This window comes from Cibotium barometz, chromosome 6 (assembly GCF_041138505.1).
Source record: "Cibotium barometz isolate CiBa-2024 chromosome 6, ASM4113850v1, whole genome shotgun sequence".
Classification (NCBI taxonomy): Eukaryota; Viridiplantae; Streptophyta; class Polypodiopsida; order Cyatheales; family Cibotiaceae; genus Cibotium; species Cibotium barometz.
The window spans coordinates 60,297,164-60,364,995 of NC_141051.1; the positions used below are offsets into that span (position 1 = coordinate 60,297,164).

At 41.3% G+C, this 67,832-nt stretch overlaps 3 protein-coding genes and 1 pseudogene across 4 annotated transcripts; 1 reads left to right on the plus strand and 3 right to left on the minus strand.

Annotated features, from left to right (window-relative positions):
* Positions 1 to 22,427: 22,427 nt before the first annotated feature.
* Positions 22,428 to 23,525, minus strand: LOC147637926 (uncharacterized). Its single transcript, XM_086799078.1, has 3 exons — positions 23,326 to 23,525; positions 22,839 to 23,226; positions 22,428 to 22,733 (listed from the first exon to the last, which is right to left on the minus strand). Exons 1-3 carry the CDS (start codon positions 23,523 to 23,525, stop codon positions 22,428 to 22,430), a joined length of 894 nt encoding a protein of 297 aa, XP_086655204.1.
* Positions 23,526 to 34,547: 11,022 nt separating this feature from the next.
* Positions 34,548 to 37,885, minus strand: LOC147637927 (uncharacterized). 2 transcript variants are annotated; one of them, XM_086799771.1, is made up of 11 exons: positions 37,318 to 37,885; positions 36,579 to 37,046; positions 36,405 to 36,500; positions 36,159 to 36,296; positions 35,985 to 36,085; positions 35,782 to 35,904; positions 35,527 to 35,697; positions 35,294 to 35,431; positions 35,127 to 35,199; positions 34,951 to 35,052; positions 34,548 to 34,874 (listed from the first exon to the last, which is right to left on the minus strand). In XM_086799771.1, the coding sequence occupies exons 1-11, from the start codon at positions 37,321 to 37,323 to the stop codon at positions 34,767 to 34,769; spliced, it is 1,524 nt and encodes a 507-aa protein (XP_086655897.1). In that variant the 5' UTR covers positions 37,324 to 37,885; the 3' UTR covers positions 34,548 to 34,766. The 2 variants fall into 2 exon arrangements, with proteins under 2 accessions (XP_086655897.1, XP_086655896.1); XM_086799770.1 differs by having other exon boundaries at positions 35,127 to 35,220; positions 37,318 to 37,884.
* A 702-nt stretch (positions 37,886 to 38,587) lies between these two features.
* On the plus strand, positions 38,588 to 40,425 carry LOC147637928 (glutamyl-tRNA reductase 1, chloroplastic-like; annotated as a pseudogene).
* A 22,979-nt stretch (positions 40,426 to 63,404) lies between these two features.
* On the minus strand, positions 63,405 to 65,092 carry LOC147637929 (uncharacterized). Its single transcript, XM_086798964.1, has 2 exons — positions 63,985 to 65,092; positions 63,405 to 63,861 (listed from the first exon to the last, which is right to left on the minus strand). Exons 1-2 carry the CDS (start codon positions 65,049 to 65,051, stop codon positions 63,492 to 63,494), a joined length of 1,437 nt encoding a protein of 478 aa, XP_086655090.1. The 5' UTR covers positions 65,052 to 65,092; the 3' UTR covers positions 63,405 to 63,491.
* Between the last annotated feature and the right edge of the window lie 2,740 nt (positions 65,093 to 67,832).

Sequence of the window (67,832 nt, forward strand, 5' to 3'; positions counted from 1 at the left end):
CGATGGTATGGGGAAGGCCCGGATTTTCCATGGCCTCGTAAGCACCAAGAGACTTCAAAAACCCGCACTGGGCGCTAATTACCAATCCAAACATGCTCTGATTGTGACCAAACTTTGCAAGCATGTGGGGGTGGGTTCCTCCCCCATGCTTGCAAAGTTTGGTTCCCATCGGAGCATGTTTGGATACGATGGTATGGGGAAGGCCCGGATTTTCCATGGCCTCTTAAGCACCAAGAGACTTCAAAAACCCGCAGTGGGCGCTAATTACCAATCCAAATATGCTCTGATTGTCACCAAACTTTGCAAGCATGTGGGAGTGGGTGCCCCCCCCATGCTTGCAAAGTTTGGTCCCCATCAGAGCATGTTTGGGTACGATGGTATGGGGAAGGCCCGGATTTTCCATGGCCTCTTAAGCACCAAGAGACTTGAAAAATCCGGACTGGGCGCTAATTACCAATCCAAACATGCTCTGATTGTGACCAAACTTTGCAAGCATGTGGGGGGGACCCACCCCCCCATGCTTGCAAAGTTTGGTCCCTATCGGAGCATGTTTGGGTACGATGGAATGGGGAAGGCCCGGATTCTCCATGGCCTCTTAAGCACCAAGAGACTTGAAAAATCCGGACTGGGCGCTAATTACCAATCCAAACATGCTCTGATTGTGACCAAACTTTGCAAGCATGTGGGGGGGACCCACCCCCAAATGCTTGCAAAGTTTGGTCCCCATCGGAGCATGTTTGGGTACGATGGTATGGGGAAGGCCCGGATTTTCCATGGCCTCTTAAGCACCAAGAGACTTGAAAAATCCGGACTGGGCGCTAATTACCAATCCAAACATACTCTGATTGTGACCAAACTTTGCAAGCATGGGGGGACCCACCCCCCCATGCTTGCAAAGTTTGGTCCCTATCGGAGCATGTTTGGGTACGATGGTATGGGGAAGGCCCGGATTTTCCATGGCCTCTTAAGCACCAAGAGACTTGAAAAATCTGGACTGGGCGCTAATTACCAATCCAAACATGCTCTGATTGTGACCAAACTTTGCAAGCATGTGGGGGGGACCCACCCCCACATGCTTGCAAAGTTTGGTCCCCATCGGAACATGTTTGGGTATGATGGTATGGGGAAGGCCCGGATTTTCCATGGCCTCTTAAGCACCAAGAGACTTCAAAAACCCGCACTGGGCGCTAATTACCAATCCAAACATGCTCTGATTATGACCGAACTTTGCAAGCATGTGGGGGTGGGTGCCCCCCCCATCGGAGCATGTTTGGGTACGATGGTATGGGGAAGGCCCGGATTTTCCATGGCCTCTTAAGCACCAAGAGACTTTAAAAACCCGCACTGGGCGCTAATTACCAATCCAAACATGCTCTGATTGTGACCAAACTTTGCAAGCATGTGGGGGTGGGTGCCCCCCCCATGCTTGCAAAGTTTGTTGGTCCCCATCAGAGCAGTACGATGGTATGGGGAAGGCCCGGATTTTCCATGGCCTCTTAAGCACCAAGAGACTTGAAAAATCCGGACTGGGCGCTAATTACCAATCCAAACATGCTCTGATTGTGACCAAACTTTGCAAGCATGTGGGGGGGACCCACCCCCCATGCTTGCAAAGTTTGGTCCCTATCGGAGCATGTTTGGGTACGATGGTGTGGGGAAGGCCCGGATTTTCCATGGCCTCTTAAGCACCAAGAGACTTGAAAAATCCGGATTGGGCGCTAATTACCAATCCAAACATGCTCTGATTGTGACCAAACTTTGCAAGCATTTGGGGGTGGGTTCCCCCCCCATGCTTGCAAAGTTTGGTCCCCATCAGAGCATGTTTGGGTACGATGGCATGGAGATTTTCAACAAACAATATGATAGCCAAAGTGTTAAAAAATATAATAAAATCAAGAACATCAGCTAAAATGTAATGATACTCAATAATGAAAAAACTCATAATGATATAAACATCAAATAAGTACATCAGAATGAAAATGAGCTACCCCAGCTAGTCTGAGGTTAGTCACTGTCCAAAAATCTAAGTACAATGTAAGTGAGCTAACCCAGCTAGTCTGAGTTTAGTCACTATCAATGGCAACCCAATCAAAATCGTCATCTCTAACTGCCGGTCGACGTGCGCGTCGAGGCTGCTGTGCACGTCGAGGAGGCTGTGCCGGCTGCGGGGGTCGTCGAATGTCTGCGGGGAGGTCTGCCTCAAAGGCAGGATCGTGAGCTGGTGCCGGTGTACTCGGGAGCTCACGAGTCCCAAAAGCTGCTATGGCCCTCTCTCTCTCTCTACGTCGTGCTAATGCAAGACGCCTCTGTCTGTAAACCCAAAATCTATAATCTGCAATGGTACGTGTCTGCCACTCTGCTCGTGTAAGCTCCTCTGCTATAAGGACACGCTGCTCATGAGAAGCAGCACTATTGCTAGCACCATCACCCGCCGAGGTGCCACTAGGGCCAGCACCACCCACGCGCTCATATGCTGTCATCTGGCTCTCATGTAGGACTCTCTGGTAAGCATCGAACTCATGTGAGCTCCACTCTATCTCAGGAGGCACCTCAGGCTCCTGGGCTCTATCGTCGAAGGCGTCGAGTCCCAAGTCAATAGCTGATGTAAAATCAATAGGCCTGCCAGTCCTGGCATCTACTCGAACGAGGCCTGGGTGAAGATCATCGATGCCTAAAACCCTGTACGCCGCTAGGTCGACGCGTGCACGGTAGGAGGGGCATGCTGAGAACCGGACTAGCTCCTGGGTGATGCAAGACAAGTGGAAAATATGTCCACATCCCAGGGCATATCCACCTGTACTATCAATGTCCTCGATACATAAAGCGCAGCACGCATCACGTAGGAAGGGTGGTGCATCCTGCAGGAGAGGTCGTCGAAAAACCTCTGTGAGGCAGGCCGTGGATATAAAGGTAGGTAAGGCACTGTCACGTCCGAGGATCTACGAAACTCTCGAACATGCAGCATCAACTGCTCTGCCCTATGCTGGGCAATCTGCTCCATAATCTGATGATGCTGTGCCTCAGCTCTAGAGCTCTCTACCTCGGTCCGAGGATCTACGAAACTCTCGAACATGCAGCATCAACTGCTCTGCCCTATGCTGGGCAATCTGCTCCATAATCTGATGATGCTGTGCCTGAGCTCTAGAGCTCTCTACCTCGGTCCGAGCCTACGCAAAAAAGTAAAGCATTAAAATAATTGATTAGTCTCTCATTAGGTATTACTTAAAGAAATTTATAACTTAGGACCTTAATTATAACTCTTTTACATGCAAGAGAAACCTACCTGCTGGATGTCGGACTCTCTTAGATGTTGTGCCTCTGCAGTAGCTGCCTCTGCCATCTGTAATGCAGCTCTGAGGCGGTCAATCTCCGCTCTCGCCTCTACCAACTCCTGAGTGAGTCTCTCAGTGGTAGGTGTGGGAACCTACGTGACACAATCAACCATGCTGCTCATGTAAAAATATAGAAAAGTATATATAAACATGTAGATAAATGACCAAAAAAACTTAAGACGTAATATATATGTAAATACCTCGACATCTGTCATTGGTATAGATCGTGAGAACAGGCGCACCACGTGCTGGATGCTCTCCGTGGTACTCCGTACATCAAGGCCGACCTGGGTGCCAAGAGCCTCTACTGTCGACAATGGCACAAATGAAGGATCTGTGGTAGGTGCTACATGAAGGGCTGGTGGAGGCCGCCTACCCTGGTCCTGGAGACGGCCTCGGCCAGCACCACCATGGCTGGTGTAATCCACCTCCTCCCCTAAGACAAACTCCGCATATAACTGCTTTGCGAAGTATATGGGAATCTGGCGGTTGTTCGGCATCCTCCCATATGCGGCAACATATCGACTATAGATATGTGCCGCCATAAGAGGATGTGAACACCGCGAAATAGTAAGGGGCTTGCCCGCCCCAGGCCTCATCCCACGACTATCGAGGAAAAGATCTAGGTAGGCTCCATCCCTAATAGGAGCAAGATCACAGACCTGACGATATGTCAGGCCATGTGACACAGGAGCAGTGCGATGGTGGGCTATCCACTCATCTACATAAACAATATCGTGAAGGCTACGAAGGGACGCAAGCATCGCCTCCAAGTCTGCCACGATATGTAATGTAGACGGTGTGTCTCTAGCACTCCTACGCTAAGGTCTATCTCCGCGATGAGGTCCGCAATAGATGAGCGGCCCTCCTCGTGTGACTCCATGCTAAAACCTAAGCCAAACACAAAGGTCCGATGTGAAGGGTCTAATGCTTAGTGCTAAGTAGCACTAATGAAGCTATAAAACAATGCTAATGGGCTCACTAATGCTAATCCAAATCAAGAGAGCAAGGAGAGTGAAAACGACTTGTGACAATGAGGCAAAAAAAAAACTTCCGGTTTTATAACCTCGATCGAGGTTCGGTAACATCATGCAATTTAGGGTTTGCAAGATTAACGCTCTGGATATTAGGGTTAATGCAACATACGGCCAAGATACACACCTAATTTTAGGGTTGGGGAAGGATCGACGGCTGAGATTTGATATTACTATCTCGTTCGAGGTACATGGATGGCCACGATTTAAAGTCATTACCACGACAAGGTATGTCGACGGTCAAGATTCATTATATACGTCGATCGAGATATTTAAACGGCCGAGATCGCATCTTCCAACGTACGTGAATGGACGGTATAGATTGCGTTTACGTATCTCGATCGAGATAATTGGACGGTGGATATTGCATCTACGTATCTCGATCGAGATATTTGGATGGTGCAGATTGTATCTCTGTATCTCGATCGAGATATTTGGACGGTTGAGATTTGATCTCAGTATCTCGATCGAGATATGGGGACGGTGGAGATTGTATCCCATTACCTCGAACAATGAATGGTCGCGATTTGATGTTAATTTCTCGTTCGAGATACGTGGACGATGGAGATGTGCTAGTCAAATATGCCTAGGGGGATACAGCGTGGCCCTGATGTGGATCCGAGTGTCATAGATATCTCGATCGAGATAATGTGGTGGCGGTGACATGTATTGGTGACATGGATGATGCCTAGAAACCCGGACCTGCTACTAGCGTGGCATTAGTTGGCATCTCGATCGAGATATGTCGATTTAGGCTCGGGAGGCACGTGTCGTCTTTTAGTTCGCGGCACTATCACGATCGACGTACTCTGCCCGAGATGCATGGATGTCCCAATTTTAGAGAGAGTGAACGAAAGTGAGTACCCTCATCTTGCAACCACCCGCATCTAATGTAAGCATAAAATCATTTATGATGAGAATCACTCTTTTAATATAAAAATATCTTTTATGCACCCATTTATGCATAAAAATCAATTATGATAAAAGTAACACTTTTACAATAAAATAATAATCTTTTATGCATACCTCTATGCATGAAAATCAAATATGATAAAAGTAACACTTTTATAATAATAAATAATAATCTTTTATGCATACCTCTATGCATGAAAATCAAATATGATAAAAGTAACACTTTTACAATAAAATAATAATCTTTTATACATACCTCTATGCATGAAAATCAAATATGATGAAAGTAACACTTTTACAATAAAACAATAATCTTTTATGCATACCTCTATAAATGAAAATCAAATATGATAAAAGTAACACTTTTACAATAAAATAATGATCTTTTATGCATACCTCTATGCATGAAAATCAAATATGATAAAAGTAACACTTTTATAAAATAAAATAAATAATCTTTTATGCATACCTCTATGCATGAAAATCAAATATGATAAAAGTAACACTTTTACAATAAAATAATAATCTTTTATGATACCTCTATGCATGAAAATCAAATATGATAAAAGTAACACTTTTACAATAAAGTAATAATCTTTTATGCATACCTCTATACATGAAAATCAAATATGATAAAAGTAACACTTTTATAATTAAAAAAATATTATCTCGGTGGGCCTATGACTTCTCAAGGTAGCCCTTGCCTTATTACTGCCCTCTTTTGGAGGTACCAATGGTTTTAGTGGTAATGAGCATGTGGAAAGACTTTGGGAACCATGGGTAGATTTGTGTCATCCAGTGCACAATGTTAACCCTTACTCTCTAGTTTGTATCTTAAGAAGTGACCAAAATAAAGCCCCAATTTTGTGTCATATTGTTATTCACGTTGGTGCAAGCTATATTATCATGGATTAGCTTTTTCTAATAGGCTTCCTCCTGATATGGATATGAAATTTATCGGGGAGTGGAATGTGGTGGGTAAAAGTAATGATATTAACATAAGTCCCCCTTCCTGCTTCCTATCGTATCTTGACCTTGTAGGTTTTTTGTAACCATCCCTTCCAACTTTTCTCCATCAGCATCAGTTCTTGTTGGCTAGGAGAGCCCTTTGTTACTTATTGTGGCCTATCAATCTCTAGCTTTAAGGGAAGTAAGGGGATTTCATAAGAGCGGATTTGAAAGATCCCTGCCCCCTCCGTGCAACGAAATCGTGGGTGCTAGCAGCGGAAGTAGCACTTCTTTTGTGGAGGGGGCAGAGCCTCTTACTCGGGGCCTTGCCCAACGGATATCCAGTCAAGAGACTAATCCCTCAGTTCTTCCAAAACCAAACCCGAAAAAACTTCCCTCGCCCAAAAAGCACGAGCAGTTCCTCCAGGATATTTTTATTCTAACGTAGTCAAGAGCCTTAACCAAACTGATCCGACTAAACCCGTAAATCACATGATCAAATCAAGGAAAAGACTTGCACTTGGATCATAGAGACCAACGCTTTTTTCCTCATCGAGAGGCACAGCCATTGATTCTTTTCCATAGAACAAAGACTATCCGGGATTTACTTCATCTATCATACCATAACAGAATTGAGTCTCATTTTAGGGATCCATCAGTCTAGCCTCTAACCCCATCCAGTCCCATGGGTTAGCCAGCTTCCCAACCACTGTAGTGATAGGATCCATTTAGGAATTTGGTTATGTTTTGCCCCGGGTACCAGGGAAAAGAGTTCCTAGGCCCCCTAGCTGGTGCTTCAAGCAAACTTCAAGATAGTCACACCACTTACACACCCAATATAAAATTGCCTATTTCACAGATTCAGCTGTGAAATAGGCACACCACTTACACACCCAATATGAAATTGCCTATTTCATAGATTCAGCTGTCTTTAAAAATATCTTTTAATGAAACCATAGTATCATTGATCATAATCCTCCAAAATATCCGGTTGAATTCTAATTTCCAATCATTCATTCATCGGTATACCCATGGCATCATTGGCAACCAGAACGCTCACCACCTGTTCACTCAGGGGTCTTTTCAATAGTTCCTAGCTCATAGTACCCGAAAATATATTCACTTATAAAAATCTAGATGGACTCTCCGTTGAAGATCAGCAGCAAGATCAACCAACAGATCCATATAAAAGAGCCATGGACTCATTCGTTTGAGAATCCAGCAAGGCCAATCAACTAGACCCATGCCCGAGTTTAAAAAACAACTCTAACTTCTTGTTCTATTTTCTTCCTCGACGCACGTGTGGGTATCTTCTTCGGTGACCCAGAGCCCGAGCACCGTATGGTCAGCACCCTCTAGGCTCCTTCGCAGGTCACCTAGAGCTTCACTCATAGGTCACTTCCTTAGTCCCTCATCCACTGCTTCCTTAGTCCCTCATCCACCGTACACCGGAAGCTCACCATTTAAATCAAATGGAGGCTGGTCAAGACCTTGGTCGACTTTGCTATGCGAGATGTCCTCCGTTGACTCTCCGTCGAATGACTATTCTTTTGGGAGAGATAGATGTACATAAAAAGAATTCTAATTAAGCATAAAGATTAACTTTTTTGTGATTAATCATTAAAACTCTTAGAGAAAGCTTGATTTGCATTGAAAATAGCTAAATAGAAACTTCTCAAGCTTAAGAGGGGTTGAGAAGTGAAATCATTGAGAATATAATAAAAAACCATGAAGTTTTTCTTACCCTTAGGTTTGGCTTGCTTCTTTATTTTAGAAGAAAGCCCCCAACCAATCAATTGGTTTAGTATGTTGAGAAGAAAGCGCCAAGGATTGTTGAAGAGAGAGAGAAGCTCCAAGCTCTCCAAAAGTAGAGGATTTTTAAGGGATAACAGAAAATATCATTATTTTAATGTAATAGTGGCATGGTATAGTTCACAAATTTTTTTACAAAAAACCAAGGATCTATTTATAGGTGAGGGAGGCCATTAACCAAGTCCAATTAGGTTCTAGAATTTTCCAGGTTCAATTTGGCTCAATTTGGGCAAGATTTGGATTAGTTCGGCTCCTTTTTTTATTTGGTTTGATCCAAGAGAGAAGAGATAAAAATATCACAATTTTTTTGAATTAAAAACTCATCCACATGTGTGAAATAGGCGCCTACCTCAAAGGTCTCCCCCTCCTTACCAAGGTGTCAAAAATGCATCTTTATTCCAAAATATCTTTTTTTTTAGTAATATCTCATAGTTTTTAACTAATAAACCTTGTACTCAATCAACTCTTCATCTTCTGTGAGCATTTACTCATTTTTGGGTATTTTATTTTATTCTTTGGATTTATCTCATCCCAACACTTGGATTAATCCAATTGGCCCATTGGAACCTTAATTGGACCATAATCAATTTTTTTTTGAAAATGTAGACCCTTAGGCTAAGGTCCTTTATACACATTTTCAATTAATTCCAAATGCGCATTGGAAAGTTCTTTTTGAATTTCTATTTCAGGAAAATCCATTTTAGACACTAGGAGGATTTTTATATCCAAAGATACCTTAATATAAGATTATTTCTCTCTAGACTTTTTCTCTCTCTAGGCCAAAACAGGGTAAAACAAGATCTTTCTCCTATTTCAGAGAGGGGAATAATTTCAAGAACAGAAGGGGAGGTTCTTATAGCTTTACACCTCAAAAGCTGGAGGGAGGAATCTTACAGGATCAATATTATGGGTTCTTCCTTATAGATGAGTAATGGAGTAAACACTTACAGCAAGGCAATTTGTACTTGGATGTGGTGGGTCGCTCTAGGGAAACCAATGGGGTTGGTTCTTGGATAGCCAAAAATGGGTTTGTCACATTTTGTGATGTAGAAGTTTCACCATCAATCATCATGTCTTGTGTGATAGTGTTTCTCTTTGGGATCTAGACTTGCTTGAGTGTTGGTGGTGAAGGTTCCCTTGCAATAGCACTTGCACACTGTATCTCAAGTCTCTTTAGGAGTAAAAGCTAATCTATCTTGAAACCTAATTGATTTAAATCTATTGCACATACACATCATCATGGGTGTAATTAGACACCATCCGCCTTAGCTTAGTGTAATCATTCATCTCATTAGCATGTGATTAGCTTAATATATTTGCATTAGTGAAGGTACCATAGATTTTAACATGGTATCAAATCCTTCCCTCCCTCCTTGAGCTCTTTATTAGCACTTCCTTAGCATTATTTTTCACTAATTACATCATTTTAGTGGTTCTAATCCATCTTATCTACTTCTCCCCTCTTTATGGCTAGATTTTAAGCTCTCCATTATCCCATTTCTCTTCACCATTAACTAAGTCACTTTAGGGGCCTCTTCTTTATGCTATTGCTAAACCCTAACCCAAAGGAATTGCTTAGTTTCCTTGCTAGCAACCTGCAAATCACGAAAAGCGTAGACTAGTTTTGTACTTCATTTGTCATCTATGTTCACAGCCCTCTTAGATGTGGTTTAGCAATGGTATGCGGAACCTACATATCAAGTTTCATGCCAAATGATCCACTGGCTGAACTAAAAACTAGTCGGTTAATTTCTATTATATTTGGAATTTTTTGATGTTTTGAGTTGGTTTTTGTGCTTAGGCCACTCAATCTCATCAAGGTTAAGAGACATATATAAAAAACCCCATCAACTTGGCTTTCCACAAGCTCACTTTTACCCTCCAATTTCTTGATCCCTTAATCACTTGATTAAGATTAATTAAGATACTTAATAGATAATTAGCAAAAATTGGGTGCAATTAGGTATACAATTGAGCAATTAAGGTTGCATTTAGTGTGTTTACATATCAAAAGTACTAACTTTGCATTGGGTCTATCCTCAAGAAGCTCTAGAAGAAAAAATTAAAAATTGGAAGCACACGCACTAGAATAGACATTGTTGCTTGAAGCATCATAAGCTCATTGGCAAGAACTTCTCGTTATGGCAACATCAACAAAGCATCACTTTGCATGTAGAGAAGTGTAACATACCCATTGTAAATAACACTGTACTTGCTTCAGAGTTGAAAAATATATCTTAGCTTGTCATTTTTCCGATCAAAAAACTTCTATTTTTGGAAAATGAGCCATTTTTGCTTAGAAATTTGTAATTCTGAATCCAAATTTGGAATCTACACGTAATTTTACGCTTAAAATAGTTTTTTCTGAATTAAAAACGGGTACCCGGAATGGGTTTAATTAAACTTTTAAGCCTTTAAATCTGCGACTTCCGACCAAAAATAGTAACTATCCAGGCGTCTAATCAACGAACGGAACACGCCCCCATGGTCACGGGGCAAGGCCGGACATTTTCATCAAATAAAATTTTTTGACCCCCCCGGGGCGGCGGGCGGCCGGCGTGGGCCCCACCACGGGCGCCGCCCGTGAAAAAAACCGACAATCCGCCCGGGGCACCCAAGCGTGTACACGACCTAGACGCACCCTCCAGCACACCCCTACACGTACCCCCTCCTCCCAGAACCCTCTATCCACAGGTGTCGCGCTCTCTCTCTCTTGGGGACACCTCCACCCCCATGTGTCACACTTTCTCTCTCCTCGAGACACCTCCACCCCCAGGTGTCTCACGCCCACACCTCTCCCGGACACCTACACCACCCAGGTGTCACCCTCCCGTACCCGGACGTCCACCCTCCAGCACCTATAAAAGGACCCTCCCAGCCCCCTTCTCCAGACAAGCCCCCAGCAAGCCTCTACGCGCAAGCTCTCTCTCAAGCTCTAGGACATGTCCTACACTCTTCTCCCCCCCCCCCCCCCCCCGTGTGAATAGACTTAAAGTGTGCTTCTCCTCTACCCCTTGCCTTACTCTTCCCTAGGCCTCCCTAGACGTACACTCTTCTCAAGAGCTCTCCCAGTTAAGGACACCCCTCTCAATTCCCCCCCCCCCCATATGCGGCGACTTAAACTTAGGCTAAGAGGTCGTTCCTGCCCATAAGCCCAACAAGCTTTTCCTACCCCAAACGGACTCCGTTTTCAAATCCGTTTGAACCAATAGAATTCTCTCTTTTCTCTCCACGCTCCCAACCTCTTGTATTCACCTCGTTTTCTCTCTATCCTCTTAAAACTCTAGTGCTCCTATGGCGCCGAAACGCCGCCGAATTGAAGAACCGCGCGCTGCCCAAGGAGGGAATGAAGCAAATCGTGTCCCTGCAATCGACTTCGCCCCTCTTGAAGTGAATAGGCATGAAAACGATAACCAGGTTGGTCATTTAATAAGTTTAAGTAAAAAAATTCTCTCTTATGAAGCTTAATGCTAAGATTCGTAATAATAGGAAAGGAACCAAGGTTAAACCCCTAGTATAGATGGCCTAAAGTACCTTATGGTTACTCTTAAGTAAAGTTATAGCAAAATAATCTTGCTTTTGAATCATTGTCTTTTCAAAACGATGGGTTTTGCTAATGTGTGAATTCATTGAATAAAGGCTATGTCTTTCTTTTATTGGATATACTGCTGGTTTATTGCTAACATGCAGGTACAGCTTCTCCCCCCCTTAGCTAACTCCGTGCTTGTCTGTGTAGACGGGCGGAGGATATAGCGAGGCCGGGAGTCGGCCCAGGGCAATCCCCTCCTATGCCACTGGGAATTGGTTTTCACCACCAGGGTGATGTATATATGCTGCCTAGTTCTGTGGGTCCAGGCTAGTGCGGTGACTTAACCCCCACCTCATGAGGAGACGTCCCCTCCGAAGAGCGAGAGGGTTTGGTACAAGCGTCAGTACCTGAGGGGGTGACAGGACGGCTTGGCCCTCATCGTCTGGCTGACGACGAGGGGAGACGGTCCGTGAGGTTTACCCAGCTGGTTGAGGCTGGAAGATCGAATTCTAGATTATCGATGTAGTTGTGGTTATGGTTATGGTTTGGATATGAGTTTGGATTGGAATATCGGCCCGGTTTCGGGGTCTTTGTAAATATTTTTTCACTGTAAGTATGTTTGTTGATTTCAATGTTATGCTAAGGAAGATTTCCTTAAAGGAATCAAGTGTAATTAATTAACAAAGGAATTTGTTTTTAAGTGTTTCACAGTGTGATAGGACTTAATTAGAAAATAATTGAATGGGTGAGTGCGTGGAAAGTGGGAGAATGGATGCCCTGACGGTACCATTCTAAGGATGGGTGGACCCGATCAGTCGGGTAGCTTTCTACTAGTCGTAACTTACGATACTTAGGGAATAGTAGAGTCACGAACAAGACTTGTTTTAGGGGACCGAGCCAGCGGCCGTGCCTCTTGAAATACGGGGGAAAAAGGCGTTGGCTTCCTTGAACCAAGTGTGGGTCTTGTTCCATCTCCACGCACATTTCGTGCTGGGGATTAGAATTTCCTTTAGGATGACTACGTTTCCCCTGCGAGATAGAGTTAGGTCCGTCCGTTTGCTCGTAACCTCGTATTTCTACGAGATCGAGGTGTCGTCAATCGGAAAATAACACGAGACTTGACCGCCTATCAAAAGGATTCCCCCGCCCTACGGGTCGGGGGCCTTACACGTGGTATCAGAGCGCGTTTAGACTTGGGAGATTTTATATTGTATTCTCTTGTTACTCTAGAAATTCTTGTTAAACTAATCTAGTTACGGCTGGATGCAGGAGGACGAGATGGATCCCTATTCTCGCTTCCTGGTATTCCAATGCATGTTCATGACTGCTTGTCGCTCTTCCGAATTCGAGTTCCGTGACACTATGATGCACATTGTAGACAAGCTAACCCTTCCTCTTTACACTCGCATCGAAAGGGGATGGAACAGAACTGAGTATTGGCATCGTCGATCTACCTACTTCATCATTCGAGCTGAGCACGTCGGCAATCTAACCAACGACCTGAGGCGGATCCGATATGCCGAGATGTTGCGGATGGTTCGCCTGTTCTGGTTTATTGGCACTCCTCGTAACACCTATGTCACTATCGATGGGAATCGCATGCTGCAGAATCGTTGGGTTTATGATAAGGTGACTCAAGTTGTATCCCCTGATAGAGTAGCCGTTACCCGTCTTTCTAGACGAGGTTTACCTCCCCTACCAGAGACTTATCGAGTTCTTGAAACCATGGGAGAACCCCCCTACTTTTTCAATGCTACCACCGCAGATCTTTATTAGGTTCCCTAGAAGACTACCATGTAAATAAATAAGATTGGATTTAGTCCAATCCTTGTAAATGGCTTGGTTTACTTGTAAATGGCTTGGTTTACTTGTAAATATTAAAGCTTGGAATAAAAGGTTTTGATTTTCACACTCATTGTCTTATGTGTATTAAACCGCCTAAGTGACATGATTCTAAATTTAGCTTCATATTGATAACCAGGATCGTCAACTTCTTGCTCCCAATGCATTATATACAGATACACAGGAGAAGAAGCTTCTCCTCAAACAAATGCAACCTCCCTCATTTAATGGGGCAGGTTCAAAGATTGAAAGGGATGCAGAAGTTTGGATAGAAGCCATGGACGATTACTTTTCGGCCGCTGGTACAGGAATTGGGAATCAATCTATGCTTGCCAGATTCCGTCTTACTGGGGACGCCAAACTTTGGTGGAAGCAATGGTGCCGAGATAAGGGCGTCACTGAAGATACCCAAACCTGGAGTGACATTAAGCAAGCTGTGAAGGGCCGTTATCTTCCCCCATCTCATGAATCTATTAAGATGAACGAGTTCTTCAGCCTCAAGCAGCTTAGCTTAACCTTGGAGGAATACTACTCAAAATTTGTCACACTTGGCAAATATGCTCCACCTATGTCGATCACTCAACAAGTGGCCCGATTTTGCCAAGGGCTGAATGAACCTTTGGATTCTCGCCTTGAAGCAATGAGGCCAACTACTTTACAAGATGCTCTTACCCGAGCCAAACCTCTAGCTAAAGAAGTAAAGAGTGGTCAAGCAAAGAAGAGAGTCTATCCTGAGTCTAACCCAAGGGGGCACCTTCAGAGGAATTACCAATCGAATTTCCGCCACAATACTATTGGTCAGTACCCCAATAATTTTGTCCCCCGCAGTTATGCTAATTCCACTTCAGAATCCTATGGGGACCAAAGGTGCTTTTATTGCAATGAAGTTGGCCACTTCCGGAATGAATGCCCCAAACTTGCAAGATCCTCTCTCAATCCTAATGTCATTCCTGCTCCACAAGGCGGCCGGGGAGTTCAAGGTCGTGGGACTCCTAATAACCGCCAGGCTGGACGAGGTGGTGGTGGACGTGGTAGAGGTCGTGGAGTGACTGCACGTGTCTGCTCTATGATTGGTGAACCGACTTTAGAGATGGAAGAAGAAGAGCAAGCCACCATTCATGCAGCTATAGAATATCAAGGACCTAATCAACAGTTTTCCGTTATCCAAGCTCCGGCTACTTATCAAGGTAGATCTTTCCAGCTTTTGGTTGATTGTGGTAGTACGCATTCATTTCTTTCTCCAAAATGCTTGCGTAAGTTACAGTTAGATCAAAAACCAGCCCAAGCAATGATTGTTGAGTTAGCTAGTGGAAAAGAAGAAGTATCCCGACATTGTGTGGGAGATTTTGAATTTGAATTGGATGGTGAATCAACCCATGGGTATTTTAGAAGCTTACCATTAGGGATTTATGATGGAATCCTTGGTATGGATTGGTTAATTGCAAACAATGCTGACATTCACTGTGCTGAAGGAAGCATCACCTTTAAGAATAGTCAAGGACAGGTAGTATCAGCCCAGGGAAAAACAGGTAAACCCAAATTTCATTTGGTCAAAGCTAATCGTCTTCTTAAGGGAGTGCGCAAGGGCCAACAGATCTTCCTTGTCAAACTCAACAAGGTAGAAGAAAGCAACCCAGATTTAGAACCCTCTTGGCTCCAGGAGTTTTCAGATATCTTTCCAGAGGAACTCACAAAACTACCCCCATCTCGGGAAGTAGATCATGGGATTGAGTTAATCCCTGGTGCTGAATCAGTTTCAAGGAGACCTTACAAAATGTCTCTTCCCGAAGCCATAGAGCTCAAGGAACAACTTAGGCAGCTCATTGAGCAAGGATTCATTCGCCCTAGTAATTCCCCATGGGGAGCGCCTGTTCTTTTCCAGAGAAAGAAGGATGGCTCGCTTCGGCTTTGTATTGACTACCGAGGCCTAAACAAGGTCACTGTCAAAAACAAATACCCCATTCCTCGCATCGACGAACTTCTTGACAGACTTTATGGATCCAAAGTTTTCTCCAAGATGGATTTAAGGTCTGGCTACTATCAAATTAGGATCAAGGAATCAGATATCTCAAAAACCGCTTTCAATACCCGCTACGGCCACTATGAATTTACAGTCATGCCATTCGGATTAACCAATGCTCCCGCCACCTTCAACCGCTTGATGCAGGATATCTTCCGACCCTACTTGGATGAATTTGTCCTTGTCTTCTTCGATGACATCTTGGTCTATTCTCAGTCAAAAGAGGAACATGAGGAGCATGTACGCAAAGTATTGCAAATACTGCGCGAACATAAGCTCTATGCCAAGAAAAGCAAATGTACCTTCTTCACTTCCCAAATTGAATATCTAGGGTTCATTGTCTCCTCAAAGGGCATCTCAGTAGACCCTGCCAAAGTCAAGGATATATTGGAATGGCCACCCCCTAGGACAGTCAAAGAAATCCGTGGGTTTCTAGGCATCACAGGATGGTATAGGATCTTCATCAAGGATTATGCCAAGATAGCCGCACCCCTAACTGATCTCCTCAAGAAGGAATGTAAGATAGTATGGTTACCAATCCACCAAATCAGTTTTAGCCAACTTAAAGCTATCCTCACCTCAGCACCAGTTCTGAAGCTCCCTGACTTCACCAAAGAGTTTGAGGTTGTCACTGATGCTAGTGGCCTTGCACTTGGTGGTGTCTTAATTCAAGAAGGAAGGCCTGTGGCTTACACTTCTCGTAAGCTTAAATCCTATGAAGTCAATTATGCCACCCATGATTTGGAACTCCTTGCAGTTGTTCATTGTTTCAAGTTATGGAGACACTATCTCCTAGGCCGTAAGTTTCTACTTGTAACTGACCACCAGAGTTTAAAGTGGATCTTCACCCAGCCCAATCTCAACATGAGGCAAAGAAGGTGGATTGAGATTCTGCAAGAGTTTGATTTTGATATCAAATTTCGTCCTGGAAAGGATAATGTTGTAGCAGATGCCCTCAGTCGCAAATCCTTCCTAAGTGCAATCTCTATGCCAAATAACCCCATCCTAGAGAAGGTAAAGCAGGTTTCACTTCATGACCCTGATTACCAAAAGCTAGTAAGCCTGGTCCACAAGGAGGCACCCACAGAAAAGGAAAATATATTGATCAAGGGATACACCCTCGATGATGAATGCCTCTACTTCATGCATAGGTTATGTATTCCCAAAGATCTTGCACTAAAGAAGATGATCTTGTATGAAGCTCATGATAGCCCCGTAGCAGGACACCCAGGTTATGCAAAAACCCTGAATGCCTTAAGGAGAAGTTACTTTTGGCCTGGAATGAAGAGAGATATCCTTCAATACATCAAACAATGCCTTTCATGTCAAAGGATTAAAGCTGAAAGAATCAAAATGCCCGGGAAACTCCAACCTTTGGACATTCCTCAGATGAAGTGGGAATGTATCAGTATGGATTTTGTCACAAGTCTTCCCACAACACAAGGAGGGTATGATTCTATATTAGTAGTTGTGGATATGCTTACCAAAGTCACCCATATTATCCCAGTAAAGAAGACATTTAAATCTTCTGATATTGCCCGCCTTTTCATCAAGGAAATCTTTAGGCTTCATGGATTGCCAAAAAGAATAGTCAGTGACCGGGACTCTGACTTCACTTCAAAGTTCTGGACATCATTATTCCAGGCTATTGGAACACAACTTTGTTTCAGTACAGCTTACCACCCAGAAACAGATGGTCAAACTGAGAGAGTTAATCAGATTATAGAAGACATCCTGAGAGCCTATTGTGGGCGTGAACCAAAGAAATGGATTCAGTATCTCTCTCTAGTGGAATTCTCTTACAATACATCCTATCACCAAAGCATAGGGATGTCACCATTCAAAGCTCTTTATGGTCAGGAGTGTTTATCTCCCTTAAATTTCTCTGACCCCACGCTAAAGGTTGAAGCCTCCAGGATAATGCTTGAAGAAATGGAAGAACAAACCAAAGCTATTCGTAAGGATATTAAAGCCGCCCAGGATCGACAGAAGCATTATGCTGATACCAAAAGATCTGACAGAATTTTTCAGCAAGGAGACAAAGTTTTTCTTCGAGTGCGGCCAAAGAGAAGTTCTTTATCTCTTGGAAAATTTAGGAAACTGAGTCCAAGGTATTGTGGGCCTTATGAAGTCATCAAGTGTTTGGGAAAACATGCCTACAAACTTCGCCTCCCAACCCACCTCAAGATCCATGATGTATTCCATGTTAGCTTACTAAAGCCATATGTGCCTCATCCTGATCATGTTCTTGATGATGAACAAATTGTAATGCCAACTCAAGAAGTCCTTGAAATGAAACCTAATAGAATCATCGACTCTAGAGAAAGAGTGCTTCGCAATAGAATCCTTAGGGAACATTTAGTGGAATGGAAAGATTACCCTGAGGAGGATGCCACTTGGGAGGAAGAGTCAACCCTCCAAAAGAATTACCCAGAGTTCGTGCCGAGATGAGGACATCTCGAGTTCTTTTAGTAGGGAAGGATGTAACATACCCATTGTAAATAACACTGTACTTGCTTCAGAGTTGAAAAATATATCTTAGCTTGTCATTTTTCCGATCAAAAAACTTCTATTTTTGGAAAATGAGCCATTTTTGCTTAGAAATTTGTAATTCTGAATCCAAATTTGGAATCTACACGTAATTTTACGCTTAAAATAGTTTTTTCTGAATTAAAAACGGGTACCCGGAATGGGTTTAATTAAACTTTTAAGCCTTTAAATCTGCGACTTCCGACCAAAAATAGTAACTATCCAGGCGTCTAATCAACGAACGGAACACGCCCCCATGGTCACGGGGCAAGGCCGGACATTTTCATCAAATAAAATTTTTTGACCCCCCCGGGGCGGCGGGCGGCCGGCGTGGGCCCCACCACGGGCGCCGCCCGTGAAAAAAACCGACAATCCGCCCGGGGCACCCAAGCGTGTACACGACCTAGACGCACCCTCCAGCACACCCCTACACGTACCCCCTCCTCCCAGAACCCTCTATCCACAGGTGTCGCGCTCTCTCTCTCTTGGGGACACCTCCACCCCCATGTGTCACACTTTCTCTCTCCTCGAGACACCTCCACCCCCAGGTGTCTCACGCCCACACCTCTCCCGGACACCTACACCACCCAGGTGTCACCCTCCCGTACCCGGACGTCCACCCTCCAGCACCTATAAAAGGACCCTCCCAGCCCCCTTCTCCAGACAAGCCCCCAGCAAGCCTCTACGCGCAAGCTCTCTCTCAAGCTCTAGGACATGTCCTACACTCTTCTCCCCCCCCCCCCCCGTGTGAATAGACTTAAAGTGTGCTTCTCCTCTACCCCTTGCCTTACTCTTCCCTAGGCCTCCCTAGACGTACACTCTTCTCAAGAGCTCTCCCAGTTAAGGACACCCCTCTCAATTCCCCCCCCCCCCCATATGCGGCGACTTAAACTTAGGCTAAGAGGTCGTTCCTGCCCATAAGCCCAACAAGCTTTTCCTACCCCAAACGGACTCCGTTTTCAAATCCGTTTGAACCAATAGAATTCTCTCTTTTCTCTCCACGCTCCCAACCTCTTGTATTCACCTCGTTTTCTCTCTATCCTCTTAAAACTCTAGTGCTCCTATGGCGCCGAAACGCCGCCGAATTGAAGAACCGCGCGCTGCCCAAGGAGGGAATGAAGCAAATCGTGTCCCTGCAATCGACTTCGCCCCTCTTGAAGTGAATAGGCATGAAAACGATAACCAGGTTGGTCATTTAATAAGTTTAAGTAAAAAAATTCTCTCTTATGAAGCTTAATGCTAAGATTCGTAATAATAGGAAAGGAACCAAGGTTAAACCCCTAGTATAGATGGCCTAAAGTACCTTATGGTTACTCTTAAGTAAAGTTATAGCAAAATAATCTTGCTTTTGAATCATTGTCTTTTCAAAACGATGGGTTTTGCTAATGTGTGAATTCATTGAATAAAGGCTATGTCTTTCTTTTATTGGATATACTGCTGGTTTATTGCTAACATGCAGGTACAGCTTCTCCCCCCCTTAGCTAACTCCGTGCTTGTCTGTGTAGACGGGCGGAGGATATAGCGAGGCCGGGAGTCGGCCCAGGGCAATCCCCTCCTATGCCACTGGGAATTGGTTTTCACCACCAGGGTGATGTATATATGCTGCCTAGTTCTGTGGGTCCAGGCTAGTGCGGTGACTTAACCCCCACCTCATGAGGAGACGTCCCCTCCGAAGAGCGAGAGGGTTTGGTACAAGCGTCAGTACCTGAGGGGGTGACAGGACGGCTTGGCCCTCATCGTCTGGCTGACGACGAGGGGAGACGGTCCGTGAGGTTTACCCAGCTGGTTGAGGCTGGAAGATCGAATTCTAGATTATCGATGTAGTTGTGGTTATGGTTATGGTTTGGATATGAGTTTGGATTGGAATATCGGCCCGGTTTCGGGGTCTTTGTAAATATTTTTTCACTGTAAGTATGTTTGTTGATTTCAATGTTATGCTAAGGAAGATTTCCTTAAAGGAATCAAGTGTAATTAATTAACAAAGGAATTTGTTTTTAAGTGTTTCACAGTGTGATAGGACTTAATTAGAAAATAATTGAATGGGTGAGTGCGTGGAAAGTGGGAGAATGGATGCCCTGACGGTACCATTCTAAGGATGGGTGGACCCGATCAGTCGGGTAGCTTTCTACTAGTCGTAACTTACGATACTTAGGGAATAGTAGAGTCACGAACAAGACTTGTTTTAGGGGACCGAGCCAGCGGCCGTGCCTCTTGAAATACGGGGGAAAAAGGCGTTGGCTTCCTTGAACCAAGTGTGGGTCTTGTTCCATCTCCACGCACATTTCGTGCTGGGGATTAGAATTTCCTTTAGGATGACTACGTTTCCCCTGCGAGATAGAGTTAGGTCCGTCCGTTTGCTCGTAACCTCGTATTTCTACGAGATCGAGGTGTCGTCAATCGGAAAATAACACGAGACTTGACCGCCTATCAAAAGGATTCCCCCGCCCTACGGGTCGGGGGCCTTACAAGAAGTTCATCAATGGGGAAGGGTTCCACACCTGGGCTACACAAATGAAGTACCTTCTAGAATGCATAAGAAATTATGGAGAATCATTAAGGGAAATGTGTCGAATGAATCAAGTGAAGGGTGGATTGAAAACGATGAGCAATCATTGTCACTTATTGGTTTACACCTAGGCACTAGTCTTATTTATCACATTGACTCTAAGGAACATGCAAAAGATACATGGGATATATTGAATCTCGTGTTTGGAGCTAAGGAAAAGAGAGAAGAAATTTACTTAAAGATTGAATTCTATGGTCTACAAATGAACTTCAATGAGTCTTTAGCTCAGTTTGTCAATAAAATGAAAAGCATCATGACCCAGTTAGATGGCATAGACGCTAAGACTAGAGATAAAGATGTAGTTGCAATAATCTTAAAACGTATGCCAAAGGAATATAATGCTTGTCATAACCTTGAAGAATCTACCAGAGCCAACATTTAATGGATGTGTCTCTTCTCTTTTGGATAAGGAGAGAGAATTAAAAGGAAGAAATCCCAGCACCATTGAGCATGCATTGCTCAACAAAAGCAATGTGAAGTGTCACAATTGTGCCAAGAAACGACACTTCCAAAATGAATGCAAGTTCAAAGACAAGCCAAAGTGTAATCATTGCAACAAGTTCGGGTATAAAGAAGAAGATTGCAGTGATTAAAGAAAAGAAACTACAACTTTATGGGGACTAATTTGATCACCAAGTACGAAGAGATCCCTAGTGATCAACTCTTTTAAAGACTAAGGAGGCAAACACCACACCTACCCTAGCCATTTGTTGTAAAAGAGGGGTCACCATCTGAGTAGACACCCATCTTATCATCTTGTTATTGTATGTATCTACTTGACCACATGAGAGTATCTAGTTGAGCACCCACGGGGGTAATGTTTGTTGTAATTCACATCCGACCACCTTGAGTAGCCCAGAGATATGGCACCAAGGGGGTGTGTTGAGATATGGCACCAAGGGGGTGTGTTGAGAAGTGTGGTGCCGTAGAGTACATGTAGAGGTAGAGAGTGAGTAGGTGAGCATGAAGCTCTATGGCAAACTGGATTATCCCATATGCATGGAACAAGTAAAGATGTACTCTATCCATATAAAAGGGATCATTTTCAAGCAATGGAAGTACAAGAACTTGTACACATCTCAAGTGTCTTTATGAGTCCAAGCTAATCTATCGTGGAACCTATAAAAGGGATCATTTTCAAGCAATGGAAGTACAAGAACTTGTACACATCTCAAGTGTCTTTATGAGTCCAAGCTAATCTATCGTGGAACCTAATTGATTTGAGTCTGCTGCACACACACATCATCATGGGTGTAATTAGACACCATCCACCCTAGCTTAGTGTAATCATTTATCATCATTAACATGTGATTATCTTAATCTACTTGCATTAGTGAAGGTACCATGGATTTCAACATGTGTTTTCCATGTGGAGGTAAAAGAACTGAGTGTTCCTTTTTTATGAAGTTGTACAATGGTTACACAGCCAAGCAGCAGTTACACAGTTGACATTTCAAATGACACTCTATCTGACAATTGAGATAATCAAAATTTACACAGAACTTCATTCACACATCACAGACATTTCTTTGTCTACATCACTGCATATCTATTGCACTCAAGTATGAATTACACAGAAGATTTGAAACACAGAATAAGACAAACAGATTGACAAACTGCATCTGATATTCTGGAATCCACCCATAGCTACATGTATCCGCCAAAAAACACACACGATTACATAACTGAACATCTACCATGCTATGAATAGCTACGACCTTCTACTTCCAAGATTCCAAAAGTCATCAAAATAGATAAACGTCAAAAATAGACTAAAGACCATACATATGATAAAAGTAATTCCTCCTAAGGTCTAGCCTAAACAACTGGCATAGCTCGGTGGCTTGAGCCAAAGGTTGACCTCGGACCCACAGTCCCTTGATCCGCTTAGCCACTTTCTTTATCAGCAGCCTCCGATGACTTCTTTATTGCATCCTCTGTTCCGCCTTCTGCTGCAACTCCACAGCCATATGTCATCATTTCTGCCTTGACAATCAATCACATCCGCTGAATCTTCCACTAGAACTTCTGGCACAACATCTACCCATTTGACTGCTATCTCCTCAGCTTTATTCACCATCCAATGAGGGATTTCAGGGACCTTTCCATAGAACTTCTTCAGTCGGAATCCATTTACTAGTTTCAGAATCGGAGTCCCAAACACATCCTTCAACCTGAAAGTACCTTTCCCCAATTCTTCATTAACAATCTGATAAGGCCCAAAATACCTCTGCTTCAGCTTACCGGGATGTGGTCCCAGCTTTGAGTTGTATAGCATCACCCAATCACCTTTCTAAAATATCTTGAATTTCACCTGCCTTGAAATCCATGCTTGTCTTCTGTTGTGACTTATTTCCACTACATAAGCACTCTGAATCCGATCTTCTTCCAACTTCAACAACCCTCTTTGTTGATGCAAAACTGAATCCTCTGGGCTCAGCCTATGCTGTACTGCTAACCTCAAGCTTGGAACTACATATTCCATTAGAACAAGTGCTTCAATCCCATAAACTAGCTTGAAAGGTGCCATTCTTGTTGCAACTTTGTATGCTGTACGGAATGACCACAATGCTGAATCCAACTTGTCATCCCAATCAGACCTATTCTCTGCCACTATCCTTACCAACACTTTGTTGGTACTCTCTGCTTGCCCATTCACTTGCGGATAATAGGGGGTTGACTTCTTATGCATGATCATATGCCTGCTTGTCAATTCTTCAATGATTGAATTCAGAAAATGCACACCCTAATCTGACACTAATTCAATTGGACATCCAAATCTTGTCATAATGTGCTTGTACAAGAATCTGGCCGCCACACTTGCTGCTTTGTTGTCCCTCAAAGGTATTGCTTCTACCCACTTTGTGGCATAATCTATTGCAACCAGAATGTATCTTGCTCTTGTCCTGCTAGCTTTTGGCTTTATGGAACCAACAAAATCTAATCCCCACTTCTGGAATGGCTCAAGTGGCAATACAGGGTGATCCTGCATCCTATCCATTGAAGTTGGTTGTCCAATCTTTTGACATTGCAAACATTCCCTAGCAAACTGATGTGCATCCTTAAGCAACAATGGCCACCACAAACCTGCTTGCATAATTTTTCTTCCTGTAATCTCTCCTGAAAAATGTCCTCCAGCTGTTCCATGATGTGCCTCCTGCAAAACCGCCTATTGCTCCTCATCCGGAACACATCTTCTAATGATCTGATCTGCTCCTTTCCTATACAATGCTCCAGCAATAATTAAGAATGGCCTACTCCGCAAAGCAAACTTCTTCCTTTGATCTGTTGACATAATAGAAGACAACACTCCATCTGTCAAAAACTGCATCATTTGGTCATACCAGTTGTCAAAAGCTTGCCCCTGTATTTGAAACAATTCTGCATCTGGAAGCTGATCTGACACTCCAGGAGTCTCTTGCACATGCTTCAATCTGCTAAGATAATCCAACACCGCAAGTTTGTTTCCTGGTGTATGCAACACTATATAATCAAATTCCTATAGCAAAAGCATCCATCTGGAAAGTCTGCCTTCCAGCTTTGGCTTCTTCACCAAGAAAATGAGCGCTTGATGATCCACATGAAAGATCACTTTATTCCCTAATGCCTGAATTTTTCCAATGCAAAAATCATCCCCAAAGCTTCTCGCTCAGTGACCGTGTAATTCTTTTCAGCCGGTTTCAACATCCTACAGTTATAATACACAGGTCTGAACAATCCTCGGATCTTCTCCTGCATCAAAACTGCTGTGACCGCCATATCCGCCTTATGCATGAAATGGTAGCTGCCAATGTGGTGGTTGGATGATAGGGGAAACCACAAGCATCTTTTTCATGATCTGAAATGCCTTCTCCTGAGCATCTCCCCATACAAACTCAACATCTTTCTTTGTTAGATGCGTCAAAGGTGCACTAACATCCGCCAAATACCGCAAATACCGGTTATGCGACTTAATCTACCCCATGAATCTTGACACCGCCTTGAAGTTGTCATGTGCTACTGCCTTCTGAATTGCACTTATCTTGTCAGAATCAATTGACATACCTTCCTATGAGATGATGTGACCCAGCAATTTCCCTCTCTGCGCACTGCAATTGCACACTTGTAAGGTTTTAAAGACATCCGAAAAAGTCATCTCTCCAAACATTTCCTAAGATACTCCAGATGCTTTGCCTTCTCTCCAAACACAGAAAAGTCATCCATGAAAATCTGCATGGATTCTGTCAGCAGGTATGGCTCAAAGGTTTTGAAAGCTGCTTTTGAAAATGATGGTGGCCCATTTTTCAATACAAAGCTCATCACTGTATATGCAAATGCTCCCCATTCAGTTATAAATGCCGTCTTGGTGACATCCTCTTCAGCCATCCGGATCTGATTGTACCCTGAAAATCCATCAAGAAAGCTATACATCTCATGCCCTACTACATCATCCAGAATTGAATCCACAAATGGCAATGGAAATGGATCTGCAATTATTGCTGCATTCAGCTTCCTATAATCCACACACACCTGAATTTTGCCTGACTTCTTTGGAACAACCACTATTGGTGACAGCCATTCTGCCTGATCTATTGGGACAATGAAACCCACTTGCAAAAGCTTATCTAACTCCTCCTTCACCTGCATTGCATAATTCGGATTCATCGTGTAGCGCTTTTTGGGATTGACTTCAGATCCCAAATTCAAATCTTGCAAATCATCCGCTTTTTGGGATTGACTTCAGATCCCAAATTCAAATCTTGCAAATCATCCTCTTTTACCCTTGAAACCTTTTCCATCAACATATCATACAAGAACTCTGCTCTGGTTATTGCCTCCTTTGGTGCAACCTCCCCTTCTGAACATTCCAAATCCTCCTTCAACTTTAGTTGATGAGAAACTGTTGACTCCTGAATCGGATTCTGCTCTACATCCAAATTCTCTGACTTACTAGATGACTCCTTGGCTGACTTCTTAGGTTCCTCCTGACAAACATACTTTTGCACAATCCTTTCCACATCAACTTCAAACACTGGTACCACATTGGGATTAGCTTCCAGAAAACATGCTTCCTCCTCATCTTCAACTTCCTCAGCCAAATTAATAGTCTGAGCCATCATTGGCCTTAATGATGACAATCTTTTCTTAGAAGCCATTGGAATCCTTACTGAATTTCTTCCTTTCTTCAAAACCACTTCATTCTTTTCCCAATCCTGCTTAAGCTTTGCTGTCTTGAACCAGGGTCTTCCTATTAGTATTGAGTAAGCATTACCTGCATCCTGCATTTTCAAAACAACAAAATTTGCTTGAAATGGCAACCCATGCACTTTGAGGGTTTGTCCTCTCAGCATCCCAATCGGCTGCACTCTTCTCGCTAAACCGCCATCCTTACTTGAAATGGTGCAGGTTCAAGCCTCGCATCTGTCATCCTTGAAAATTCAGTTTCTGACAAAATGTTTACTCCAGATCTACCATCTAGCAAAACATCTGAAAATATGCGACCATCAAACTCAAGCTTAACAGTTGGGATGGTAAAATCAACATCATTAGGACTAATCTGATAACTTCCAACACTCTCTTTTAATGCACTCTGAATCTCTGGAACAGTTGACTTCCTTGTGTCTGAGTAAAGCTTGTCCCTGAAAATCAGAAGAACCAATGAGAGCAACTGATCTAATGTAAAATGCATAGGAGTATTCAACAATTCTTCAAATAGTGCTCCTGATGTCAATTCAAAATTCTGCACTTCCTTCATCTGCTTTTTCTTCCGCTTGGATGTCATCTCTTCTCCTCCTGACTTCTCCACTTCTTCAACTACCTCATTTCTGACTTCTTTCTGTTCCTCCCAATCCAAAGGTGGTTTTAGCTTCGCTTTAGAGCGTGTGACTACAAATACTTCTGTTTCACCTATCTTGCATTGCGAACAATCACACTCCAGAGAACAATCTGCTGACACTTGATTTGTCCCATGATCCTGAGAAATTTCAACATCAATTAAATTGCTTTTTTTGAGGTGCTTTCTCTGCTTCCCTCTGCTGCACTAGTGGTGCAGGTAACTGTGGTAACTGCTCATTTGGTGGTTGCTGATTCCATCCTTGTGGATTCCACCCTTGCTGATTCCAATTTTGCTGACTCCAATTTGGTGGCTGTTGCCATCCTTGCTGTTGCCAACCTTGCTGCTGCTGATTCCAATTTCCTCCCCATAGTCTAGACTCTAGAATTCTGAAATCCGCCAAATCTTGGTTGAAACCCTTGATTGAAATCTCCTCTAAATGGCCTATTTTGATTAAAACGTTGTCTCCATCCAGAAAATTGTTGTTGCTGCCTTTGCCATCCCGAATTGTTAAATGGCCTCTACTGTCCTGCAGCATCTAGAAACACTCCACTTGCCTGGGCCAAATTCTATTGAATCTTTTGTTGAACCCGCTCCGAAATTTGTCCTCTGAAGTTTGGGTTGTACTAGCAGTTAGTTGTCAAATGACCATCCTTGTCACAAATATCACAATGAGCCTTCTTGCTACTTGACTCCTGCTTGACCCCCATTTCCTTCAACTTCTTCTCCACCATCTTCTGAACTACACTCCCCTTGGACTTTTCTTTACCCTTCTTCTTATGCTTCCTCTTCTTATCTCCTGAGCCATTGGAGAAGAACACGAGGTTGTTTGTCTCAAACAACCCTGTTGCACAATGTGGAAGCGAAATAGAGGAGAGAGGGAGAGATGGCACACACAGAGAGAGAGAGAGAGAGAGAGAGAGAGAGAGAGAGAGAGAGAGAGAGATGTCAAATAAGATCAATCTTTGATTATAGCAAGAGGTTTATACAATGGTGATAGTTTAGCCAAAGCGGATCAAGCATGTAATATGCTTGTTAATGGATAATACACAAGAGTGGGGAGGGAGGCCTTTAAATAGGCATGTCATGAAGCATCACGATACAAAGATGTATCTCGACTTGCACCAAGTTAATAAAAGGTTTAAACCTACATTTCCCACACAATATATGAGATACACACATTTAATGCCCCCTCTGCAACTCATAGTAGTGAGCAAATGTCTAAAGAAGAAAAGCTGATGAAGATGCAACCATGGACACCCTAGTACTACAAATACTGGATAGATTGTGGAAGATGCACCTACTAACCTATCTCCTCAAAACATAATGCCACCTGATGAAGATGTGACCATGGACACCCCAATACTATGAATACTCGATACACCATGGAAGATGCACCTTCTAACCTATCTCCTCAAAACATAATGCTACCCTGAACAACAAAGAAATCTAGTTGGCTCTGAATTCTCACACCAGTGTGCAGTGAACTCCAAGTATAAAATGATGAGCTAACCATGCCCATAATCTCCCAACAATGGACTATGAACACATCATGTCCCAAATACATCAAATAATAAACTTGGAACATATCCATCCCATAATCTCTGCTACACCAAGTAATGAATTTGAAATGCATTTAATCCATAACTACTAAAGATGACCTTGTCTTGCCAGATTTTTATCATGCCTACTTGGAACTCCAACTTATAGTTCCCATCCACCAAAATTTGGAACTACTAACAACCCCCTCTCCTGCCCACCACAAGCCTCCTATGGCTAGCTGCATGTGGGGGGAAACATGTCCTTATGTCTAGAGAAGCACACCATCTAGGTCCTCATGAGCATTGGAAGTAGAAGAATTAGAGTCACTTTCTTGTTCTTTGTCCTTTCCCTTCTTTGATGAAGACTTGTCCTTGACCTTGGCTTTGTCCTTCTTCTTAGACAAGTAATCCTTTGCCAGGTGACATTTCTTCCCAAAGAGTAGCACTGACTCTGACCTATCTTCTAGACTCTAGCAAGTGCCGAATCCTGACCATTAAGAGGCATCATGAACTTACCTTGTAAAACAAGGACAAACTTGACCCACAAAATCAGCTTCCAATAAGCATTGGTAGTTCTGTCTCGAGGACGAGCATGCCCTCATTGTTTGAACAAGGGGGACCCATATCCGCAGTAATAGGGCACCTTTCATAAGCACGCCTTTGAACTCACTGAACTCAGCACTCCATGACCAATCTCCAACAACATGAACCATGAGGACCTTTTTTCCCCTCTCAGAAAACTGAGGTAGAAAAGGGACTAGACAACAACAAGCAGGGCCACAAAATCCACAAGAAGCACCCAACAGGAAGGAAGGGTAGCTAGGGGAGAAGTTGAATCGACAACACCGCTTATTGGGATGCTCCGAGTACAAAGAACACTATCTATGTGGTAAGAGTAACCCACGGCGGTTCACCAACAGCAGCAGCAAAGAACACTATCTAGGTGGTAAGAGAAGCCCATGGTTTACCAACAACGGTAGGAAATTACTCAAGGAAGCCAAAAATGCAACCCCCTCAAGATTGCACCTTGACTCCGTGTGCGAAGACCATAGGGAGGCAAGAGCACTAGAGAAGCAAAAAAAATGCAGATGAGAAAAAAACCCAAATGCAAAAAATGTAGGTACAACATAATGAAAACACAGCCAACTGATGACCTCCAAAAGAAATCGCTACTAGAGGGAAGAATTTCACAGAAGAGGGCAACCAAGACCTTGGCAACTAATACCATGTTAGAGTTGCACAATGTGGAATACAAACAGATGAGAGAGGGAGAGATGGCAAAAAGAGAGAGAGATATATATGTCAGACCAGATCAAGCTTTATTGTAGCAAGACGTTTGTATAATGGGGATACCCAGTAGAGATCAGTAGAGATCAAGCATGTAATATACTTGTGAAGGGATAATAAACAAGCGTGGGGAGGGAGGCCTTTAAATAGGAACGTCATGAAGCATCATGACCTACAAAGATGTATCCCGACTTGCACCAACTTAAAAAAAGGTTTAAACCTACATAAGAACTATCCCACACAATATATGAGATGCACATATTTTAATAAACCCTACTACGTGCAAGTGCATAGCAGGTTGTTTGATTTACATGACTACTATCAACGGGCTATATTTGAGCTATTCTATTGGACTGGTGAGTAACTTTATGCAGGCCTTGAGGAAGCGACATTACAAACTTCTCTCTGACGCTGGGCATCTGCATAAGAAGTGCTCCTCTGCCTCAACCTTGCCCATGTCACATATGGAGCATGTCTCATCATGTCTGCTGACTCTCTTGCCTCTCCTCGTCCGTCTCATCCTGCCTGCCTCAATCTCCAATCTGTGGGATGAAACTCTAAGCTGTCCAAGAGAGATCCTGAGTACATGCGAGAGATGTATCCCCATGTACCCTGGAGGCTCAATGAAACCCTCGTCCGAGATCCTGAGAAAATGACTGCGGTATGCAGCCATCTTCACAGGCAAACGTGTGGGGAGGATCCATGTATGGAATGTGTAGAGTTGGAGCAGGTCCGCACGAATGACCTGAATGATCTGGTGTCGTGATAAGTATAAGTGAGGAGCGTCGAGACTATATCTGAATGGCGGAAGCCTATCTAGGTCTAGGCCAAGTGAGTGAAACCATGTACGGAGTCTGTGGAACCAGCATCTTTGAGTACCTGCATCTGCCAGAGCCTGGGATGAAGTCAAAGCAAGCCATGGAAGCCGCGTGCGACCCTCTACTATATCTCCAAATCTGAGGATCCGCTGGAGGTATATGATAGTCTGGAAGGTTGCATCGAGGGCCAATGGTGAGGCTCCAAACTCTGCCAGTAAAATGTGGTGGGGTACCGAAGGCTTGAGCTTGGAAAATAGCAGAACCTGTACCTTCTCGATCGCTCTCCAGTCGTCCAATCCGAGGTCGCAGGCCCAGAAAGGACTCCCATACATGTTGGCAGGTCGCACTAATGTGTCGAACAAGAGGGACTTCGTGTCCGGGTGCTAGAAATGAGACTGATGACACTGTCTCTCGAGATGCGCCAGTGAAGCATATCCTCTCCGCATCCTGCCTCGAGCCACTGGTATCATAGTGAAGGAAGGCCTTGTGAAGACCACCCCCCCATGTACGTGTAACATCTAACCAGCTCCACCTGCTCTCCTCCAAACACGAATCCCTCATGTCTCTGGAATGCTGAATAAGAGAGAGAGAGAGAGAGATGCTTACGGAGGTCGCGAGAGGCAGACACGGAGGTCGTAGCAGAGGAGCTCACTGGGGGACATGCACAAACAGCATCAACCTTGCAAACGCCATCCGCGACACACTCTGAATGAGAGAGAGAGAGAGAGAGAGAGAGAGAGAGTCACCACGGCATGCACCGGACCACGTCGAATAGGGCGTTGGAAACGGAGGTGGCGGCGGCAGAGGAGCTCACCAGCGCGAACAAAGAACAGTCATCTGCAAACGCACGGCACACATCGGACCGTGTCGAATAGGGGCATTGGAAACGGAGGTGGCGGAAGAGGAGCTCACTTGCGGACAGCAAACAAAGAACAGTCGTCTGCAAACACCATCCGCACACTGAGACAGAGACAGGGAGGGAGCGAGAGAGAGAGAGAGAGAGAGACTCACCAGGGCACACAGCGAGTTGGAGGGGAGAGGACTACGCCGAATAGGGGCGACGATAGCGCAAGGCGCAAATTCGTTGCGGCGACACCTGCAATCGACTGGCAGCTTCAATAACAGGCGGCGTGGACGTGGTGGCGCAGAGCCTCAGCTTTATCTTACACGGGGTCTAAGGCATGGGATCAAGGGCGCCCACCAAAAGACAACCCCGTCGCTTGATTTCGTCCGTTGATCCTGGAAAAATTAATCTCGGGATAAAAATTAATCTCGGGATAAAAATTAATCTCGGGATCCCGAGATTAATTTTTAAGTTTTGAATATCGGGTTGAAAAGGCGGCGAAAGGGTACACACAATCATTAAAGGCTGAGCATTCAGAAAAGATTTCATTCTCTTAAAGAATATTTGGTGGAATTTAATGCCAAGACCTATGGAGTAAATGCCACGAACTACCAAACTAATCTCGGGATCCCATAATCTCGGGATCCCGAGATTAATTTTTACAGGAAAAAGTTTCCTGTTGCGCTTTTCTTTTTTTCTCCTTCATTCTTCTTCATGTTTGTTGTAGGGTTCTTACAAGAAGCTAAGAGGCCCATTATGGTGGTATATCTACATACTCATAAGGTAATTCACTAAATAGCATTCGTTGTTCTGTTTACATAAATGCAACAATGGATTATGTATTTGAAGAGGAGAGTAGTGATGACAACACTTCAAATGAATCTAGTGAGGATTTTAGTGATGAAGAGCTTGGGTTAAATGACACCCTAAACGAACATGAGAGTGTGTCAAATGATGAGGGTCCTCATAATGACACCCACCATGGGCATGACTCTTATCAAAAAAATTGGGTCGATCCACTTGCACATGTATCTCAAACTTATTTATATTTTAATAGAAGTACGTATGAATTAATGATAAGAGCATTACAGCATGATGTTTCCCTATCATTAGAAGATCTCAAGGTTTGTAGTCCATTGCTTGATTTGAAAAAGTGGCGAAGATTGAAAGATGCGTTGGTCCTTAGAACTAAGGAAGACAAAAGTCATTGTCTTTGTCTAAAAGACACGCCTAATCTGAGGATCTCATGTATTGAGGATTGGGAGAGTATTGTTGTTGGAGCACATCAAAGTGAAAGTGATAGTGCTCACCGCAGTCTCAGTGATACAATAGACAAAATCAAGTCAACATGGTACATTGGTATTCAAAAGCATGGAATTCCCCAATCCTACATTAAAGAGTTTATCAATGCATGCGGATGTAAACGCCCTAAATGTAATACCGTTCCACAATCTCAGGATCTTTCAAAAGTAATAAGCACTACTAAATTTAAGGTACAGGAGCAGTTAAAGAGTATAATGATTGAGTACAATGCTAGATTAATAATGGTGAGATCAACAAAGACATATGGTTCTTCTAAGACCATGGTAGACTACATTTGTCATAGAGGAGGCAAGCCAAGAAGAAGTGGAAAGCAAAAGCGCCTGCGAACATCCAAGAAATGTGGTTGCACATTCAAAGTGCAAGTGGAGTATATAGAAGGGATGGAAGATGTTCATTTATTTGTATATCCATCACATAACGGTCACACACCGGGCACAAGAAGTGATTTATATCACCTTCCAGTTCATCCATCAGTGATTGAGTGCTGCATTCAAGATTTGTTTGATGTGGGAAGCTCTAGACATGTTTCTCAAATATCATTATCTAAACAGCGACTCCATATGGAAAAGGCTTCTCTTTTGGATTGCAAAATCTATAGGTTTTTCATGATTCCTCAAGAAATTGCCATGTTGTCATATCAAGTCCGTCACCAAGGTACTATCTTCTCCCTACAGTTTACAACCTTTGTCATAATGTTTTTGGATATTCTCTAAATTGAATACATTGCAGCTAATGTGTCAACTGATGATTGGACATCAATGTTCATGGAGGCTTTGGCTCTACAGCAACAAAATAAGGTACCACTAACTATTATTATATTTAAATCCAATATAGTCATTGATACCGAAAGTATTATTATATTTAAATCCAATATAGTCATTGATACCGAAACTATCATCAAGTTCGCTTCGTTTCTAAATGTGTAGGTGGTTTACTGTCAACCATATAATCCCCATGCAGAGAAGATCAAAGAAAGGCCTTTCATACTTATCATTCAAGATGATTGGATGTTACAAATGGCTATTCGATTTTCTCACAATAATGCATGGGCAATTGATAGTACTTTCAATTTAGAATCATACTCATGTACACTGGACATGTACCTCAAATTTTGGATTTCATCTAAACATATATTTGACTTGATCTCAATTTTAAAGTTATATGTGCATCTTTTGTCTCTCTACTAATTTCAATTCTATTACAAAGGTTACAAGTTTAATTCATCGTTGGTTAGGGTACTTTGCTTGCATAGGTCTTGTTTAATTATGATTATGACCTCTCTACAACTGGTTTTGGTTTAGGGTCTATAAGTATTAAACAAGACCTGGTTTTGATGACTGTTCTCTGGAAAACTTAATCTCGGGATCCCGAGATTAATTGTTCCAGAGAATAGCCATGAGCATTATAGTGGTTCTGGAAAAATTAATCTCGGGATCCCGAGATTAATTTTTCCAGAGAATAGCCTTAAACAACATTAAGACTCTGGCAAAATTAATCTCGGGATCCCGAGATTAATTTTTCCAGAGAATAGCCTTGAACAACATTTAGGCTCTGGAAAAATTAATCTCGGGATCCCGAGATTAATTTTTCCAGAGCCTAAATGTTGTTCAAGGCTATTCTCTGGAAAAATTAATCTCGGGATCCCGAGATTAATTTTTCCAGAGCACAACATTAAGGCTCTGGAAAAACTAAACTCGGGATCCCGAGATTAGTTTTCACAGAGAACAGTCATCAAAACTAGAACCAAGTTTAATACTTATAGACCATAACCAAAACCATGTGCACACTTATTACCCTAACCAGAAAGACCATAATCCTCACTAGACCATAATCATAGTCCTAAAGAGACCATAATCATAAGTAAACAAAACCATAGTCATAGGGGGATCGTAATCATAGTTGTAGAGAGCCCATAATCATAATTAAACAAGACCTATGCAAGCAAAGTATCCATAACCATAACCATATTTGATCATAACCATAACCATACTTGAGACCAACAACATAACCATATTTGAGACCATAACCATATTTGAGACCATAATCATAATTAAACAAGACCTATGCAAGCAAAGTATCCATAACCATAACCATATTTGAGACCATTAACCATAACCATAACCATATTTGATCATAACAATAACCATACTTGAGACCAACAACATAACCATATTTGAGACCATAACCAACAAGATCTCATGACCAAAACTATAACCAACAAGACCATAACCATATTTGAGACTTACAACATAACCAACAAGACCATAACCATAGCCATATTTGAGACCATTAACCATAACCATAACCATATTTGATCACATAACCATAACCATACTTAAGACCAACAACATAACCATATTTGAGATCATGAACATAACCATATTTGAGACTTACAACATAACCAACAAGACCATAACTATATTTGAGATCATTAACCATAACCATTACCATATATGATCACATAACCATAACCATACTTGAGACCATCAACCGTATCCCGAATCGTCATTGACATAACAATACTATGATAATAATCCAACAAAACCATGGAAAACCACTAAAAAGACCATAACCATAAACTATAAAGCCGTAATAAAAGTGTAAAATATGTCCATCCTTAGGGAGAATTCGACATCGGCACTCTCTCTACAGCACTCTGGATCCACTCAAAAAGGTTCTTCTTTAGTCTGTCCACATCTTCATGCTTAAACCATCCTTTTGAAAGCTGAAAAAAAGAATGTTAGTCTTTAATTACTCACAAGCTAACACCCTTCATAATATAAATGATTATTTAAACCCACCCAAGTTTTGGGTCGACAATCATCCAATCCTCCTTTGATTAGAAACCACATGACTGCCATCACATAAAATCCGCAGTCATACGCATTTGGCTGTTGTGGAATCTGCATCCAAACAACCATATGAGTTCCTAATTATAGCTAGTTATTATAGATAATTGCTTCTAAGAGATATCTACCTCATAAGACTCGCATCCTATTTCTTCTGTTGGATTCAAAAGCTCCATTTTAACGATTGGATCACTACAGAAACTACCAAAATGGACAAGTGTCCTAAAAAAATGCCACTTTTTAGAGATCTGTGTAATAGGTACAACTTATAAATGCTTGAAATATCATAACATACCTGTATAGATGGTCGTGATACTTTTGTGACGAGCGCATACCAAGGGAGTCAAAACTTAAAATACAAGAACGCCTCCTTGGTAGGCTAGGCAATCGCATACAATGAGGATTGTAGAGAACAAGCAAAGTCCAATGTGCCCTAAATTTTTCATAGCGTTAGAAAAACAAAGCTTTCCACCTAGATACTTTGTGCCTAAATGATATATACTTTGAGCACAAAATATATTACTTTACCTATCAATGACAGGAAAGAATGTGAAGACTTTACGCCCAAGATCGGGCGTACCCAAAAAATTAGCCATTGTATTCTCGTTTTTTTGTTTTCGGCCAAGGAACGCTCGCCATAGGCTATCCACAAACCACGTTTGCTCTAGCACATTGACCGACAATGTATTTTCCATCCATCTATATAAGATACAATGCACTATTATACACAAAAATTGATGATTATTTAGAAAAAATCATAAGGTCTGTGTAAGAGATACTCACAAGGCAAAAACATTCATTGTATTTGTAGACGCCTCAACATTAATTGTGTCTTGCACAATTGACGCATGAAGATCGACCGCCAATTTAAAGCGGGTAGACTTCATGTGAAAGACTACTCCTCCACTAAATAACCATTTTAAGAAAATAAGATTCTAAGCTCAAACAAGAGAACATTCAAACATTGAATAATAAAGAGAGCTAACCTCTCTGCAAAAGCATCGGGACTGGGACTTTTGCAGTCGAAACTCCCAGAACAAACTTTGATGTCTACATGAGCATCTTCTTTTGCATTGGGAAACTTGGGCTACCAAAATGTCTATATAAGATTTCTAAAAGTCTTTGCATTACAACATAGAAAACTAAAGGTTTTTAGGTACCTGCTGACACTCATGTATGATGTCTTCTTTTGAATGACGAGATCCGGATGGTAGAGACATATCTAATGTCCGCTTTCTTTTCACTCGTAATTTACGAGGAGCTAAAGGTGGATCTTCGACTGGACTAGTCTCCATTTGCTATTATTTTATGAAAACAAGGTTATAAGTCCTATACTAAGAAAAGAGAGAGAGAGGCAGAGAGAGAGAGAGAGAGAGCAAGAAAAGGTAGCACACATAATAACTTACAGGTGTATCTGGCTCCTCTTTGGTTTCTTCTTCTACATCGGGGACATCTGTTTCTTCTACATCAGGGACATCTGTTTTTGTAGTACAATTGCGTCTCTATCATAAAAACTAGGTGTATTAGAATGTAGGTATGTAGTTTATAACCATGTATAACTAAATGCAATGATAGCCTACCCATTTCTCGTATCCTTCTGTAACACGCTCTTGCACCAACTTTCTGCGTGATTCATTCCTTGAGTCCCATGTCGCCATCCTGATTTTGACATAGTTATGTACCCATTCCTCTTTAGACCCTGTCTTCTCCTTTAAGAGGTTCCATCTCCATTCTCCCTCTTTTATTTTGCTCTTCTCGTGCGCCTTTCTAGCATTTTTTGCTTTTAGCTCCTCGTTGTAAAACCGCGCCTCACTTTGGACACGCGATCTATCCGACTTTGATTTAGTCGGTCTCTCTTGCGCTTTTGGGCGACCCATTGGAAGAGGCGGGAGTACTATATTAGTACACGCATGTTTTGTTTCAAGGTGGCGTTTCATATCCACCCTTTTCTCGAAACGTTGACTTTTATCTATGCATACTTGAGAGGCAAGGCAATGTCGCCACCATTTGCCATCCTCGTCTTGTACCAATTTGAATAGAGCATGTTCCTAAAATACATCAAGCTTCTAACATCAAACAAACCCTAAACCCTAAATCTATCTACAACACATAAAATCTACCAACTTTGAGAGAAAATCCTTAGTTACGCGTGCATATGTCCTAACATTTCACATATGCAAGGCTATGCGTATCTCTTCATAAATTCAAAGAGAGTATGCTAGCCTGCGGATTATCCCTTAAACATCACCTCTCTCTCTCTCTCTCTCTCGTGGCAAACACACACGCTTATGTGTATCGTGTATACATGAAGATCCCTACCTCCATGGCTCGAAGAAGAGTTATCGATCGTATTTGTTCGTGCAAGTTCTTCCTTGGCTTGTGTATGCAAACTATATTGACACAAAAGCTTCAATACATTAGGCCTCAAGCTATGGATTCAATTTCCTTAAAATGTTCAAGACACATGGCTATGGCGAAGACCTACACTGAAAAGCTAAAAGTATTTTTATGATCAAACTAGTACACAACAATATATTGATCCACGTTTTGATTAGGAATAGATATATCTAGCATCCACTGTTCTGCTATAGCATCCGCATTTGCGCATGTCACATTTTTACATGCCCATGTCACAAAAGTGAGCATTAGATATCCATAGTGGGAAATTTTCTAAGAACACATGCTCTCATGTCCAGTTGACATAGATGGCATGAATAAACAAGTTAATAAACAGATTTCCAAAGGACAATCATACACTCATACACACCTCAGAAGCAACATAAACATAATGTCCAACAGCAATTGGTTACCATAAGAGAACATAAAACATACTATGCCAACTATGCTGAGCTTCCTTCCAGCCTCACCATGTAGCACTATCAATACAGTCAACACTGAATGTCCTGACACAAACACACATACATGCACAGACAGGAGACTAAAATGCATGATGTTCTACAGATATGAAGGCTAGCACCAAATCAGACATGACTAAACGCTAGCACCAAATCACCCGCCATATCTGTGCATGTATGTGAAGGCTAGCACCATGAAGGAGAGAGCCAATGCAATAAAGCATTTTTCTTTGAAACACATAAATCTGGACCATTTCAGCTGGAGGTGTAGCACCTACCCTAGATATTAAAAGTGGGCATGAGCATACATTTGTTCATACCTTGCACGCAGCATCGTCTGAAACTTGAACTGCATTGTCGGAGGGCGGAGGCACTGAAAATGGTGACACACATGCCAACATGAAGGCAAAAGGGTACGCTTTGTCTGTTCTGGCCTCAAAAGTGCTGTTGGAATCACTGAGGAAGTGCATCATAGCAATGCCCAAAAACACCCCACCTGCAAATTGGGTGCCCAGGACCAAAAAACTGTGGTCCCATCTGCAGAAGTAAGGGGATACCCCGCCTAAAAACGTAGCAAAAAACACTATGATTAGGCAGTATATCTTAGGTTAGGATGATCTGAAGCAGAATCGCTTGCGCCCCCATGTGCTAATGCGAGAGGCAGGGCATTGCAAATGAGCACCAAAGAGAAGAAAAGGGCAAATCTTTTCTCTTTGTATTGCTGTTGGGGAGGCATGGCGAAGATAATAGCAGGAATCGAGCCAGAGACGCTTGTTCTGATGCCACGAAGAGGGGCTGCAGGTAGGTTTAAATGAGGAGGAGGGCGGAAAGAGGATAATTTCACAGGCGACGGAGACAACGTTAAGGTCGAGGGCAACGCAGGCACGTCCCGAGATTAATTTTTCGGATCAACGATCCCGATTAGCCGACGGGGCCGCCTTTTCATAGAGACCCTTGATCCCATGCCTCCCATCCCGTGTGACTTATAGGGGAGGGGCGCAGAGGAGGTAATCGCCCGCTGCCCAGCATCGATTAGCTGCGACGTGAACTGACAGAGGGCTGGACATTGTTTGAAGCCCTAGGTAATCCCGACACGATGGACAAGTCTACGGCCACCACGTGCGAAAGGGGCCACGTCGGATTCGTTCTCAGAGCGCAAATACTAGGCTGTTTCGTCATGCTGTGATGCTAGAGCGTACAGCTGCAGTGCCATAGCCAAATATCTTCTGTGGCCTCTTCTTCTACGTAGTCGGGGACCTTGCAGTAGCAGACAAAGCAGAGTCTCTTGCATTTGGCATGGCTTCAATCGGAGCTTCTCCGAAGGTCTCCTCGGCCCCCCGATGTGTGTAAGCTGAGCTCCCGCCGTTGCTCTTTCTTCAAGGCCTGTGATCTGCTCAATTCCGGCACTCGCTAGCAACCGTTGCGATCGCATCAGCTTCAGAGAAAGCTCGGATGGCCCTCAATTGCCCCCTGGCCACAAGAGGAAGCTATCCAGCCTAGCAGCCCTGGAGCAGCTAAAGAACGCGGCAGCAAACAGTAAGCGCCTACCAGCCCCCTCCTCCCTCTCTTTTCTCTGAGTGTACTGATACAGTACACTCATGGCTCCACTGCAATTGCAGAGTATACCAAACAAAGGAGCAGCATTCTTCTGTGAGGGCTCAGTGTCCACAGTGCTCGTATGACGTGATTTTGCAGTCAAGCGGGGTACCCATGGGAGAGCTCAGAGAGCATCTGTTTCTGTTGAGGGACCGTGATGCAACTCAGCATTTGTTCAGAGTTTCCTCGGGTCTTGACTCTCTTGTGCTCGGAGAGGGTCAGATCCTTACACAGGTCAAAAAAGTTTAGCACAAAGTTGGATCGACAGACGGCAGACGGCTTCGGAAGAAATCTCACTGCGCTCATGAAGCAAGCCGTCACTGCAGGGAAGCGGGTGCGCACCGAAACCAGCATTGCAGCTGGGGCTGTGTCGGTCAGCTCTGCAGCTGTGGAACTAGCAGTGATGAAGCTGACCGAGTCAGGCTGACCGAGTGTTGATCATCGGGGCTGGGAAGATGTCCAGGTTGCTGGTGAAGCATCTGTTGTCCAAGGGTTGCAATAGAATGGTGGTTGTCAACAGGACGGAGCAAAGGGTAATTGATTTGCACTGAGGCAGAGTTGGTCTTCCGGCCCCTTCCGGAAATGGTCAGATGAACCCAAGAAGCAGATGTTGTCTTTACCAGCACAGCATCAGAAACGCCCTTGTTCTGCAGAGAAACAGTTGAAAATCTCCCTCTTGCAGGAATTATCAGGCACTTTATTGACATTTTTGTCCCCAGGAATGTAGCGGCTTGTGTTGGGGACCAGGTTATACAATGTGGACGACTTGAAGGAGGTAGTGGCTGCCAACAAGGAAGAGCGGGCTATGGAAGCTTGCTGGATGTTAAGACCAATAAGGTAGGTCGAGCTACCCCCTAATACCTACCAGCCTCTAGGCTACGGTCTACCTGGCGCTATAGCCTACCATCCTCTCTGAGCTCTCTCTCTATCCTCTTAGGCACCTGAGGTCCTGCGCCCTTCAGACTTCACGCTTCTCTGCACGTACCAGCCTCCAGGCTACCAGCCTCTGGAGTCTCAACTTCTCTCTCTCTCTCTCTCTCTCTCTCTCTCTCTCTCTCGCACCTACGGTCCTGCGTCCTGCAGCCTTCAGGCCACTCTGGAGTTTGCTTGCGGTTCAAACTTCTCTCTCGACTCCTCTCTCTCCCTCTCCTCTCGGGTCATGGACCCTTCAGCCTTCAGGCTCTCTGCGTAAATTTCTAACTTCTCTCTTCTCCCCTCGCCCTCTCCCTTGGACCTGGGATAAGCCTTGGAGACTTCGTTGGGCGCTCTGCATTCAACGCAACCCAGTAGGCTGCAGCTAGGTCTAAGGCTTTTAAGGCCTTGGGCTTTTGCCTTGGCTAAGGCTTAGACTTGGGCACTACCGACTACAGCTTACAGGCAAGCGTCAGCAGGCTTCAGCCCCCCGTCTCCTACTCGATCTCTGTCCATGACCTGCATGACCTCCAAAGTCCACGCCATGATCTGAGAGCTTACAAATTACAGGTTTGCTTTCTTTTATGAAAAATCAAGATCCAGCCTTAGAAGTTTTCTTTTTTCTTGCAACTTGTAAGTGATTTGGCACTAGGCAGGTTTTGGTATGTTTTTCTGGAATCTCGAATATTTAGGGACATAATCATATCTAGTAATTGTATTGAGTCTTGACTTTAGTTGTTTTTAGCTCTTATCTGACAATGCCCCCCGCACAAAGCATAAAAGGTAAGGAACACTTCTTGCATGGGCTTGTATTGATTCCAATAAGGTTTCTCTGGAGTAATCCAAATCAAATAATTTAATTTGATTGATGATGTGTATGTTGTATCTTGAAGTAGTTCATTACAGGATCTTTCTACTTATCACATGAGGAAAGACTCGAAGAGAAAGCAAAAAGAAAAAGGAGGTTATTATTTCAAGCAGAGTGGAAGGATCAATTTAAATGGTTGGTCTACTATGAGATGAGGTCAAAATGTAATGTGAGTATTCTTGAAATATCCCCACACCACAAGGGAAGGCCCCATTAATTTCAAAATTACTAATCTTAAAGCTCATTGTCACATTGATTGTCATAGACTTGCCATGCAAGGCACATTTATGGAGGGAATTTAAGAATGCATAGAAAAGAGCATTAAAAAGGTAAATGAGATACAGGATGAAGCATTACTAACATTATTTAGAAGTGTTGACTTGATTGTTTAAAAAAAAATTATCTTTTTTTAAATTTTTCTAATATTATTTCTCTTATGCAAGATTGCTTGATTCCTTATACAACAATATTCTATAGTGATGATAAAGCATGTGCTGAAATGATTTTTTACATGGCTAAGTATTTATTGGACTTTACATTGAAAAATATTGCTTCTAGTCCTTGGTTTGGAGTTATGATAGATAAATGAATAAATATCTTTGCTCATGGCTCTATGGTAATTTATTTGTCATACCTTGAGGATGATTGTGTCCCTAAGATAAGCTTATATGGTATTGTGTGGCTTTACGATGTGACAATAAAATCTCTATTCAATGCAGTTATAGTGGAGTTGAAAAATTTCAAACTTGATTTGTCAAAGATGTTTACATTTGCTCCGACGGATGTTCGACCATGATTGGTAAGGATAATGGCATTGTTTCTTTATTGAAAAAAAATATTAATCCATTTTTAATCTTTATTCATTGCATAACACATTGTAATGCACTAGCAATCTCCAATGTTGCTAAGAGCATGAATCATTGTAAAAAGCTAGATAAGCTAATGAATGCTTTAACTAGCTTTTTCAATGCAAGCTCAAAGTGACTAGAGGAGATTTGTAATATTCAAGAAGACTTTAGCTTACGATGTGAGGTGGCTAAGTTGATACTTTGCAATAAGTAGAGTTTGCAACTCTTTGGATGTTAGCTTAAAAATAACCAAGAGAGATTGATCATTTGTAACTTTATCATGAGGTTTATGATTTCAAGAATGCATTTATTGTTTTCATTTCATGGCTTATATTTTAAGAGGTTTGGTTACACTGAGCCAGATGTTTCAAAAAGATTATGTTGATGTAATCACTGTATAAAGTCTTGTAAAAAATGAGATTGTGTGCATACAAGAGTATTACATTAATCCATGCCAACCAGATTGTGTGCATACAAGAGTATTACATTAATCCATGCCAACCAGATTGTAATGCATTTGCTCATGGAATAGGTGGGGATAAGATTATTTTTTTATTATGGACCTAAGAAAGGTTACTTGTTTACTTCACGTGGGGCACTTCATGGCAATATGTGTTTTGGAGAGGATACTAAGGGTGGTATTTGTGGTAATGATTTGAACCATGCTATAAAATTTTAAGTTTCTTCTTCTATCATTGCTAACTTAGAGTGCAAATTTGAGGACAACTTCATTCTTAGTAATATGAAGATCTTGGTGCTAGCACAAGATTCACTTCTTGAGCAAGCATTAAACACTTATGGAACCATTGAAGTAGAAAATTTGGTGGCATTTTATGGCATGAAGAACATCTTTGCTATTCTTGATTTTGATAGTCTCATTAATGAGGATGATCTTAAGAAAGAGTTTTAGTCTTTTAAGAACCAAGCACGAATAGATTGGGTAAGTTATAACTTACCAGAGGTAATCTCGGCCATCTCAAGCAACATCATGTGGAGAGAAGCATGTCCAAATTCACTAACAATGTGTCAAATTGCTTTAGTACAATGTTGTAGTATTGCAATTTGTAAAAGGGACTTTAGTGCAAGAACTATTATCAAGATAAAGGTTCATACTAGGTTGGAGATAAAGAGTTTAAATGTATAGATGAAGATTGCAATTGAAGGACCACCTAAGCTATCTGAATTAAAATTTTTGAGAGCATAAAGATTTGGAATGCAAAAGTCCATCGTCACTTATTCACATCACAAGGTATTTGCTCTCATTATACAATAATGTTTTAAATCCACAAAACCTTGTACACAAGTATGCCATTAAAGGTTTTCTTTTGTTTTTACTTTTTGTTAGTATTATTATATATGCTAACTAAGAATTTTTCAAAGATATTCAATGATGACTTACAAGATTTGGCCATAATATATATTTTTAGTTAGCACTTTTATATATGTCTTTGTTTTTCCGTGAATTATTAACTTTTTTGCTATCATTTTTGTGTTTTCTTTTCAATGATGTATGTAATTATATAATCTTTTTTGTTACTAAAGTTTATAAATCTCGTGTCTTCTTTGTTATGTGTTTTGTTTGTTTTTTAATCTTTTTGAAATGTATAATTTTATTTCCTTTAGTCTTTATCTTTTCTTTCTTTTTGATCATTTATTGTTCTTATGTTATATCTTCTTATATATTATCTTTCTCTCTCAATTGAATGTTTTTTAATATTTTTGAAATGTAGAATTTTATTTCTTTTAATCTTTATCTTTTCTTTATTTTTTATCATTTCTTGTTATTATGTCTATTTTCTTATATACTACCTTGCTCTCTCAATTGAATGTTTTTAAATATTTATGGTATATAAATAATTTCTTCTACTTTTATATTTATGGATAAAATCTTTCTGAGGTCAACATCCATAACCAATGGGTTTTTGAAATTAAACATTTCATGTACTTGTATTTTAAAATTTTTATGTGTTTAATATCTTTATTGTTATATTAATTATCATAGACTTCCTTTGCTAGTTATATTAGTGGAGGGAAAAAGAATGTGTAGAATTAAAAGTATGTATATTTCATAGCCATAATATATATATGTGTTTATTTTACCTTCTTGCATTTGTGTTTGTCATATTTATGTTTTATGGCCATACTATATGTGTGTGTGTCTACTCTTCCTTTTGTGTATCGGTGGACACTCCTCATTCTCAAAGAGGCTTTAATGATAATGGATTAGGAGGGGTACTAAATTTTTTATATAAATATCGTTTCATACAATATGATGACTTTTACGATTCGGTTTATGGATTCAGTATGCTGCTTTACCTTTTGTGTATTAACACATATTATTATTAAATAAGGTCCGATGATAATGGATTGAGAGAACAATGGTAACTTCAACACATTGGTTAGGTAATGTATCATGTACTAAAATCTCTATGTAGTTTCTTTTCCTCTCAGTGTAATATATTGACTTCATTAATTAGTTTTGTGAATAAGGTATGAGAGTAACATTCGATTGATCGAATTTCAAAAGATAAATAAGCTAGTTGTTAAAGCATATACACTTCAGAATCTGGATTCCAATACCTTTCAACTCTTTAAACGAGTATGCAAATCTTTACTAAAGTCTTTGTTTATGCTTATAATCAAAATGTAAAGTGGTTTTGTCTTGTTTGAAATTGCAAGCCATTTATTTAATCTCTTGCATGCACTTTTAAACTTTAAAGATGAAACTAGAGTCTAGAATTTAAAATTTACAATAAACAAAAATAAATTTCGAACTTCCACTATTTGATTTTGACATTTTTTTGACGAATTTGAACATATAAAAAAATCCCAAAAACGTAAAAAAACGTCGATATACACGTTAATGTGTGCGTCAATATACACGATATACCTATAAAAAATAATAGTTATTTTTCGACCACGATTTTGACATTTATTGGGATGCGAGTTTCGATGCTGACAATGACACTTATTTCAACAATTATTGGGACACTAGTTTCAATGGTTATATCGACGGATGTAGGTTTTATTTTTTTCTAAATAATAGTACACCCAAGTATTGTCTTGTATACCAGTTTTACAAATGACATCCATGTTCTTCATGAAACGTTTATTTTTATTAAGTAACAAAAGTTACATAGTTCATAATGGAGCCGACAAAAAGTACACAAAGAGGCATAGAGATGATAAAAATAAGTACACAAAAGAGGCCAGAATCCTATACATAGGACCCAATCATCATTATTTCTCTCAGGGTCTGGCAGCACTGGTCCGTGCAAAAGAGTATTCAAGGGCCAAAAACTTAGAAATGAAAAGTGAGGAAAAAACCAATTGATTGGTGAAAAATGTGGAGGTTTACTATATTCACCACATCCGTCCAATTCACGTTGTGGCCCTCTCACTGAAGTTTCTCAAGGAGAGTATATGTCTCGTGCATTAGGGCGTACCTTTCCTCCACATCACTCGCAGCACGACCGACCACTCTCGCCAGCTATAGAAGCATGAAGTATGAGTACTTATTTAAAAAAATAAAATGTCCATTATGCAAAAAAAAGTGAGTGATATATGTATTAACACTTATAAAGTAGGTGTGGAAAGAATCCTAGTCATTGCTTCCAAGATGGGAGCTCCCTATACTCTCCATTCGCTTCATTGGCGGCCTCCACCCCCTGCTTATACCTTTGGGGATTTGCATGGTGCTTTCTACACTCCTCTTCCCAAATCTCTTGTGAGAAATTTCAAGGCTTTTGTTCCCTTGACTTTACCTTGCATGTGATGTTACTGTGCCAATGCTTTATTACGTTCACTATGTGATCTTTTATCTATCTAGGATGGACCTCTTCACAGTACCTAGTGCTGGCATTAACTCACTTTTGATCTCAGAGGGTGTAATACTAATAAGGAATCCTATGTATCGTGTGCGTTCAAGGGATATTTAAAAAACCCCTTACCTATGAATTTTTAATGAATAAAATGATTCCTTTTTCTTTACGGACTTACGGGTTTTTTTCAAAATCAATTAAAAAATCCCTTTTGTAAATGTATTTATGTAAATTTACCTTAAATTTTGAATTGAAAAACCCCTTCATTTGAACTTACATGTTATACTTACATATTTTTAAGTGAATTCCCTGATCTTTTGAGTTGATTCATGACTCGTTTCTTCTTGGCGCTATCACATGCAGTCGTGGAGCAAAGGCTACATAGCATAACTCACGGATTTGAGACTTCAACTCATTGTCAACGTCATCCAAGATCACATTTCCATCCACTACTTTTGATAACGGAAACAAGCTGGATTGGGGGTAGAGGGATATGTCGTCCCCTCATAACTGGCAATGAGCGGGCGCTTACAGCACTGAGGGAAAGAAGCGTATGTGGAGTCACCACCCACCACGGCAACAACCCGTCGATAATCTCATCTTATATGACTGGAAGTAGTCGAGCGAGCCAGTTTGTTTGACATGCCGTGGAGTGTCTGAGAGCATGGTCTGTGTAGTGGTGGGCTATGATGGCCGTGCAGAAATGCCATCACCTCCCCTAATGTAGGCTTGCATTATAGCTCTTTGCTCAGGTCTTATTTGTGACATGAAATAGTAAAATTAGCTTGAGGACATTGCCTGTGGTGTAAGCAAGGGTGTATCGTCAGGTGTACGATCCAGGGTCTACACAAACAAAACAAAGCATATTAGCTACTTTTGAAGCTCTATAACCACCTACTCGCAAATAATCACTCCTAACTTGACTTAAACAGCATTCTAGATGGCCTACAATAATGCCCCATATCTCTATGCTTATGCATAAGACTATTGCATAAGCCTATGAATAAGGACTTATGCATAGAGCTTGAGAATTGGCCTTATCCATAAGCTTGAAGCATAGAGCTTGATCATGTATGCAAGAAGCATGTATTTATAGAGCTTGCTTGCATAGAGGTAAAAACCTAAGGAAGAGCTTGCAAGGCTATGCATAAAGCTTGCATAGAGGTAAACCTAATCAAGAGGCTTCATAGGCTTCTTACAATGGCTATGCATAGGCTTCTTGCACAAGCAAACCGACAAGCAAATCATACCATTAATAGAGCTTGGGAAGGCAAAGGAAACAAAGGCCCTTGCATAATCTTGAAGCTCTATGCATAAGCTTAAGGCTTATGCATAGAGGTTGAGCATAATGCTTAAGCTTATACATAAGCCTTAAGCATAGCCTTAAGCTAGATGCATGCATGCTTAAACCTAAGCTAATCCTAAACCCCAGCACCCAAGGGTAAAATTATAGAAAACAAAGCAAATAAACAAATAAAAACAAGAGAAAGGTGAATGACTACCTAGAATCTCAACAAATTAGAAGTTGTAAAACAAACACATAATTAGAAGCTGCATATTAGAGACACACACATAATTAGAAGCTGCATATTAGAGACACACACATAATTAGAAGCTGCATTTTAGAGACACACACATTAAAAAAAAACTAAAACAAGAAAGGGATAGGGAAAAGGAGAGCAGAAAACCTACTAATTTTGGAAGAGGACAAGCAAAACCAAGTTTTGAAAATGCAGTGAGGCAATGTGGTTCTGTTAATAATTCCTAGCGTCAAAATAGTCATTGTAATAGGCATTTAAATAGTCATCATAATAGATGTCAAAAAACGTGTCGATAGATAATGATTCCGACGCGTGTTTTGACGCTTAAAACGATAGTTATTTTAACGCGTATTTCGATTGCCACTTAAGTTCATTTTTAAATTCTAATTCACATTCAAATTTTAAATTTTTTGGTGGCCCGACACAAAAAAAAAGATTTTCGACGCTTACACTGACTTTTATTTCGACGAGTTTTTGGACGCTTATTTCGACATTCATCTTCGTTGGTCATTTCCATGGTGATTTCGACGTATTATTTGGACGTTTATATTGACAGGTATTTCAACGGTGCGGCCACCATCGAAACTGGGTGTCAAAATGGATCATCCTGTAGTAGTGTTCAAACTTTCAAGATGAAAGTAAAGACTAAATTGTTTTATGTAAGAAGTTGAAAAAAACTTGATTTGTGATCGCGAGGAAAGATGTCAATTCACGAACTGAGCTTTATGATTCAGCCTTTTCTCATTAGAATGAAGAGGACCATGCCAATTCATTTCACCAAAGTCCTTATCTTTCTAGCATGAAGAGGATATATATATATAATTATTTTCTGAACACTAGTGTCCTCTAAGACATTCCATTCCATGAGAAAAAGGCTAAAATCCTAAAGCTCAATTTGTGAACCCATGCCTTTCTTCACGATCGCAATCAAGTTTTTTTCAACTTCTCATTTAAAAAAACAAACTAGTACTTAATTTTATCTTTAAAGTTTAAAGTTTGAAATTTATTTTAGTTTTATTGTAAATTCCAAATTCTAGACTCTAGTTTCATCTTTAAAGTTTAAAGGCACGTGAGGTTAAATAAATCGCTCACAGTTTCAAACAGGACATAGTCACTTTACATTTTGATTATAAGCATAAACAAAAACTTCAGTAAAGATATGCATAGTTATTTAAAGAGTTGAAAGGTTTTGGAATCCATTTTCTGAAGTGTACATGCTCTAGCAGCTAGCTTATTTGTCTTTTGAAATTTGATCAATTGAATGTTACTCTCATACCTTACTCACAAAACCAATGAATGAAGTCAATATGTCACATTGAAAGGGAAAAAATTATATTAAAAATTTAGTACATGATATATTACCTAACCAATCTGTTGAAGTTGTCATTGTTCTCTTAATCCATCATCATCGAGCCTTCTTTGATAATAACAAGTATGAATACACAAAAGGTAAAGTAGCATATTGAATCCATAAACCGAGATGTAAAAGTCATCATATTGTAGGGAAAGATATTTATATAAAAACTTTAGTACAAGAAATAATGCCTTGAAGCTATTATTCTCCTCCTAATCCATTATCATCAAAACTTCTTTGAGAATGAGAAGTGTCCAATACACAAAAGAAAGAGTAGACATATATACTATATAGTATCGCTATAAAACATAAATACAACAAACACAAATATAAGAAGGTAGAATAAACACACACACACACACCACACACACACACACACACACACACACACACACACATATATATATATATTATGGCTATAGAATATAAATATGATAAAAAAATATACCTTTAATTCCATACATTTTTTCTCTCCACTGATATAACTTGCATAGCAAGTCTATGATAAATAATATAATAATAAAGATATTAAATACATCATAATTTTGCAATACAAGCACATGATATGTTTAATTTCTATAAACTATTGCTTATGGATGTTGGCCTTAGAAAGATTTTTCCTATAGATATAAAAGTAGAAGAAATTATTTATAAACCATAAATATTAAAAAACATTAAATTGAGAGAGCAAGGTAATATATAATAAGATGCACATAAGAACAAGAAATGATTAAAAAAAAAAGATAAAGATTTAAAGAAATAAAATGCCATTACGAGCATCGGGAAGAGAGGCCCTTCTGTGTAGGCGAGAAGTAGAGGCTATGGCAGAGAGAGAGAGAGGCGGAGAGTGAGAGAGAGAGAGTCACGGCAGGCCAATGGATTGCAGGACGAAGACTGAGTGGAGGAGAGAGAATATTCAGAAGCGTTTAATGGGCACGCCATTCCCTTAATGAATGCTCAGTTGCATTTTCAAGCCCACCTCTATTTCAAATTTAAGCCTCTTTCTCCTCCCGAAGGGGTGGCTAAAAGGAGTGTCCAAGACACTCCTTTTTGGTACCACCTATACATGCTTTCACCCAGTTGGGTGATGATGATAATCTCATCAGTGAAGAGATCCTAGTAGAACTTATTGAACCCCCATCCTTACCACACGAACCAGAAAAAGTCTTTACCAGAAAGCTCTAAAGTTTGTCCAGTTTTTCACGTCAGTAGACTGAAAAAGAAGTTGGGTGATGATGATATGATCCTAGTAGAACTTATCGAACCCCCATCCTTACCACACGAACCAGAAAAAGTCTTGGATTTCCAAGAAAAAGAACTCACACTCTGTACGATAGGAGTGCTTAGTCAAGAGGAAGGATAGACCAAAAGAAGGTTCTACTTGGGAAGTGGTAAGCACACTCAGAAAGAGGTTTTCAAATTTCATTTTCGAGGATGAAAACTCCTCTTAAGGGGGGAGTAATGTCATGACAGCGGAATTAGTGGGAGCCTAGAGAGCTCGACCGTTCGGGCAAGGCACAGACGCGGTTTAGGGGAGCCAAAAATGACCGGATATGGACTCTAGGGTGATCGGGCAGCACTAATAAGAGTAGAGTAGTCGGGCACATGTGAAGGGCAACTAGCCACCCAATAAAAGAATGGGGTCCAAAGATAGAAGGTCTTGTAGGTTTTTTGACTATCGTTGTTGGGAGGAGAACCAGAAGCTCAGCATCCTTGCCTTCAGTAGAGTTGTGCAGCTAAGGAGGCTACTCTTATAGAACTGCAAAGGTTCTTGATAGGTTGGAGATAAAGAGTTTAGATACATTGAATCTAAAGATTGCAATTGAAGGACCACCTAAGCTGTATGAATCAAAATTTCTTGAGAGCTTAAACATTTGGAATGTGTGCAGCCATGTGCAGCTTGTCTACTTCAAGGAAGCTCTTAATCAGATGCACCAGGGAAGATATGGGCTACATGGCCGGCCATGCAGTTTGCAGGTGCCTTGTTTGCAGTTCTCATGATGGAACAGCGCAGTGCGCGGCCTCCAACGCCACATTTCCAAGCTTAACAGACCTGTGGGAGTCTGTATTGTGCCCAAAACCCATTGACTGTGCTTATCACTGTAGACAATGTCTTTTGGGTACATGCCAATATTGTGGCATTAAACAGATCTCCTTGTGTCCACATGAAAAAAGCGATGACATCTCTATGATGACTGTCAAGCTTTTTGACAACGTTCCTACATAGGAAGTGGATGAGAATGGTCAAGCAAAAACTCGGAAAGATCTTGTTGTTCACCAGGTCAGCCCGAGGACTTTCACTTCCTTGCTTCAAAGCAAATTAGGAAACTTCATCAAACACAATTATAAGTACAGATGGCAAGCTGAACAATTCAAAGAGTGTTTGGATAAATTTCCAGATGATGTAGTGGTGTCAATAGTGGATTTTGCAGAGAATTACTCCTTCAAGGTGCAGAATGAAATTCAGTCAATGCATTGGTATTCAACTCAGGTGACAGTCTTGGTCCACATTTCGTACCTGCGTGATGTGCTTGGTACCATTTGGAAGACAACCCACTTCTACATCTCTAATGACAAAATCCACGACACTTTGTTTGTGCAGCAGTGCTTTCTTTTGCACAATGAGTGGGTGAAAGCTCAAGGATGTAGTGTCAAGTGACACTGGGTGTGGTCTGATGGCGCTGCTTCACAATTCAAAGCAAGGTGCCCTTTCTATTTTGTAGCCCGATACTTCAATATGACAGGTATTGAGATGATGCACAGTTTCTTCGCATCCGGCCATGGGAAGGGTGAGCACGATGGGGCTGGTGCGGTGCTCAAAAGAGCTCTCACACATAGGAGCAGCTGAAATCTAACGGATGGGTGTTACATAACGCTTCAAGTGTGGTGGCATTCCTCAACGTAACCCTCAAGAAAGAATGTCCATTGATGACAGGGAAGAAAGTCAATCGTAGATTCTGGGAGGAAAATCTCGGTGATGTAGACAAACATAGAGAGTGGGATTGCATGCGGATCAAAGGGTCTCGATCCTTCCACTGTGTCAACGGCTACAGTCAATTAGATATGCACGGGCTACGGTGCAGACCATTGTCCTGCTTTTGCCATGCGTGCATGAAAGCCCAATGGAGGGGATGTGTAAACAAGGGCCACGTTGAGAGGTGGCAGTACTTACAAATACAACCGACTATCAATGTTCAAAATGATGGAGAAGCATCCACCGATGATGAGTTACTAGGAGCCCCCATGCATGCTGGCCAACCCACCATGACGACCTAAGTGATGCCTTGATGGTTGGCCAGAACTTCGCAGTGAATGCAGAAGAGCCAGGTGCAGACTTCTACATCTTGAAGTGCACTAAAACCAAGCGCTTGACCATCAAATCTGAAAGGGATGAATGGCATAACCGTATTCAAAAGAACTCATTTGTCGTTGTTTGAGGGACTCTTCTACGACAAGGTAAATGACCAAGATGACACCTACATTCTTTTGGATGACAAGACCCCTGCTTTTATCTACTCCCACCTAGTGCTATGCATCAGGTTTCCGATGTGCTCGGTAGAAGGTGAGCCTAATGTATATGAATTGTCAAATGATGTATTTGAGCAAATCTATAAAGTTAGCAGAGGAGAACTTATAAGTTCTAACTTTCAAGCTAGCACAATGCGTCCTCCTAAGAAGCACTACTTCGCATGTTCAACTCTTTGACAGCACTTTCAATAGTAGACAAGCACTTTAAGACCACTTGACAAGCACTTCTAGTACCTACACAAGCACTTCTAGGATCTACACAAGCACTTTCAGATTACTTGAAAAGCACTTTAAGTACCTAGACAAGCACTTTAAGTAACTAGACAAGCACTTTCAGACCACTTGACCAGCACTTCCCAAACAATTGAAGTACCTACACAAGCACTTGACAAGCACTTGGAGGCCACATGGTAAGCACTTGTCAGGTACTTTTAGTACCTAGACAAGCATTCCAGACCACTTGACAAGCGCTTTAAGTACCTTAACAAGCACTTTCAGATTACCTGACCAGCAGTTAGCCAGCACTTTCTAGTACCTAGACAAGCACATGTTTAGTACTTTCAGACCACTTGAGAAATTCTTGTCAAGCACTTCAGTACCTGGACAAGCACTTTTAGTATCTAGACAAGCACTTTTAGTATCTAGACAAGCACTTTCAAACCACATGACAAGCACTTCAATACCTAAACAAGCACTTTCAAACCACTTGACAAGCACTTTTAGTGTCTAGACCAGCACTTTTAACCCACTTGACAAGCACTTCAGTACCTAGACAAGCAATTTCAGACCATCACTTTTGATACTGGATCTCGTTGGCTGGCCAACTGGTCTTCAACGGAGAGTTCAGAGGATGCATTTTTGTAATACAATGGACTTGGAATTTTGGAAAATGATGATCGAAAGTATTATGATTTTATTTAAGGATTGTCTTAAAGCTAGTCGAATCTGTTATAAATGGCAATTTCATATTGGATATGTACATGGTATGCCTATTTGATTTTTGCATGAATCACCGGCTAGGGAGCCTAGGAACTCTTTTCCTCGGTACCCGGGCAAAAACCTAATCAAATCTTTATAATAGAATCCTAATTCAGTGGTCGGGTGGTTGGCCAACCCATGGACCGGATGGGGTTAGGCTGGAATGGAGGATTCCTGAGAAACAACTAGATACGATTAGTTACGTTAATCAGTTTAAATCCTCAAAAGACCTTGTTCTATGGGAAGGGATCATCGGCTGTGTCTCGAAAATGAGAAAAAAAGTGGTGATTCCATGGACCAATTGCAAGTCTCTTCTTGATCTGACCATGTGACTTGAGGTTCAGTCAGATCAGTTTAATTTAGTCAAGACTTGACTTGTTAGAGTAATCTCCTAGTTAGAAGATTTTTCCCGATTGGCGGAATCGCCCGTGCCTTCCGGGAAAGGGGAGTCTTCTGGGCCCGGTCTCAGAGGGACCGTCCCCCCCGGCTAGCCTCTCGTTCCTCCTAGACATTTGCGAGCGAGGCCCCGAGTGTGCAGGATCCCCACCCCGCGTGGGAGGCCGACGTCGCTTTCGCCGCCGGTGGTGGCAGGAGCCCCGGAGCGGGCGGGCGGGGACCTCACAGGCAAAACATATATGCCTAAGGACTTCAAGGACAACTCTGGTGATAAATTGGATGAAACTCTCACACCATTCAAATGTATGTGAACTAATATGTTTTGATATGTTGTTGTTTTGAAGGATTTGAAGTTTAATTTGTTGTCTTGACTTTTTTCAGTCACATATAGGCTCATGGAAGTGTAGTGGGAGATGGCAAGACAATTCATATTGTTTCTCTTTAAAAAGTAAAATTTGATTAGTTTAGAATGCTTTAAACCATTTGGGATAATTTCTAAGTAGCTTGAGAATGAAAAAATTTGAAAAATGGTCAGCCACATACAAAGGAGGTTATGGTAAAATTTTCTTCAATTTTGTGAAATAAGTTTTATCTTTTATTATTCAAAAGAGTAATCCCCATCGCTTGTGTATTCTAAAAGTGTTATTTTTATTCTATGCATAGAAAAATACATAATAGAAATATTTTTATTATAAAAGTGTTATTTTCATTAGAATTGATTTCTATGCATAGAAAGATGCATATTGGGAATATTTTGATTATAAAAGTGTTACTTTCATCAAAACTGATTCTTATGCATAAATAGATGCATAAAAAATTTTTTTATTATAAAAGTGTTACTTTCATTAAAATTAAATTTATGCATAAATAGATGCATAAACGAATTTTTTTTATAAAAGCGTTACTTTCATCAAATTTTGATTTTATGCATAGAAAGATGCATAAAGAAATTTATTTTTTATTTCAAAAGAATTATTCTCATTAATTTTGATTTTATGCATAGAAAGATGCATAAAGAAATTTATTTTTATTTCAAAAGAGTTATTCTCATTAAAATTGAATTTATGCATAGAAAGATGCATAAAAGATTTATTTTTATTTCGAAAGTGTTATTCTCCTTAAAATTGAATTTATGCATAAATAGATGCATAAACGGATTTTTATGCATAAATAGATGCATAAATGGATTTTTATAAAAGTGTTATTTTCCATTGAAGTTGTTCTTATGCATAAATAGCTGTGTCAAGAATCTTTATATCAAAAATAAAATTTCTCTTACATTCTATAAATAGATGTGATAAGATGTGATATGAATCAGATAGATGAGAATGAATGGATGGATGGATGTGATGAGAATAGAAGTGATGAGAATGAGTGGATGGATGGATGTGATGAGAATAGAAGTGATGAGAATGAGTGGATGGATGGATGTGATGAGAATAGAAGTGATGAGAATGAATGGATGGATGGATGTGATGAGAATAGAAGTGATGAGAATGAGAGGTAAATAGATGTGATATGAATCGGATAGATGAGAATGAATAGAGGATGGATGTGATGAGAATGAAAGGTAAATAGATGTGATGATATGTGATGCGAATCATATAAATGGGAAAGAATGGATGGATGGATGTGATGAGAATGGATGGATGGATGTGATGAGAATAGAAGTGATGAGAATGAGAGGTAAATAGATGTGATAAGATGGGATGCTAATCAGATAGATGGGAAAGAATGGATGGATGGATGTGATGAGAATAGAAGTAATGAGAATGAGAGGTAAATAGATGTGATGAGATGGGATGCGACTCAGATAGATGGGAATGAATGGATGGATGGATGTGATGAGAATAGAAGTGATGAGAATGAGAGATAAATAGATGAGATGAGATGGGATGCGAATCAGATAGATGGGAAAGAATGGATGGATGGATGTGATGAGAATGAGAGGTAAATAGATGTGATGACAATTGATGCGAATCAGATAGATGGGATTGAATGGATGGATGGATGCGATGAGAATAGGAGTGACGAGAATATGAGGTAAATAGATGTGATGACAATTGATGCGAATCAGATAGATAGGATTGAATGGATGGATGGATGCGATGAGAATAGGAGTGACGAGAATATGAGGTGAATAGATGTGATGAGATGTAATGCGAATCAGATAGATGGGAAAGAATGGATGGATAGATGTGATGAGAATAGAAGAGAATGAAAGGTAAATATATGTGATGCGAATCAGATAGATGGGAAAGAATGGATGGATGGATGTGATGAGAATAGAAGTGATAAGAATGAGAGGTAAATAGATGTGATGATATGTGATGCCAATCAGATAAATGTGAATGAATAGATGAGATGTGATGTCATGTGAATCATGATGTAAATGAATGATATAGGATGTGAATGAATAGATGAGATGTGATGTCATGTGAATCATAATGTAAATGAATGATATAGGATGTGAATGAATGTGATAACATGTGAATCGGGATGTGAATGAACGATAAGGGACGTGAATCAATGTGTTAGCATGTGAATCGGAATGTGAATGAATGAGATGTGATATGAAATGGATGTGAAATGAATACTTATGAAATGAATGTGGATTGATGTGTGGGTAATGTGGATTGATGTGGATGGATGAGTGGATACTGTGGATTGATGTGGATGATGTGGATGGATGTATGGATGATGTGTGGATTGATGTGTGGGTAATGTGGATTGACGTGAATGAATTTATGGATGATGTGGATTGATGTGGATTGATGTGGATGATGTGTGAATAATGTGGATTGATGTGTGAATAATGTGGATTGATGTGGATGATGTGGATGGATGTATGGATGATGTGGATTGATGTGTGGGTAATGTGGATTGACGTGAATGGATGTATGGATGATGTGGATTGATATGTGGATAATCTGGATTGATGTGGATGGATGTATGGATGATGTGGATTGACGTGTGGATGGATGTATGGATGTATGGATGTATGGATGATGTGGATTGATGTGTGGGTAATATGGATTGACATGAATGGATGTATGGATGATGTGGATTGATGTGGATGGATGTATGGATGATGTGGATTGACGTGTGGATTGATGTGGATGGATGTATAGAAGATGTGGATGGATGTGTGGATAATGTGGATGGATGTGGATGGATGTATGGATGATGTGGATTGATGTGTGGATGATGCGATTTGATGTGGGAATGATGTGATGTGATAGGGATCGATGAAGAAGAAGAAAAAAAGTTGTGGGAAGATGAGAAAAGATGGGGACTAATGGAAAAGGATGTGGAGTGATGAGAAAAGATGGAAATATTGTTGGAAGTGTATTTGTATGTGAAATCTGTTTTTAAATGACTGTTTTATGTTAAGAATGCTAGGGAAGCATTTTGACCGTCTTGTGAATGAGGTCGTGGAGACCTATCTGTTAAAGTTGCAACTGCTGAGAACGGAGAGTCAACGGAGGACGTCTCGCATAGCAAGGTCAGCCGAGGTCTTGACCAGTTTCGGTTTGATTTAAATGGTGAGCTTCCGGTACAGTGGATGAGGGACCAAGGAAGCGGAGTGAAGCGCTAGGTGACCTGCGAAGGATCCTAGAGGGTGCTGACCATACGGTGCTTGGGCTATGGGTCACCGAAGATACCCACACGTACGTCAGGGAAGATATTGGAACAAAGAATAAGAGTTGTTTAATGAATTCGGGCATGGATCTGGTTGATTGACCTTGCTGGTCCTCAACGAATGAGTCAATGGCTCTTTTATATGGATCCGTTGGTTGATCAACGGAGATTCCATTTTGATATGTGAATATATTGCCGGTTACTATGAGCTAGAAACTATCGAAAAGGCCCCTGAGTGAAGAGATGGTGAATGTTCTGGTTGCCAATGATGCCATAGGTACACCGATGAAGGAATGTTTGGAAATAAGGATTCGACTGGATGCTATAGGAACTATCAAAAAGGCCCCTGAGTGAACAGAGTGGTGAATGTTCTGGTTGCCAATGATGCCATAGGTACACCGATGAAGGAATGTTTGGAAATAAGGATTCAACTGGATAGTTAGAGGATTATGATCAGTGACACTATGGTTTCATTAAATGATTGTTTTAAAGACCGTTGAATCTATAAAAAAGGCAATTTCATATTGGGTGTGTAAGTGGTGTGACTAGTTTTAAGTTTGCATGAATATCCGGCTAGGGGGCCTGGGAACTCTTTTTCCTGGTACCTAGGACAACCTAACCAAATTCTTAATTGGATCCCATCACTACAGTGGTTGGGCCGTTGGCTAACCCATGGGACTGGATGGGGTTAGGCTGGATTGATGGATCCCTAAATTGAGACTCAATTCTGTTCTGGTTCGATAGATGAAGTAAATCACGGACAAAAATTGTTCTATGGAAAAGAATCAACGCTATGATCCAAGTACAATCTTTTCCCTGATCTGACTATGGGACTTACGGGTTCGGTCAGATCAGTTCAGTTAGTTAAGGCTTTTGACTACGTTAGAGAAAAGTTATCCTAGAGGAATCGCCCGTGCTTTCCGAGCAAGGGAAGTTTTTCCGGGATCAGTTTTGGAAGAACCAATGGATTAGTCTCTTGTCTGGATATCCGTGTGGGACGAGGCCCCGAGTGTGGGACCCTGCCTCGGGCAAGAAGTGCTACTTTCGCTGCTAGCACCCCTGAATTCGTTGCGCGGTGGGGATAGGGACCTCACAAATTCCTACCCATTTTCATCCAATACCCTACCTACAACCTCCTTGCCTCTCAGCTTTTCAGTCAACTTAAACAAATACCCATCAGGTCTCCTTTTGGTAGTGAAGGTTTTCAATTTTTACCTGACCTCCTCCTTCTTGGAGCATTTCTCATCTTCACTTTTTAGGTCAACTTGACACTTAGAATACCAGTTTATCTCTTCAACAGAAAGTTTCTCAACCTGCCTCTTCTTCTGAAGAGATTCCAAGAGATCACCCCATATTTTTCTTTCCTGTCTACTTTCCTGTCTACATTCCTCAACCCTTAGCTTCTCAACCCCCCTAATTATACCTTGCATTTCATTAGTAAACAATCTCCAAGATCCTTGCCCATTGGATTCTTTCTATGGCTTCCTCAATTTGGCTGACAAACAGATCATCCTTCAGAAGAAGATTATTAGCTCTTAATTTCCTAGTGGGGAACCTATTTAATTCAGCTTCTTCCCAACCAAGCACATGTCATCCCCATCAAAGGGACATATGATAAGACAAAGCAGTGCTAGAGTCACTAGACATATTAGCTCTTAATTTCCTACTGGGGAACCTATTTAATTCAGCTTCTTCCCAACCAAGCACATGTCATCCCCATTAAAGGGACATATGATCAGACAAAGCAATGCTAGAGTCACTGGACATTTTAAGAGTATGAGGGACCCATGTAGCTTGCTGGTTGAAAAATCCCTATCTATCCTAGAAGAGGACCCAAAGTACTACAGACCAAAATAAGTGTGTCCTGGGTCTGAGCTCCAATCACCCATCTCCCAACCATCCCTTAGGCCAAGTTTACCTCTCAATCCTTCCCACCTCATTTTTTCATGTGCCATCAGCATAGTGCTCCCCCCACACCTATCCCTTTGATTGTTGAAGTCCCCCATGAGGATGCAGTGCTCATGTGACAATTCAAGGTAACTATCCATTCCCACATCCCACTCCTTATCTTACGGTTATGAGCTCCATAAAGGTTAGTGACCCAAATCTTCTCTCCTTCCGAAACAATCTCTACTACCAAAATTCTCCCATTGGGATGGCTGGCTATAATATTAGGACATAAGCTTCTCTTAACAATTGTCATGACTCCACTAAACCCACCATTCACACCCCCATACAAAATAACCCACTCCTTAAACTTGTCCTTTCTCAAAATTTTAGACCCAAAAAGATTATGTTCTTGAATGGCTATAATAGACAAATCCCAGTCCTAATCAGACTCCAAAAAGTAGCACTCTTCTTTTTATCTTTAATCCCTTTAATATTCCATGAACACCCACTAATTTTGATAGGAGAACTCATGAGAGTGCAGTCTCGGGAACCATTTCTACCTCCTCCCCACTACCCCCTTGATCCCCTTCTTTCTGAATCTTTTTAAGCTTTTTAAACATGAACACTAGAAAGATACTCTACCTCTGATTGATGAATGGAAATGCTATAATGAGTGGGATTATTTCAATGAAATATAATGTGTGGTGTTGTGATAAACATAAATAATACCATTAGGGGATTTATGGACTCAACCCTCAAGGAAATATAAAAAGGGACAGGGATCTTTGAGTTATACAATGAGGAAGCTTGGATCCTATATCCATATAACATGGGTATTCTGGAGTCTAATGACATTAGGTCTCACAAGATAAAGCTTATCTTATATAGTATTGGGGCTTTATATTTAAAAAAGAGAGAAATTTTGTATATGCACTTCTCACAAGATAGATCGTATCTTATATAGTATTGGGGCTTTATGTTAAAAAAAGAGAGAACTGGTGTATATGTACTGCTCACCTTGGAATAATCCAATGTTAAACAAGATATTCAATTACAATCTTCAACCCCCCCCCCTCTTTCATTTCTACCTCATTCACACTTTTTGGAATCTAATCTTGCCATATCTCCTCATTCTTTGTTTTTTAAGAGAAATTTTCATAGATATATTACAATGTAGTATAACCACATCGTGCTAAAATTTTAGTAATTTTGGGAAACAACGCACATAGATATTCACAATTCTTGTGGTATCCATTTAGAAGCCCTTCTTTTCAAATCAGATTATCAATGAAAGATCTTAAGTAAGGAGAAAGGTATGAACCACATTTCCTTTATCTCATTCACATTTTCAGTTTCTTTTTGTTAGAGAGGCATATGTGTTACTTTATTATTCTAAAAGGCCAAAAATAATACTCAACAAGTTGATTTGGAGGGGCTGAAAAAGTAGTCTAAGCTTTCATCCAATTGGCATGATATTTATGGAGCTCAATTACACACATATAGATGGATTTTTCATTAGATTCTCAATGCATTAGAAATTTCTTTTGAGGTTGTTTTACATGTATAAATATGTACATATACATACATACATGCATACATATATGTGTGCATGTATGTATATATATCTCCTAGATATAAATTAAATACAATCATCAATGTAGAGAGAGAGAGAGAGAGAGAGAGAGAGAGAGAGAGAGAGAGAAAATTGAGATTGGGATCAATGGCAAACAAATTTTTGTTCTCTCGCGCTTGTAATTGTGTAGCTGCACCGTAGCAGCTAGCTCCTGGGCAGGAGGCCCATCAAAAGGCATTGAACATATTTCTTAATTTATTTGCCGTTACAATCACAAGACAGAGGACAGTTAAAAAGATGCTACTCTTGAGTCTTAACCATCTCTGACTTGGAAGAAGAAGGCAGATCCGTTTTCATTAGTGTATGTGCAGTGTGTACATGTGTGTGTGTGTGTGTGTGTGTGTGTGTGTGTGTGTGTGTGTGAGAGAGAGAGAGAGAGAGAGAGAGAGAGACGATAGATAATTTCTACGCAGGAGATAGTTTGTGTGGGAGGAGAGAGTGTGCGTTTAGATTAGTGTATGTGCGGTGTGTACATGTGTGTGTGTGTGTGTGTGTGTGTGAGAGAGAGAGAGAGAGAGAGAGAGAGACGATAGATAATTTCTACGCAGGAGATAGTTTGTGTGGGAGGAGAGAGTGTGCATTTAGATTAGTGTATGTGCGGTGTGTACATGTGTGTGTGTGTGTGTGTGTGTGTGTGTGAGAGAGAGAGAGAGAGAGAGAGAGAGATGGGGCAGACTTGGAGAGAGAGAGAGAGAGAGAGAGAGAGAGAGAGAGATGTAATGAGGGAGGGTGAAAAGAGAGAGAAAGAGAGTGAGAGATAGAGAATAAAAAGTATCTTTATATATAAATAGTGTGCATGTGCATGTGTGTGTGTGTGTGAGAGAGAGAGAGAGAAAGAGAGATTACATGTAAGATGCATTTATTTGAGAGTGAGCACACCTCACCACTCATCCCTACCATTAAAATTTAATCTAAAATTTAATTAATTAAAATTATATATATGTGTGTAAATCTATTTAAGTGTGTGTGTGTGAGAGAGAGAGAGAGACAGAGAGAGAGAGAGAGAGAGAGTTTCTATGTGAGAGAGTGTGCGTGAAGACAGAGAGAGAGAGAGAGTGTGTGTGTGTGTGCATGAGAGAGAGAGAGAGAGAGGCTGAGAATTTCTATGTAGGAGATAGTTTGTGTGGGAGGAGATAGTGTGTGTTTTCATTAGTGTATGTGCAGTGTGTACATGTGTGTGTGTGTGGGAGGAGATAGTGTGTGTTTTCATTAGTGTATGTGCAGTGTGTACATGTGTGTGTGTGTGTGTGTGTGTGTGAGAGAGAGAGAGAGAGAGAGAGAGAGAGAGAGACGACAGATAATTTCTACGTAGGAGATAGTTTGTGTGGGAGAAGAGAGTGCGTTTAGATTAGTGTATGTGCGGTGTATAGATGTATACATGTGTGTGTGTGTGTGTGTGTGTGTGAGAGAGAGAGAGAGAGAGAGAGAGAGAGAGAGAGTTTGTGTGGGAGGAGAGAGTGCGTTTAGATTAGTGTATGTGCGGTGTATAGATGTATACATGTGTGTGTGTGTGTGTGTGTGTGTGTGTGTGAGAGAGAGAGAGAGAGAGAGAGAGAGAGTATATGCATGCATGTGTGTACATCTGCATCTATGTGTAGAATGTGCGAGAGAGAGAGAGAGAGAGTGAGATGGGATAGACCTGGAGAGAGAGAGAGAGAGAGAGAGAGAGAGAGAGAGAGAGAGAGAGAGAGATGTAATGAGGGAGGGTAAAAGAGAGAGAAAGAAAGTGAGAGATAGAGAATAAAAAGTATCTTTTAATAAAATATAAATTAAATAGAAAACATATATGTATATGTGTGTAAACATGTGTGTGTGTGTGTGTTTTTATTTACATTTATATATACATACATACATATGTATATATATATATGTATGTATATATATAGATGTATGTATATATATAGATGTATGTATATATATATATATATATATGTATATATGTATATGTATGTATGTATATATATATATATATATATATATGTGTGTTTGTGTGTGTGTGTGTGTGTTTAGATGTGTGTATGATATATCTATCTATATCTTTAAAAGTGACCACAACTTATCACCCATCTCCGCACATTAAAATTTAATCAAAATTAATTAAATTATGTCGATGTTTGTATTTATTAAATACATGTATATATGTATAAGTATATGTGTCTATGTATAGGTTTATGTATCTAAAACATAATATTGTATATACTATATATATTTACATATGTGTATGTGTGCGTGAGAGAGAGAGAGAGAGAGAGAGTGTGTGTGTGTAAGTGAGTGAGAGAGAGAGATTGAAAGAGAGAGCGAGAGAGAGAGCGCTTCTATGTGTGGGAGAGTGTAAGAAGAGAGAGGGAGTGTGTGCATGTGTGTGTGTGTGTGTGAGAGAGAGAGAGAGAGAGAGAGCAGGTGTGTGTGTGTGAGAGAGAGAGAGAGAGAGAGAGCAGGTGTGTATATGTGTGTGCATGTGAGAGAGAGAGAGAGAGAGAGAGATGGTTATAGAGAGGGAATAATTCTTTTCTGGAACCTTGGTCGGCCACAGCAACGCGCAGGTGCAATACTAGTATTTTTTAATTTATTTGCCGTTACAATCACAAGACAGAGGACAGTTAAAAAGACGCTACTCTTGAGTCTTAAAAGTTAACCATCTCTGACTTGGAAGGAGGCAGATCCGTTTGCAATACTAGGTACCTCTAACTCATCTTTCTGAAACTCACGTAGGTGAGCTTCGGCCCTTAACTCGTTGTACATTTGCAACTCCGAGTTTAAGATGTAGTTGTCAGCTCTTGGGTCAATGGCCGCAATGAGAGAGATTCGGCGGTCTCCAGTTAGTTGCCCCAACCTCAATAACAAAAATCCCGCTAACACTCTCAAACGATGTGTTTTGCCATGTCCAAGCATGGCTTCCAGTTTTTCTTCTAGTGTGACAGACTCCCTCAGTTTTTGTGCTGTGTACCCGTCTTTGTCCGAGATTACCAAGCTGATTAGCACTCGTAGAAAAACCAGAGATCTGTAAAAAAGAACATTCAAAGCAAGCACAACAATTTAGCGATTTCAATCACATGATTATCGCATGTAATTATTTAAAAGGAGCTTTGAAGAACTTTTAAATTGAGTTAAGAGGTACACCCACGCAGTGTTCCATGGCTCCACCATTTCCATGAGAGTGGTCAGCATAGGGATCTTGTCGCTGCCAGTGCTCCTCAGAACCAGACTAGCGTCAAACTTTGCTAAGGCGTCGAAGCTGTTGGCCGCTGCCCAGCCCACTTTCCCGTGCCCCAGCTTGTCCGCAAGCTTGGTGAGCAACGAGTTGGGCAGCCTCCTGTTCACGTCCAGCTTGTTATCGGCATCCACAATCCAGAAACCCACCACATTGGCCGCTGCTTGCTGCACGAATGTGTTCTCTGAATCCAAGTAGATCTCCAAGAAATCAGGCCCTTTGTGGTGTACACACATGTACTTGAAGAAATCATCGTACTTCCTGTACACATCCAGTGGTGGTTTATTGTTTTTAAAGTCCTCCGCTAGCATCTTGAAGACGAAATCAAAGAACACAAAATCATCTGCTTGAACAATGCCATCATCCAATGTTCTTTGTAGGACCTCATCATAATAGCTTTGAAAGGTGAGCTCCGTCTTGTGAAAAAGGCGGATAACAAACCAGGTTGAGAGAACCACAGCCGCTGAGCCTACTGCAGCGTTGATGAGGACAACAATGTAGAAGATCTTGAGAGAGATTAGGAGATTGGGCACATCAGAGTTCACTATTCTTATCCTGATCATAGGTAAGACAATGCTAGGCGGGAGGAAGATTGCTTGCACGATTTGGGGGAGCCATCGCAGAAGGTGTGGGTTCTCGCGCAGACTTGCCCTGGCTTTCCTTACGAGCCTGCTGAAGAAGATTGCAGAAGCTAGGCGCCCTGCTTCGAGCAGCAGCAAGACGATCACAATGCGGAAATCTGCAGGATGTAGTAGGGACACAAAGCCTCCTAACAGAACCACGGTAGCCCATGTGAGATTACAATAAGCCAGAAACCTACAAACGTTCTGCAGAGCTCCCACCCCTCTCGCCCCCCGCCTTGCTTTGGCCAATTTTCCCTCGTAGACCTTAACCACATTACTAGGCCCACTACTCACACGAGGAGCTGCCGTGCTCTCTGTAGCTGAAGCTGCTGAACCATCGATCTTAGTCTGCTCCATGATTGCAAGCGGCTGAGATCAGTTATAGAGTCGAACCCGACCTAGCACTAGGCTAGCAGACAATCGAGGATCCGATCAAGTGTGTAACATTGAAGAGCCAGCCGGGAGTCCAGGACCAAGTTAGCCAGGAGTCCAGGACCAAGTCAGCCAGGAGTCCAGCAGACAATCGAGGATCCGACCAAGTGTGTAACATTGAAGAGCCAGCCGGGAGTCCAGGACCAGGTCCCATCCAATTCTAACCCATCCTTACACGATGGCCGGACAGGAAAATTAGTCCTCACGATCGTCCCACATGGGGCCTCGCTTAACGCGCCTCATTTAATACGTTGCAACTTGCCTACGCAGAGTTGTAAACTTCACCAACAAGGTTGACCGTTGCAGGCTCTCATAAAAGTGTGCAGGCATACATGAACTCCAAAAAAAATTGCAAAAAGGAGAGGCGTGGCCCGTGGGCAAGGGTACCCTTATTTTTTTTCTTTTGAAGGGTTTTTTTTTCCACTAGCTTTTCTTTATGAAGAGATTGGCCCTTCCAGCATCTATCAAAATAATCATTCCTCCTGCAAGCGTGAAGAGGAGCCCAATCTCACATCTTCCAATGCAATTTTGAATTTGAATCTAAGAAGATCTCATCTCACATCTTTCAATGAAATCTATGTATACATGCTTACATACCTAAAGATACACACACTTATATATATTATGTATGTATGTGTATCTATTGGTATGTAAGCATGTATATATAAATAGATTTATATGTATGTCGATGCACACACATGTATGTTCATGCACACACACACACAACACACAGACACCAACACATGATACGTACACGAATACAAACACACATACACACACTCGCACGTATGGACACACGTGCAACACATAGAGATATGCACACTTGCACACATACTCAAGCTTGCACATACACACACAAACATATATATTATGTGTATGTGTAAGAGAGAGAATATACATACACACACACGTATATATATTATGTATGTATGTGTATCTATAGGTATGTAAGCATGTATATATAAATAGATTTATATGTATATCGACGCACACATGTATGTTCATGCATACACACACACACATAACACACAGACACAAGCACATGATACGTGCACACACACATACACACACTTGCACACATGGACACACATGCAACATATAGAGATATGCACACTTGCACATATACTCAAGCTTGCATATACACACATGTGTATACATGCACACAAGCACATAAATACACTCACATACACAAGTACATGTGCACACACATGGACATGCACACACTCACACACACACATATGCACCTGCACGTGCACACACATAGATGTACACACGAGTATATTCACATGCTCACACACACGTACATGTAGACACTCGCTATGTGAGAGAGAGAGTGTATGTGTGTGTGCATGAGAGAGAGAGAGAGAGAGAGAGAGAGAGCCTGAGAATTTCTATGTAGGAGATAGTTTGTGTGGGAGGAGATAGTGTGTGTTTTCATTAGTGTATGTGTGTGAGAGTGTGTAGGGGGAAAGAGTGTGTGTTTACATTAGTACATGTGCATGTGTATATATGTGTGTGTGTGTGTGTGTGTGTGAGTGGAGGGGGGAGAGAGAGAGAGACAGAGACAGAGAGAGAGAGAGACAGAGAGAGAGAGAGAGAGAGAAAGAAACACACAGAGAGACAGAGACATAGAAGTCTATGTGTGAGAGTGTGTAGGGGAAAAGAGTGTGTGTTTGCATTAGTACATGTGCATGTGTGTACATGTGTGTAAGAGAGAGAGAGAGAGAGAGAGAGAGAGAGAGAGAGTTTCGACATTTGAGAGTGTGTGCATGTGTATGTGAGAGAAAGAGGGTGTGCATGTGCATGTACATGGGCATGTGTGTGTGTGTGTGTGTGTGAGAGAGAGAGAGAGAGAGAGAGAGAGAGTAAGATGCATTTATTTGAGAGTGAGCACACCTCACCACTCATCCCTACTATTAAAATTTAATCTAAAATTTAATTAATTAAAATTATGTGTGTAAATCTATTTAAGTGTGTGTGTGTGTGTGTGTGTGAGAGAGAGAGAGAGAGAGAGAGAGTTTCTATGTGAGAGAGTGTGCGTGAAGAGAGAGAGAGGTGTGTGTGCATGAGAGAGAGACAGAGAGAGAGAGAGAGAGAGACTGAGAATTTCTATGTAGGGGATAGTTAGTGTGGGAGGAGATAGTGTGTGTTTTCATTAGTGTGTGTGCGGTGTGTACATGTGTGTGTGTGTGTGTGTGAGAGAGAGAGAGAGAGAGAGAGAGTGAGAGAGGCAGATAATTTCTACGTAGGAGATAGTTTGTGTGGGAGGAGAGAGTGTGCGTTTATATTAGTGTATGTGCAGTGTGTACATGTGTGTGTGTGTGTGTGTGTGTGAGTGTGTGTGTGTGTGTGAGAGAGAGAGAGAGAGAGAGTATATGCATGCATTCCTGTCCAGGAATATTGTGGAAGAGATTTCGAGAAGAAATGATAGAAGATTTTCTATACCAGTTATCGAGAAGCAGGGGTCAATTTATTGGTATTGAACAATTAGCTGAAACTCATGCACTACTACATTTAGAAGAAATTCTTCGTGCTCAGAGACGGACATTGGCAGATTTTGAAGGAATGCCTGAACTAAACAGAACTGATTTGGAAGTCTTGGGTGAAAATAGATTGCTTTTGGAAGAGAGATCTTTTGATACTGTCGAACAATCTAACCTGTCAAGTGCTATGGAGTCAACATTAACAGATAGCCAGCGTGTTGCT

Bases quoted from the DNA above. Each gene is read 5' to 3' on its own strand.
- LOC147637926 (XM_086799078.1), bottom strand. From the start codon at position 23,525: ATGGATAGGATGCAGGATCACCCTGTATTGCCACTTGAGCCATTCCAG. The intron at 23,227-23,325 runs GTACAAGCACAT...ATTGACAAGCAG, and splicing joins AGTGTGGCGGCCAGATTCTT to GCATATGATCATGCATAAGA. The intron at 22,734-22,838 runs GTGAAATTCAAG...GGGCCTTATCAG, and splicing joins AAGCATGGATTTCAAGGCAG to ATTGTTAATGAAGAATTGGG.
- LOC147637927 (XM_086799770.1), bottom strand. The intron at 35,905-35,984 runs GTTAGCTCTCTT...ATGGTTATTTAG, and splicing joins CCCGATGCTTTTGCAGAGAG to TGGAGGAGTAGTCTTTCACA. The intron at 35,221-35,293 runs GTATGTTATGAT...GCATTTTTTTAG, and splicing joins TATCACGACCATCTATACAG to GACACTTGTCCATTTTGGTA.
- LOC147637929 (XM_086798964.1), bottom strand. From the start codon at position 65,051: ATGGAGCAGACTAAGATCGATGGTTCAGCAGCTTCAGCTACAGAGAGC. The intron at 63,862-63,984 runs GTGGGTGTACCT...TCTTTTTTACAG, and splicing joins GTGGAGCCATGGAACACTGC to ATCTCTGGTTTTTCTACGAG.